The sequence below is a fragment of the Oryza brachyantha genome, chromosome 10, assembly GCF_000231095.2.
Source record: "Oryza brachyantha chromosome 10, ObraRS2, whole genome shotgun sequence".
NCBI lineage: Eukaryota > Viridiplantae > Streptophyta > Magnoliopsida > Poales > Poaceae > Oryza > Oryza brachyantha.
In genome coordinates this window covers 7,253,033-7,313,980 of record NC_023172.2, presented here as the reverse complement: position 1 = coordinate 7,313,980, position 60,948 = coordinate 7,253,033, and the positions used below count along the sequence as shown (strand labels likewise).

General features: G+C 44.8%; 4 protein-coding genes across 4 annotated transcripts; 2 read left to right on the top strand and 2 right to left on the bottom strand.

Annotated features, from left to right (window-relative positions):
• Nucleotides 1-835: 835 nt before the first annotated feature.
• LOC121055483 (NAC domain-containing protein JA2L-like) lies at nt 836-1,569 on the bottom strand. The gene is made up of 2 exons (XM_040527978.1): nt 1,398-1,569; nt 836-1,308 (listed from the first exon to the last, which is right to left on the bottom strand). The coding sequence occupies exons 1-2, from the start codon at nt 1,567-1,569 to the stop codon at nt 836-838; spliced, it is 645 nt and encodes a 214-aa protein (XP_040383912.1).
• Nucleotides 1,570-21,651: 20,082 nt separating this feature from the next.
• On the top strand, nt 21,652-28,911 carry LOC102707063 (probable mixed-linked glucan synthase 7). Its single transcript, XM_040527977.1, has 2 exons — nt 21,652-21,827; nt 26,556-28,911. Exons 1-2 carry the CDS (start codon nt 21,652-21,654, stop codon nt 28,909-28,911), a joined length of 2,532 nt encoding a protein of 843 aa, XP_040383911.1.
• An 11,342-nt stretch (nt 28,912-40,253) lies between these two features.
• On the top strand, nt 40,254-43,703 carry LOC102706785 (CASP-like protein 5A2). The gene is made up of 3 exons (XM_015841938.2): nt 40,254-40,777; nt 42,983-43,115; nt 43,217-43,703. The coding sequence occupies exons 1-3, from the start codon at nt 40,506-40,508 to the stop codon at nt 43,406-43,408; spliced, it is 597 nt and encodes a 198-aa protein (XP_015697424.2). The 5' UTR covers nt 40,254-40,505; the 3' UTR covers nt 43,409-43,703.
• An 86-nt stretch (nt 43,704-43,789) lies between these two features.
• On the bottom strand, nt 43,790-48,135 carry LOC102706505. The gene is made up of 6 exons (XM_006662214.3): nt 47,869-48,135; nt 47,624-47,780; nt 46,353-47,003; nt 46,052-46,238; nt 44,910-44,996; nt 43,790-44,577 (listed from the first exon to the last, which is right to left on the bottom strand). Exons 1-5 carry the CDS (start codon nt 47,943-47,945, stop codon nt 44,968-44,970), a joined length of 1,101 nt encoding a protein of 366 aa, XP_006662277.1. The 5' UTR covers nt 47,946-48,135; the 3' UTR covers nt 43,790-44,577; nt 44,910-44,967.
• Between the last annotated feature and the right edge of the window lie 12,813 nt (nt 48,136-60,948).

The following is a 60,948-nucleotide window of genomic DNA, read 5'->3' as shown; positions in this document are numbered from 1 at the left end:
ATTTGTTTTGAAGTGTTAGGCATACCTGATACTCTTCCAACTTATGACCACTGACTAGAAGCTTCGGGTGTGACATTTTAACACACTTCCCACAAGGACACTTATCGCATGTTGGCAGAGATTGGAGTTAGGTACCACATATCGTTGCAGGAGTTTGCCTACCACTATCATTGGTGTCATGATATGCATGGTTTTCCAACAAGCTACTCATGAGGACAATACCACAATTGTTTATGTGCATCAACTGTAGGAGGCCTATGATGAGGTCTACAATTACTTTATGTGTGCGATGAACATACTAGAAGACCACAAGCTCACCGAGATCGACAGCCTCCAATACATGATTGACAAATTGAAGGAGAACACTGAAGTGAAGGGCATACCACCTCCTAGTGGTAGAAAGATCAAGGTAACGCCATGGAAGACCTCACATCCCCCTCCGGTTCACACGCGGTTATGAACAATGGACTGGAACATTTTGTAATTGGAAATAAGGAACTTTAAATGTGAAATTTCAACTAAAATATTGAAGATTTATAAAGATGAGTACGCATGCCAGTAAAACATTGCACATGATATGTTACATAAAGTACATAATGTTTATTCAATCAACTCAACTTGATATAAAATACAAGATGAAAAAGGACATATTTGGAAAATAACCAAGAAGCATACACCTCAACAACGACATCATAAACTTCTAATCATGCAAGTTGTTTATTTGTATTTTTTATATGATATTTAACTCAATCTCCATGAAAATTCCCTGGATACTTCTGCTAGTTCTTGCCACCAAATAAGTTTGGGTTGTTTTCCTTGCCATCAATCTCCTGGTCTAAAAGTTGTTGGTAGTGGTGGTATTGTTGCTGACATTCTCCTCGTCAAGGTCACCTAGATCATCAGTAGCAGCAGTAGCATCAATGCCACTGACATGATTAGGATGCTCCATTGCTAGGGGTTCAAAGTGAATGATGAGATTATATGCAACATCATATAACCCAGCACGTAGTTCGTGCTGGTTTTTATTGGAGATCTTACAAAGAACAATCTCTTCCGTACTCGGGTTAGTGAGACAGTACTCATGCATAATCCACGATGTCTTGTTGGTTTCCAAGGATGGCTGGCCAAGGTAGAAGACAAACGCTCTCTTGACTGCAGTTGGCACCCCCTGTGCACCTGTGACAAAGATTGTCTTATTTGTGCCGGTAGTCTTCCAGGACCCTGATGGTGCCATCCGCACACAAGTTCGGTCCACATGGTCCGTCTTGATGAAGAAGTACCACTTTTTATCCCCATATAGTGGCATGCCTACAACACCATCAATGTATTAATTGAATCATTGTCAAGCATCCATCTTATAGTTAGGCATGTATTAATATATATATGTATATGCCTACCTGGGATATGCCATGGATCAAAGCCTTCCATGTCAAGACCAACGACAGTGGGAATAATGCACGACTCCCCGACGACACGTCTCTGTAGGTAGTCGACGACGAGTTGCTGGTCCGTTGGCTGGAACTTAAACCCTAGTGGCAAGGTTAGTGTCAACTGAGGCATCATCGCCATGATTGAAAATAGAATGTGTAGCTATGAAAATGTTTATAGCTCTCTTTTTGGTTCTGTGAAATGATGGATGCATCATGTGGTCTTTTATAGGGGGCATCTTTTAGGGGTCAGTGAAAAGCGAGATGCACAACACGGGATTAAGGCATGCATGACCTGGACCCCACTATCACTGTAGAGCATTGACAAGGTGATGAACCGTTTATCTTGTCTGTTTTCGCTCAAAAGTATGTATGACCTGGACCCCACTATCACCGTAGAGCATTGACAAGGTGATGAACTGTTTATCTTGTATGTTTTCGCTCAAAAGTATGATTGCTTGCTCTATGTATCCTTCCTATGTGCACCTTTGTTATACAGGTGGTGTGGAATATAGAGGATGACATGTAAAGTGCAATCAATGTGCCAGATGCTTGTTAGCGAACGCAATAATTTGGAGAGACTCACAAGACATGCAATTCCCTATTAGGAAATTTTAACAATTTTGCAAAAGTTGAAACTAGCTCTTACATACGTATGGTGAGATGGGAAAAGAGATGGAAAGAAGTAGAACCATTGTCCTATCACTACGCAATGTATTCCCACTAAAACATGCCAACAACATGTTTTGCTATAGCAACATGTAAAGGGACAACTCAGAAGACCTTCTCTTCACGTATATGCCTACCTATTCTTTTGTCTTGACCATATGGTTATTTTTTGCAGTGATCGCTATTTACCTGTGGAGATATTATGATGCGAGATCAAGTGTCTGATCTACCTATAGGTTTCATTAGGCGACATGAAGATGTTCATGTTTTGTGGCTTTTGATTAGCGATCGTCACATCCTAACCGCTACACTCGCACATCTAGTCGTTATCGACCACGCTCGCATGTGGTCAAACACATAAAGGTTTTGCTGCTGCAAAATAGTCAAATAAATTCATCAAAACAAGAAATATGTAATTGGAATTGTAGATGAAAGATTAATTTCATGAATTAGTTATGCACATACCGATTTAGTGGTAAAATTGTGATAGCAGAATAATATAAGCAAAAACCAACCCAAAATTTAAGGCGACTACTGAATTTAAAGGGTTGAGGGTCTGTATGTAACTTGGGCGACCGATTTAGTGGGGCCTACTCCTAGATCTTGAGGTGGTCCTAAACCTGAGAAAACTTCTACCTCCATCTTGACTTGAATGCCTTTCCTAGTCTCTTCCTCCTCCAATCTTCACAACATGTACTTCCAATTCCTCTCCATGGTTCGTAATCATATAAATTATTTGGTAGCAGCCCATTCTTAAACTTGCATGAAGGACATCTTAGGAATGAACTTGCATGTAAGTTCAGTAGTTCTGCACGAGCTGTAGTAATGGGGCCTTGTATCACAACATGAGAAAGGTTAGTGTCATGTGAGTCCAAAGGAGTGATGCTCTCATTATCCTCCCCCTCTTGAATTGGAGTCATCCTCAACTCAATATCAATCTCCTCACCCAAGTAACGTTTTAAACCAGCCACACTTAAAACATCACTGACACCATAATCTACAGTGAACACAATCTTATACGAATGATCATTAGTCTTTGCAATAACAGTAAAATGTCCAGTAACTCTAGACATCAATTTTGATTTGAACAAATCAGGAAACCTATCTTTTCTCAAATGTAAGAAAACATGATCTCCTAGTTCAAAAATAAGTTCCTTTCTGCCTTGACTACCAACAATTCTATACTTTGCATTCATACGCTCAATATTTTCTTAGTGGGTTCATGTAACTTAAGCACAAATTCATTGTAGGTTTTAGCACCAAAATTCACATTTTGAAAAGATGGCAAAGGCAATAAATCAGTGGGACCATGAGGGTTAGAGCCATAGATCACCTAGAATGAATTCAGCTTCATAGTGGAATGCAACAACCAGTTGTAAGCAAACTCCATTATCCTAGCCATTTGTGGTTTGGAGGCTAGACATTGTTGGACCATCCAAAAGCATCCCTAGAGGATTTACACATATCTTCATAGCAGTTGATAAATTTAACATGTATATTGAGGCAAAGCCATTTGCGACAATTCATACAGTTCATGCTAAGGATTTCACAATCAACATTGTTTACCAATTTGGTATTGCAAACATAATCATTTCTGATAATGGTTGTCAATTCATAATTGGAATTTTTAAGGAATTTTGTCAAGATTTTGGAATCGAAATTTATTTCGCTTCGGTACTGCATTCGCTAAGCAATGGACAAGTAAAGAGAGCCAATGATTTGATACTCCAAGAAATCAAAATATGAGTTTTTGCTTAGTTAATGCCATATGTGGAATGGTGGGGTTCAAGAGTTGACTTCAGTACTCTAGGCACTTCTAACTTCACCCAAGCAGGCTACATGTCCGTCTTTGTTCTTCCTGTTTATCGATCTGAAGTGGTCCGACCAATGGAGATGGAATTCGAGTCACTGCATATGCGTAAATATGATAAAGAAAAATCAGATAGAGAACAACAAGAAGACTAGGACCAACTGGAAGAAAAATGCTAAAATCCGTTCAGCACACTACATACAGGGCTTACATCACTATCATAATCGCAATGTATGTGGTCGGGCATTTTTGCTTGGTTATCTCATTTTCTATAAAATTGTAGCTTTAAAATCCGTGACCTCATTTCTCATGTTTAATTGAGCTTTGTTTTTATCTAGTTTGAAAGGAGGTGTATTTTCAAGCAAAGACAAAGATTTAGTTAGATATATTTACCTGCTACCTCGGCTACTGTTGTGTCTTTGGAATCTTCAACTTGGAGCATGCTCACGGAGGCCAGAGTTGTTTTGGTAGTCGTTAGTTTAGCACACTGAGCTACCAAACTAACATTTAGCTACTTTAGATAATCAATTTTAGTCGCTTGTGCACGATGAACTAAACGGAAGACAAGACTAAAGAACAAGATTTACGGAATAAAAACGAGGCAATAAATTAAGCTCAAGCAACTTATGTCCAATACTGCGCCGAGCACACATATTTCCCTCTCGAGGCTCTTTGATCTCAGCAAAAAATGTTTCTTTGTTGTCCTTTGCTCGCTGAACAATATCATCATTGTCTTGACTAATGGTTTCTACATTTTCAATTTTTGGGCGTAGGGCATGGAGGGCCTTGGATTTTGCACTGTAGTGAGGTTGAATGTGTTTCATATAAAATATAAGAATATGGTTGGTAAAAATAGCATAAAAACAGTAAAACAAATTAGAGATGGAAGCTGACCCCTTGAAGACAAGAAGGATTGTTTATATAGTGATACATTTCCATGAAATCAACGTCATCAGAGAAATTGTCTAATCTTGTCCTATCCTGAATGCCATTCTTGATCTCCCACAAAACTCACCGAGTGTAGGGATAACGGGTTAGGCCGGGAGCTGCCTTGCGTTTTGTTCTATTGACGCACGAGCAATTGTAGCAGTAGAGGGATCGGTATAGGATGGTCCCACCCTGATAAACTCACCTAGTTAAAATTTGCTTTATAAATGGAATAATAGAATTTATCAAAAGCTTAAAGGAAGTCTCAAACCTTAAAATACATATAGGAGAAATTCAAATGTGGCTTCAAGTATTTTTCTTAAATTCTCCATGTTCTAAAATGGCTCCTGAACTTTTACTTGAATTTTTCAAAAAAAATAAGTAATTTTAATGAAACAAAAACAAGCCTTGGAGTTTTTATAATAGGAAATTAAAAGAAAATCTCTTGGGCCAAAAGTCAAACCAACCTTCTGTCCTCTCCTCACTGGCTGGCCCAACTTTAGGGACTTCAGAATCTCCCTGGTCTGGTGGGTCTGAGGTACCTAGATTATCGAAGGAAATGTGAACTCGTTCCTTGAGTAGTTGGATATGGCGGAGGGCAAAATGGCGAGCAACATAAACACCGGTTAAACCCATAGACTTCATGTAGTCTAAGAGTTTCAAAAAGGCACCAACTTGTGGCATTTCTTTAGTAGACCGGACAGAGGTATAGGATTCTTGGGCAACAGAAGCATGATTGATGAAAGGAATAGGAGAAGTAGAATGATTGCAGCAGTAGAACTACTCCTTATGCCAATGCTGAAAGGAAGATTTGATAGGGAGAGTTAGCATGTCATTTTTTTGTCCTTCTCCGAGATGAATGTCAGCACCACCAACCGGAGAGCGTTTGAGTTAACTCAGCTGAGGCTTGACATTGAAAAGATGGAGAAAAAGCTGAAATGGTGGAGCATGAAAGGTTTTACATACATAAACAAATATAGTAATTTAAAGGATGAAGTTCTTATTAAAGTGATGAAGCTTGATTTTGTAAAATCAAGTAAACCATAAAATAAAATGAGACCCAAAGTATAACACCCCTTTCAAAAAAAGAGGCTCAAAAACTACTACTTCCTCAGAGTTAGGGGTTGCGAAGTCTTTACCTACAATGGAACACCAGTTGATGGGTGCTATTTCAGGCTGCACCCCAGCATTACACCATGGCTTTGATGTTTAGCGGTGGAGGTATGCCATGCATCCAGGGGATGCCCATGGCCATAGTCACTTAAAGAGGCCATAGACTATGGAGACGAAAATGTTTTGTGGTAGGGATGGGAGTATTCGGTGTGAAGGATGAGAGCGATTGGAGGCAAAGAGAGACGATGGGAGCAAAGCATGAACAAGTGAAAGCCAAGAACTAGAACGAGAACAAGGGCATGCACGTGTGGGTGATTTGGGGACGATTTGACGGAGAGAGAGAGAGAAAAGGAGGAAAACAAAGAGTTAATGAGAGATAGAAGGGACAATCAGTATAAATGGATTGTCATGAGATTTACTTGGTCGAAAAATGTGTCTACTGGTGGATTGTCGTGAGATTTACTTGGTCGAAAAATGTGACTACTAGTGCTAGTAGTTTTTGACCAGTGAAGTTGTGTCTCTATTGGGCCAAAACGTATCGTTGCTCACAGCCAAGGTGAGGTGCGTTTTGAGCAAGTCTGTTGTAGATCATTGGAAAATTCCTAGTATGCTGTAATGGTAAAAATACAATAAAATCATTTTTCTTTCCTAATTTGGGTACCAACAGTATGCTCTTAAAAAGAGTCAATTGTTGATCCTCTATTGAGGATGCAGGTACTAAATATATGAAAATGACCATGATTAATTCCTTAATCCATGGGTGTTGTATAATTTGTTTCCAAGTTTAACGCATCCTCAGTCGATGCCTCGCCGCACTGGGCCAAGAACCGATTGACGTGTTCGATGATGGAGATGCCATTTTGCCTTGAAAACTTAGAAAAATTTGGCACCCTATACCGGTGTAGTAACGACACCCTTTCAAACCATTCGGGGTATGGGCGCCAATACATCATTGTTTGTTTCTTGGGCCTCAAGCCGAAGTGTTCCCGCACAACCTCCGCTATACAGTCAGTCCAGTCCTCGTCCCTGAATTGCCCCCCGCGCAGGATTAGGTTGGCAAGGTGGATTTTCATACATTGGCTCTTTCCTGTGTGGCTACGCTGGTGGTGGCCGGTATTGGGCGCCGACATTATGGTAGGGCTCGGCTTGCCGAGCATACCTTGGCAGTGTTTGCTCCTGGGAAGGCTGCATGGGCCTCTCTAAGGACCTTTCTGGTTCAAACCGGGGATGCTCCACTATCGGCTCCTCGTCTCTTAGACGATCTCTCATGTCTCTGTGGAACCGATACCGACGGCCTCTCCCCTCTCGGGAAGTATGTGGGCCCCCTCTATGACTCTTGGTCTAGAGTGCCATCGGCTACCTGCCTGATTAAACCAGAAAGCGTATTAATCCGTACCCTCAGCTGGTTGATCAAAGCATGATGAACAGCTGAATCGACCATGTCTTGTAGATTCAGCTGGTTATCTGGGGGTGGATTGTTGGACTGCCAAGATTTCTGGACTGGGCTGCCCCTGGTCATGCTAAACAACTACAGGCACAACTTCTAATAGCTCTCCATATGCTGCACTAGGGCCTTCTGTTCGTCGGTTAGCTTGTCGAGAGAGACAGGCAAGATGTTGTCGGAGATGACGTCCTTGGCGGCCATCTTCCCTGTCCTATGTGCTTGGATGAGTGACTGGCTTCTAGTTGAATTTGAGTCTTCTTAGCACTGTGTTCCATAGGGCATGCGAAAAATATGTTGACGCTGAAAATAACAACAATGTGTCACACACGTAGGCCTGGGAGTTAATCTAGGACCACTCCAGTATATGACTTAATTCTTAGATTTACTAGGTGTGTTAGTTAGTTTGATCCTGTAACTGATAAGATATAATATGGAGAAAACCGGTTAAACCCAAAATCGCTATTGGCCGGATAGCCGATACCGTTTCAACACCCTAGCTGATGAACTAAACGATTAGCTTTAGAGGAATTTCATGATAGTGGATAATAATATCCTCAACCGACAAAACTAAAAGTAAGATAATCACCAAATAGATCGATCAACCAGTTAATCTCAAGAAATTAGACCTAAACAAGATAGTCTCGAGATTAACATGCCGATCGCACCAATTTAGTGCTTATCGCACGGACAGTCAGCAGCCGATAGAGGGCTAAATGTGGAATTACTAGTATAGAACAATAATAACAAAACATATACATATTCACGCTAGACCTAGAAGATCAGACCTAACCAAGACAGTTCAGACCTAAACGTGATCATGCACAAAATCAGTAAAGTACTGCAATACATGAGCGATCGGATATTAGACCAACGTAGCCTGCCAATTTACTTATTAATCTTACCCGATCAGATGTGTCCCTATAACCAGATCAAACCAAACATGCATAGATCGAACTTAACTAGGATAGTATGCAACCGAGCATGATATAACTATAGGAAACATGAAGATCAATGAGTTTAATAAATAAACCAACAAACTACTTAGGGTAATGCTGGCTAGAACTCCAGCGATAAGCCCTCACGAGCACTCAATCCGGTCTGATGATATAAACTCACCCAACTAGATTGATTGGGCTAAACCAAGACAGAATCTATTTGAACAAGCTCATATTAATAGATCGAACAAAGGAACTCGCGGGGACTTGATCGAGATCTACAACCACTCCAAACTATAAACAGATCAAAGCAATAATAGAACTCAAAGCGCTGATTAGCTAGGCAGGAGATCGAACTTAATCGAGACAGTCCTGTTCTAGCCAATCGACGGGTTTGAGAAACTTGAACTTACATTGCGAAGCTGACAAACCTTACGTCGAGAGCTCAAGCAGTCGGGAAGTTGGCGATGGACCGAAGTTGTGTGTTTGATCTGCTTGATGATTTACGTACAATGACCCCAGGCACACATATTTATACCCTCAGGATTTAACTAATCTAACCGGATAACGATCCATACTAACAACTAACATATTACATCCAGACTCTAATTAGATATAAAATCCGAAAAAAAACTCTAAGATAAGAGTTAACTAATTTACATGGACTCTTGATTAATATTGAATCTATCTCTAACTTTCGGGCCCAATCGGGCTCCACTCCCTGTCTGATTCAAATTCTATTGGCTGGACTTGTACTGTATTCAATCTCTCCTCCCAGCCGATTCTATCTTCTCTTGTCCGACTTTAATCCCTAACAGCGATTTGCCAAAATCTAGCATTAACACAAAGATGCCATATAAGGTACAATAGTGTAATTACAATAGTGTTAAATTTATAATTACAATTTAACACTATTGTAATTATAAATTGTAATTTCTAAATTTAAATCACATATTCCACTAGTGAGTATAGTAAAATTAAATCTCATCGGCTGGATTAGGCCCAATGGATGGCTCTGATCCATTTAAGGTATACTAAAAAATCCCTCATATAACAGCTAGTGTGTAACATGCTGCTGCCTCTAAAATCCACATTAGTCCACTCTACAACACTGAGCACTTACACTTTCGTCCTCGTTTTCGGTAAAATGGTTAACCCAAGGATACTATGGTTGGAGCACCAGGGCTTATAAGCAGGCTCGCACCCATATAAACTTCCAAGGTGGTACTAAACCACTGCTACATATCCATATCAATTTCTAGGCCACATGGGCCTAAACCACACTTACTACCCGGCTTCAAATGAGTTGGGGTGTCACATTCACCCCCCTTAAGGGTTGACGATCTAGTAGCTCATCAATTACACGGCAGAGGCTCAAAACCCCCTCCAGTGCATACCATGGCCTGAAGCACATACATCTTACAACGAAGGTTTATGCTATCATCTCACTTACACTTTCGTTCTCACTTCATGTAAAAGGGTTAATCTAGAGGGATACCATCGTTGGCACATACATCATACAACGAAGGTTTATGCTATGATCTCACTTACACTTTCGTTCTCACTTCATGTAAAAGGGTTAACTCAGAGGGATACCATGGTTAGTGCATCGAGGCATATAAGCATGCTCTCACCCACCTAAACTTTCGAGGTGGTACTAAACCACCAGCACTACACATCCACTTCTAGCCCACATGGGACTAAACAACACTATGTAAGCTTCAAATAGGCTGGGATGTTACATTGGAACCCCCCCTTAAGTGCCAGCTCACAGTTTACACAACAAAGGCCTAGAACCGCCTCCAGTGCAGACCATGGCCCACATCACATGCATCATACAGCGGAGGTTAATACTCACATACAACTGTAACACTTTGCCTCCAAAATCTGCATTATTATGTTCTACACATTGAGCGGACCCACATTCGTATAGTATCCCACTTACAATTTCATTCTCACTTGCGTAAAAGGGTTAACCGAAGATATCATGGTTAGAGAACCAAGGCTTATAAGCATGTTCTTGCCCACCTAAACTTCCAAGGTGAAGCAACCTTCTTGTTCCCATCTTTCTGAAAAGCACATGTTACAGAACCAACTCCTACATGTTAGAAGTACACTGGAGTGATCTTAACTAAAAATCTCCTTTGGCGAAGATTAGGTAACCTTTTATTATTAAAACAAATATTGACTTGAAAGAAATAATTTAAAGTCCTATCAAATTATCTTAGTCTTATTACTATTAATTGTTACATATGAAGACCTATGTAGCAGAAGCTATGAAATCTTCAACATAGAATAGGCATCTTGCGATAAGCTTTGAAAAGACCATTGCATTGCCCGTTCTATAATTTATGAGTGCCCTAGACGAAGTCGGAACAATGGGCCCTTTAGGCCGAATATTTTTTACTTGTAATACATAATACATAACCATTTATCCTTTAAACTGACACCAATAAATGTAAAACATCACTAGCTAACATGATGCACATGCACCATTTACTAACTCTTATTAACTGTTAAGAGTTAACTTGCAATATTGTCTATATTCTCGTTTTTGATAAATAATATTGATACTAAATTGAAAAATAAAATAAAGAACAGTAATGAAAAAATAAAAAATATTTATGACTAAAAATTTTCTATTTGTGTTCTTAGCAATTAAAAGACAATACTAGAAAAATAAACTATAATATGAGCACATTTAAATCAAACATAATATTAAATTTTATAATTCAAAATTTGCCTGAGCTAAAAAGTCAAGTAATGATAGAGCTACTAGCCTTAACCAATAGTTTATCATCAGCCCCCATCTCTTCGCTTACGCTTTTGCTTATAAGCCAAAATTGAATTTTCAAACATAAATTAGGAGTTGATTTTGGTGGTTTTCACCGAAGTTTCTTTTCCAGCCTTAGTTTTTAGGTCGCTAAGAATACAACTACGAATTGTTATTCACAAAATATAAATATTTAGATTGGTTTTTTTCATTAAACACACAAAAAATCTCCCCATAATTTATTTTTTTTAAAAGAACATATAAAAAAATCACCACATAAGCATATAAATATAAGTTTGATTAGGTCTCCTCCCAGCTATGGCCCTAGGTGGTCGCACCTCTCTAGTCCTTCAGCCGGCCTTGGTATCACACATTGAAAATGAGCTTAAGTGGCTTCGGTCGCTTTGGTCCAGTATGTCATGCTATGCTGCCAGCATGGTTATGTTCTTTTAGGGCTCGTTTGAATCATATGAATAAAAAAACGGAGGAATAAAAAACATAGAATTCTGACATGAATGTAAGTGTAAAACAGAAGATTGCAACACATAAAAAAATATAGGAATGGCCATTTGATTGGATCACATGAAAAACACGGGAATTTAAAGAGAGATAAAGACTCAAAGGATTTTTTTCCATGAGGTTCTACCTCTTGTTAAATTTTCTCCAAAACTTGTATGGGAAGAGGCATTCCATAGAAATTTCATAGGATTTTATAGGGTTCATTCCTTGATTCAAAGGGCTTTGTAGGAAAAGTTTCTGAAATCCTCTAAAATTACTATGAATTTCCTTTGAATCAAATGGGGCCTTATAGATGAAGGACGAAAGATGAAAGATTGTCTGATTTTGTGACAGATATTTAATGGTATAAACGACAGAATTGACTATTACAAAGTTGAAAATCTACTTTATAAATGCGATATGATTAACTTCACCATAAAAACTTTTTTAAAAATCAACTAAAATAACGCAGCCAATGTATTTCTTATGTTTTCTGCTATTACAGAAACGAGAGGACAAAATGAAGTCACCAAGCAAACCTCCGACAATGAAAGAGACTAGTATACAGAAGCTCCAAGACGAAACAAAAGAACGCAAGGCTATTCCCATGTATGGGGTGTGCATCCACAGACCGAAAGAGGTGATGTGTCATGCATGGGCCACTGAATCAACTGATTCTGGATTATTGTGGATTTGTCTGTGAACCTAGATGTAGAATTACACCCATCACAAAGTTACACTATTCTCCGTTATACTCTTACATGGTGCCAGCGCCAGTTCTGTCACTACTGACGACCCTTTTGTTTATGGATCTGATTGTCTGGCTTTTCCCCAAGCAGCATATTTGCAAAAGAAAAATAATTTATAAATAAAATTTTTATATATGCCATCCTAGAAATTGAGAAGCCAAGGCTAGGAAATAAATTATGGTGAAAAAAAATCTTAAAATCAATATTAAATTTAAGGTTAAAAAATTCAAATTTTAGCTTATAAACATAAGCAAAACCGAAAAGATGGGTCAGGTTGTAATCTCCAAATGGCTCCACCTATTTTGCTCACAATGTATCCAGAGGAACCTTGAGATCCGCCAAATTACTCGCATATTATTCTTATAGTCTCATTGTAAGATCATAGTCATGATCAATATTTTATGATTAACAATTGGTTTGTAAATTGATTTATTAATAGAAATTGGATTAGGTAGATTTAAGATATTGGTGTGAGTGTGCGTAAACAGTGTGGGTGAGGTTGCGATATCTATACCTAGAAACGGTTGGTTTATCTAATGTGTGCAGGTGGCTTAAGGTCAACTATGGTCAATGGCAAGGACTATGACTAGGTTCAGGGAGGAACTGAAGTCTAGATGATCGGGATGCCATTCGACATGGTTGGACTAGAGTCATGATTTTTGGAAGTCAACATCAATTGACAGTGGGATTGTGACTAGGCATAGGGAGGAGCTGAGGTGCGGAAGATCGAGGATATCGAGTAACGATGTTGAATACGATGTAACACAGGTGGAGGAATACCGTGTAGGGATGGATTTGTAGCATGGTTGTATTTGGAGACTTGTAATGAGTTTGGAAATAGACGTGTTTCAGTTCTACTAGGACTATGAGTTGTACACCTACTAGGACTAGTAGTCCTATTGCTAATTGGTGAGGGAGTTTATGGTATAAAACTATAAATAGATGAGGGGTTGAGGCCCTAGATAGATAACCTTTGTATAACTTATGGAAGAGCAAAAAATAGGGTTTTAGAAGAGTGCTTTCTATGTACTTTGTGAACATAACTTAAGACATAAAGTTTATCTACTTCTAATGTATCTTTGGGTTGTGTTTTTGGCGGCGAGGCAACGATGACTTCACCAGGTCAGAGGGTTCTTTTTATTTCCCCTAAAAGATTTAGTTGATTGGTTTCTATACCATTCAATCCCCTCTGGTAGGCTTGGATCCTACAAGTGGTATCATAGCCTCGTTTTCATCTTATTTGGATTTTATTTGATCTTCGGTTGCCATGGCCAATAAATATTTAACTAAGCTACATGTGTTTGATGGTATTAATTTCCCCTATTGGTGCAAAAACATGAAAGCTTATATTATGGCTAAGAATTATGATATTTGGTTAAAAGCTGAAATCCCTATGGAAATCATAATCAGATTAATACTGCTGCTCAAAAAACTGAATTTGAAAATAATTGCAAGAGTCGCAATATTTTACTTAATGGAATACCTCGTTCAGATTTCAATCGTGTTTCTCATCTTGAAACAGGGAATGGGAGTTGGATAGCCCTAAAAGATTTTTGTCAAGGGACTTCGCAAAGATGTTTTTAAAAAGGATTACATGAAATCTGGAGAGTCCTTGGATGATTATCTTGCTCGTTTCAATAAACTTTTAAGGAATGTTGGATCCGTTGATGTTTCTTTTGAAACAAATTATTCTCAATCTAAAGTTTCTCGACACTTTTTAAATGGTCTTGACATGTCTATTTGGGAGATGAAAGTTACATTTATTCTGGAGTCTGTGGACATGTATGTTTTGACTTTAGGTTCACTTTACACTAAACTCAAAACTCATGAGATGAATATTTTATCTTGTAAGGTTGAGTCTAAGCCTAGTCCCTTGGGTTCTCATTCATCCTATATTGATAATGGCTCTCCTTCATCGGCACTTAATGTTTTTTCTGCTTTTAACACCATGTTCAGTGATCAACTTAAGCAGCTCGAGGAGGAGGACTTGGTCGTACTTATTAACAAGTTATCTCGAGCTATGAATAATGTCAGGGTCAAAAAAAGACGAGGTCTAGTTCGTTGCTCTCCACATGCATAGCAACAAGATCAGATGTCATCTAGCTCTTTGCATGCAAAGCAACAAACTCGTCCTCCTCTTTTTCTAAACCTTACATTATTCATAGCTCGAGACAAAGCAGACATTGTATGTTTTGAGTTTAGTGTAAAATGAATCTAAAGTCAAAGCAGACATGTCCACAGACTTCTAAATAGATGTAACTTTTATCTTCCAAATAGACATGTCAAGACCATTTAAAAAGTGTCGAGAAACTTTAGATTGAGAATAGTTTATTTCAAAAGAAGCATCAAAAGATCTAAGATTGCTTAAAACTTTATTGAAACAAGCAAGATAATAATCCAAGTACTCTCTAGATTTAATCTCAAATATCATGTAATCATTTTTAAAAACATCTTTGTGAAGTTCCTTGGTATTGCAAATATCATGTAATCCTTTTTAATCTCAAATGTTTAGGGCTATCTAAATCTCACTCGTAGTTTCAAGATTAGAAACATGATTGAAATCTAAACGAGATATTCCATTAAGTAAAATATTGCGAGCTTTGCAATTATTTTCAAATTCAGTTTTTCGAGCAATAGTATTAATCTGATTAGGAATTTTATAGGGATTTTCAACGTTTAGCCAAATATCATAATCCTTAATCATAATACAAGTTTCCATCTTTTTCACCTATAGGGAAAATCAATACAATTAAACACATGTGGCTTAGTTGAAAATTTATTGGTCGTGGCAACTAAAGATCAAATAAAATCCAAACGAGATGCAAACGAGACTTTGATACCACTTATAGGATCGAAACACAAGTACCAAGCCTACTGGAGGGGATGGAATGGTGCGAAATCAACTAAATCCTTTTAGGGGAAATAAAAAGAACACTCTAACCTGGTGAAGTCGCCGTTGCCTCGCCGCAAAAAACACAACCGAAAGATACATTAGAAGTAGATTAACTTTATTGTCTCAAGTTGTGTTTAAGAATTGCATACAAAGCACTCCTCTAAAACCCTATTTTTCTCTCTTTCACATGTTATACGAAGGTTCTCTATCAATGGCCTCAACCCTTCATCTATTTATACCAAAAACACCCTAACCAATTAGGAGTAGGACTCCTAGTCCCAGTAGGAGTACTGTCACGCCCAGAAATTTACACCAAATTTCTGAACAATAGCATGTATTAAATCTCGGTCCAGGCATCAGCCCGAGTACACACTATGACAAATTAATACACAGTTCCACGACTTAAAAACAAATAAAAACAATTATCTATCGAAATGCAGCGGAAAAGGAAAACAAACTAAACCATCTAATCTCCAGCTTCAGCTGGTGAAGACGGCTCCACACCACAGGCACTCTCGACGGCGGACTGAACCTTACTTCAACCTTCGGAACAACCTTCTTCTGACACAGGCTCTGGCACTTGCTCTGGTGGGGGAAAAAATTAAGCAAGGCTGAGTACAAACCACCGTACTCAACAAGTAACACCTAAGAGAGGAAGAATAGTGAATGCAATAGGGTATCAAGGAGTAGGCCAAGGTTAAATTGCACAAAAGCTGCAGTAATTTAGCAAAACAGTAAATAAAATAGACTGAAATAAAAGTAAAGTAAACATTTAAAATAAACAGCCACTGTCCAACGTTACACCACGTTGCAACAGGCCCAAACCACTGTCGAACGTTACACCACGTAGCGACGGGGTCCACCCTCTGCCCAACGTTAAACCACGTTGCGACAGACCCAAACCACTGCCAACGTTACACCACATCGCGCAGGGTCAAACCAATTCCAAGATTTGTAAAATTATTAAAGGGGTTCAACTAATCCCAGTGAGTCTGTCAGTTCGCCCAATAACCGCGGGCACGGCTATTCGAATAGTTTTACTCTGCAGAGGTGTACAACTTTACCCACAAGACATGGCTGCCAAGCATGTTACCATGCCCCAATGTATCACCACGATACCTCAGTATGGAAACCATGATAAGACCTTTCACCTAGTCCTCCCTAGACAATCGCACCACACTTCAGGTTTCACCCCCTCCTTTACACCAAGTCGGGCAGTCCCCTCTTGTGCCTTGGTAGATCCGGAAGCAGGAGAAGCTTTCGTTACACCACGATTGCCCGTCCATACTCCATCACGCCTACCCTTGCCTGGGTACGTCGAATAGGGACAAGCTAGATTACGAGTCTCACCGTTGCCCATTCTGGCTTGTGGTTAGTACGTGTAAGACCTTCAGGGTTTCCTGAGAACCGGTCCTTAATTGCCATGGGCACGACTCTCAAAACCATGCACCCACAGCCCACCATAAGCAATATTTTAGTTCTATTAATCCATATCGGGAAATGAATAATGATAACACCCATTGAAGGTCTATCAAAGTTTAATCAATAATCAAAATAATAATTGGTGAGCTAGTTGAACTAAGCATGGCTAAGCATTGATTAACCCTAATTCTAGTCAAATTAACCCTGGGATGACAATAAGAATGAATGGGAATCAACGGATATATTGGTAAATGCCCAATAGATAAATAAAGTAAATACATTTGAATACAATGCATGTTTGAATGTAAAAGCGGGGGATTTTATAAACATAGGTTCAATATGATCAAAGAAGGGTGCCACTTGCCTTGCTTAGACCCACGAGGAACTTCGGCGACGACTTCGAGAACGAACGGCGCTGCGACGGGGTCAAAACCTACGACAAACAAGGCAAAACAAACAAAACAGGCTATAAAACTACTGAAACAGAGAAAGAAACTATTTTTAATGGATTCTTGGCATTTTTATGGATTTAATGAAACTTGAATGGACCTAAACGGAGACTAGATGAATTACTTATGAATTTTAGAAGTTCTCTGGTTTTTTAGCTAAACAGAAAAGTCCTAAATCAATTATTGCGCAATTAATGGGGCTGCTGACGTCACCGAGGAGAGAGGAGGCTGACGGCTGACAGGTGGGGACCACCTGTCAGTGGGAGAGAGGGGAAGTGGGCGGCTGACACGCGGGCCCGGGGAGGAGAGAGAGGAAGGGAGGGCGCGGCGGCGGCTGACGGGTGGGACCCGTCGGTCGGCGACCGTGGAACAGAGAGGAGAGGAGCGGGGTCCGGCCGGGAGAGGGAGAGGGGTGGCAACGCCCGGGCGGCGGAGGACGGCGACCGGCGGAGGACGGCGCTCGGCGACGAGCGGCGTGAACTGGCGGGCGGCGGCGGAGACGGCGACGGCAGCCGGGAAGCGGGAATGTCGGCGGTGCGAGCAGCGGCGGCGGGAGCGGCGGAGACGGCAAGGGCTGAGGAGAAAGGGGAGGTGGCGGTGGCGACTGAGAAGGTGGCGATGGCAAAGGTGGTGACGAGAACGGCGACGACGAGTCGGCGCGGAGGAGGCGGAGACCGCGACGGGGTGGCGCGGCTCAGAGCGGCGACGAGCGGCGGGAGGGAAAGACGGTGACGGACGCCAGCAGCGGGGCTTGGCGACCGTGCGACGACGGTGACGAAGGGCGGAGATGAAGGTGGTGGTGGGCGGAGGGGCGACGGCGACGCAAAGATGACGATTGCGACGAAGTGGGGAACGGCGGCGTGGAGACACGGCCGAGAGGGAGAGGGATCGGGGCGGCGCGGCGGTGAGTCAGCCAGCAGCGCGGCGGGCGGAGGAGCTCAGCGACGACGTCGCGAGGGAGAGGGGGATGAGATGCGGCGTTCAGCCGGGGAGGCGGCGTCGGCGCAGCAACGACGGCGTCGGCGACGACGTCGGGCGGCGACCAGCGGGCGGCGACGACGGCGCGACGACGGCGCGACGACGACGACCGGCGTCCGACGACAGCGCGTGGCGCGCGACCGAGCGCGGCGCACGGCGACCAGCGGCACGGCAACGGCGGGCGGACGCGGGAAGCGGCCATGCGGGAAGGCGCGGGTGGCGCGAGGACAGCGTGACGACGGCGGAGCTGGGCGACGGTCTGGCAGGGGCTGCCGGCGACCGGCGGAATCCGACGACGACCGCGCGGGGTGAGCTCGGAGGCGATGATGGAGGGAACGGGAGAGGGAGAGGGGAAACGCTCACCGGCAGCGACAAAGAAGGCGGTGCGTCGGCGAGGGCGAGGCGGAGGTGATGACGCAAACGCGTGGCGGCTGGCGACGCGCGGTGACGAGATCGGCCGACGGCGTCGAGACGATGAGCACGGCGGCGGGAGGGACGAAGGGGCGGCGACGACGCTCGGGTGCACACCGGCAGCGACGGAGGCCGGCGGGAGATCAGCGAAGACGAGGCGGCGGTGGTGACGCGGGTGGGCGGCGACGTCCGACGGCCGACAAGAAGATCGGCGGCTGACGGCGACGGTGGGGAGCGTCGGGCGGAGAGGGGGAAAGTGGCGGCGGGGCAGCGGCACGGGGATTTTATATGGTGGCGGCGCCGGCTAGGGCGGAGCGGCCGGTGGAGACCGAGTCGACGACGCGGCGAACTCGGCGGCGACGGTTGCGGCGGTGGTTGCAGCGGCGGCGCGGCGTCCGGAGGAGTTGGGCGGAGGCGGAGTCGGCTGGCACGGCACGGCGCGGGCTGGCGCGGACGAAGCTTGGTCGCTGACAGGCGGGGCCCGCCTGTCAGTGGCGCAAGGGAGGCGAGGCGGACTTCGCGGCGGCGCGGGCGCGGACGCGCGAGCGGGTGAGCTGGGCCGAGGCGGCCCAGCCGGGAGGAGGCGCGCGCGTGCGCGGGGACGGAGCGGAAGGCCGGCTCGGCTGGGCCGGCCGGGCGGGGGAAGGGGGGCCGGCTCGGCTGGGCCTGCCCGGGAAGGAGGAGAGGAAAAAGAAAAGGAAGGGAGGAAAATTGGACTTCGGCCCAATTTGAGAAGGAAGGGAAAAAGAAAGGAAAAAGGAGGGAAAAAGGAAAACCCCACTTTTGCTGAATTTTAAATTATTTTGTTTGGCCAAATTTTATACTTCTGCAATTTAAATTTAAATCCTGTTAGTCGATTTGCGAGCCTCGATTTAATTGAATTAATTCCTTTTAGAGGGATTTTTCCTGAGTTAATTAAGCCAATTGTTATTTACGAATTTCTTTTTACGAATTAGGCTTAGGATAAAACTCCGGGCGTGACAAGTACAACTCTTAATCCTATTAGAACTCTCTCACCAAGTAGGAGCAGGAGTACCCGTCCTAGTAGATGTAGAACTCCTAGTCCTAGTGGAACTAAAATACATCTATTTCCAAACCCATTACAAATCTCCAAATACGACGACGCTAGAAATCCATCCCCACACGGTTTTCCATAACCATGTGCCACCTAGTATTCAGCATCGTCAACAGGCATCCTCGATCGTCCGGACCTCAGCTCCTCCCTGAGCCTAGTCACAATCCCACCATTGACCAATGTTGACTTTCAAGAATCACAACTCTAGGCCAACCATATCACATGACATTATAATCATCCAAACCTCGGTTTCTCCCTAAACCTAATCATAGCACTTGCCATTGATCACAGTTGACCTCAAGTCACTTGCAGAGATAAACCATTCGTTTCTAGGCATAAATATCGCAACCTGGACCACATTAGTCACACACATTCAGACCAATATCTTAAATATTTCTGAACCAATTTCTATTAATAAATTAATTTGCAAGCTAATTATTTATCATATAATATTGATCGTGACTATGATCTTACAATCTCCCCCTTGATAAACACATTTGCAACAACTGCAAAATGTAAATTAGTTTTTGAAAAATAAAAGAAAATAAATATGTTAAAAAACACAAAATCAACTATTTTAAAAATCGAAGCTATTTTTGTTTCTTCCTCTTTCAAGATGCATTTTGTATATTTCTCCCCTTTTGACAATGATTCTCATGAGTTTGGCCATGCCAGAAACCCAAATTAATTCACCCTTTGACAATGATTCTCATGAGTTTGGCCAAGCCAGAAGCTCAAATTAATTACTAGCCATTATAGTAGCATTTGCCGACTCATAGCTAATCTTCTCTCGATTCACTTGCCGAATTGTTTATTTCCCTATTTGGCTATTTCCATTCCGGAGTAACCTTCTCTACAACCATCACCGAGTGTTGGCACATCGCGAGCCGTGAATCACTATAACTCGTCAGAAAGCGTTTCGACGCCTCCACCGGTCAACTCGAGAAGGGTGTTTCCCTTTATTCTCTAGGTTCAACCAGATATATATATGGCATTTTTAAATTAGGAACTTAGCTACTTAAACAACCTAATCTAAACTTCGATCTCATGAAAATAGAAACTCACAGCCGTAGGGTGCTACTCCGTTCGCTGCAATGACTAGACTATATATCGTTTCACAGTTTCCCATATATAGATCATGTCATTATGTACATGCAAAATTTGCCACAATAGCACTAGAGTACGTAACCATCCTCTCCCAAACAAGATAGTCTACCGAGTTAGCACTTCGTATCTGTAGCCCATTCCAAAAAGGATTTAATTGCAACGAAATGGTTGTATATATGCTATTTTACCACAACGTCTAGAAGGAGTCCTTGGTACGTAGATCCCATCGTTTATGCAATTTGTCAATTATGTTCTTACATATTATGATGATTTTACTCGTGATTAGGCACTTTCTTGGCTAGTTTGATAATTGATGCGTTCATCTTGTTTGTTGCTATCAGCAACGGTAGTGATGATGAGTGGACAATGCGTAGGAAGTCTCTTCCGTTTCTGAAGTGGAATGTGTGAGTTTGCCAAGTCCAATTGATTGATTTTATTTTTAGATAATGAATCCAGTTGCTTGGTGGATGATGCAAAGTGGACTATATAGAAGTTAGGGTTTGCAGTTAATAGGGGGATGAAGTTTCCGCCCACCGGAAATTTTGAAGTTTTTTCCAAAAAAAAAATGTGGATGATCATTTTTTTTCAAATTCAAATGCCCATAAAGATCATTTTCTCACCAAACGCATGAACTACAAAAAAAACTATAAATGATTATTTCAGAAATTTTGGGAAATACTACTATATATTGGACCCCCCCCCCCCCCCCCCCGAAATCTGAAATTTCATGAATTTCGTTCTGAAATTGCAAACTCTTGTGGAAGTACACTTGAGTTTCATCAATTTCTTCGTGACACCAGAACCTAAAAGTTGCCACCACTTAGCCAAGAAAAAGGCAGGATATGTATGAATAAGAACCAACACGGGATAAGTGTGCGTGCATGTATGCGTGATAGGCCATTATTTCACGTATATGTAGAGAGAGCTAGTGGCACTACAGAATGCATTAGGACGTGGAACACAGCACATTCATGCCGCCGTCAGCAGGGTTGCAGGCCACCGAGAGCTTGCCGGCGGCCAAGAAGGATGCCTTTGTGGCGACAGGCGACGAGGCGTCGCCGGAGGCGGAGACGAAGCTGGCTGCCGGCGGCGAGAGGCCTCTCGTCCTGACGACTCGCATCTCTACCACTACCATCAGGCTGTACAGGTGAGTGAGTGTGCGCCGATCAAAACCATGTCTGCGGTCAATGGAAACTACATATATATGCTTCTTAGTGCATGGCCAACGCCCAACGGTAAAACTAAACTCTAACCATAAAATCTCTTTGTAGGAATCTATAGTAAATATTTAAGGTATCAAAAAAGAGAAACACTATATGCTATCGGTATAATCGATCAAGACCATCTGTTTATAGGTGTAATGTTGGTACTTATCATTTTATCAATTCTTTACAAGAGATTTTTATCTATTCAGTAGATCATATTGCGGCCTAGCATATACTCGACGACGCATCTTTCCGCACGTGTGTAAATATACGATTTTATCTATCCGAGCCTTTATTTTTTTGAACAATTATGTTTCTCCATGTTTCTACTTCCGTCAATTGAGGTGGGAGTATAAATAGATCTGAACCCTTCAATAAAATTAGATGAAGGTTCATATTTATTTCTACTTGTATATATATATATTAGATAGCGCCATAACGGGGTTCATTAAGAAAACATACTTCTCTCCATCGACATCCGCTCGATCCGCACGAGGAGAGCGGTGCCTGTATATATGCCCTGTGGCGTCTATTCTTGTTAATCAATAATCATCGTTAGCCAGCAGATGCAGTTCTCCTTTGAAAGACCACCACGGCTCAGGTCGGCGAACACATGGGGGAGGACAACCAACCGGCAAGTCGGCGATGTCGTATATATATGTATGCATCCATCCGGCCGCATGCGGTGTTTGGAGTAGCCGATCAGCTTGAGACTGCGAATACAGGTTAAGGAGAAACAAATGTGGTTCAGAAACACCATGGTACAAGGTATGAGAAGGAAGTCGCGCCAGTGGTTTTGATATCACTATGCTGTCCGATCGAATAACAACAGCAAGTGTGTAGCGGCAGGTTTTCTTTAGATCCCAATATGAATATCATCGGATGTTAGGATCATGACTAATCTAGGGATCAGTGAAGACACTGACGTGGCATCCATGACGGCATTCCCAACCCATAACACTAGATGTACCTTTTATAAACTCCACATCATCTACTCTTTCCAAACAAACACCACTACTCCATACTTCAATTTAATGCTACTTATCTCTCATAATATCTTGAATGTTGTGTAGAAACCATGTCTCATGTAAGACATGGTTTCATTCTCTTTCCTCATTTATTTACTTGCCACATCATCTTTCATCTTAGATGGCAACTTATTTAATGTTATGGACACCATCCTAGTCATTTGGTTGGGAATGCCCCTGACAGCCTTAGGAAAGGACGATACCACCTGTGCTCGGGCTTTCAGCTGTGTCGCTTAGATTAGGGGACAAAGCTCAGTCTTTAAGGGCATACACAATATAAAATAGCTTTATAAGTGATTTTAAGACGTCACCTAGATTAAGACTACATTAGTAAAAAATCTTTTATCACATAATGCAAATGCCTTTAGGAGTAGCCTCATTTTTTTTATTTCAGCCCTTAACTTTTTCTATGTTTATCCTTGTTATTTTTGAATTAATGGTGTGGGATACCTATACCCGAGGTATCCGTAGACTATACGAATGTGTACGGTCAATAGGGTACCGAATAGAGGGAGAATATATCTGTACAGTATCGGCTAGGAGTCTGGTGCGTACCGGATTGCATGTCGTGTACCCCGGACCCGGGCTGTAACCGAATTAGGATAGATCTTAGTCTTGTTAGATTATGACTCTATCATATCAGTAGCCCTTCTCCCACTATATAAGGGGTACAGGGCGCCCCCTTTGAGGGCAATAGAGATTCATCTACGCAATACAAACGCCAAGCAAGAGTAAGATATTATCTCACCACGTTGAGAGCCTGAACCTGGATAAATCATCTCCGTCTTCATCTTAACCATCAAATTCCGAACCAGATAGCCACCCTATAAGTTTATTGCTGACATCAATCGTCGATAGTTGGCGCGCCAGGTAGGGGTGCGCTATTTTTTCTTTCGATCTAAGGTTCTTTTCAGCGAAGTTCGATGGACTTCAACTCAAGCATCATGAAGAGGAAGTTCCTGCCATGCTCGACCTTCAAGTTCTGTGGCATCAGGCTTCAGACCAACTAGCTCGGTGCGCTGTTGTACACCGACTCTACCTCCTCTGACTCTGATGAAGTGGTTTGCTGGTTCGAGCCCGACAAGAAGGCATCAGGTTAGAGCTAGATCCAATCTGGGTCACACGACACTGAGATGCTCTTTCCCCGGTCAGCCGACCAGTAGCCAAGTCAAGGCGCGGAACCAATGGAGGTCGAGACCAATCTCGAGGTGGCACCGATTCCTTTGGTCGACACTTCCGAGACTCGCAGCAGCACTGGAAGCTTCGTGCCGCCCCGAGAAGTCTTCGCCGCCAACAAGCCGGTGTCACCTTCTTCCGAAGCCAAGCGGCAAGAGGAGGTGGCCCGACTAGCAGAAGAGCGCTGACCCGAGGAGGAAAAAGAACGCCAGGAGCGAGAGGAAAGGGAACGACGTGCGAGGCAATCGCATGCCGAGCACGATAGCCACCCTATAAGTTTATTACCGACATCAATCGTCGACAAACGAAGAAGCCCAACATTTTATACCAAACACCCTAAGATGCACAAACCAATATAAATTTATGTCTCCACTCTTTCAGTCAGACAGTTACCCTCTCCAGTCGCCTTACCACTTCCCTTGACCTTGCTGCCGCCTTCGCACTTTCGCTCTCAACCGACAAGGTGCCGCTCCTCCTTGCTCCTAGGCACCAACTTCCCTTCCCTATCCGACATCGGCTCTTGTGCCCCTCCCAACAAGAGCTCTCTCTGTTGGCAAGGGCTGCAGCGTGCTCTCTGTGCCCACCAAGCAGTGCAATGAGCTCCCTTTCCTCTCCCCTGGGGAAGGACGGCAACCTCCCAAGCTCTCCTATGACGTAGATCAGGTGGCATATGTCGGTCAGTTGTTTGATAATGTAGATCAGGTGTGTGTGCTAGCAAGCTCCTTGGCACCCCAACCTTCTTGTCGATGAGCTCTACAACAGTGGTGCCAGTGAGCGGCAATGACGAGTTTGACAGCGGCAGTTACTGCCTCGCTTCCCCTAGGCCAACTATAACGCACATCCAATCCAACTCAAGCTCCCAACAACGGCGAAGGTAACTCGCATGAACCCCATGAGTAGGCCCCACATATCAAGCACATTTCTCTTACGAAGATACCACAAGTTGCTCTATGAAGTCACCATCCCCCACACCTTCTCTCCTCCACGGAAGCAGCACGCCTACGTGGACTAACGAGGTCACTCACCATATAGGTGCATTGCTCATCTCCTAAGGAATTTTATAGGAAAGGATTGAATTGAATCTGATACCAAAATATAGAGATAGCCACCACACCCAAACATATATATAACTGTACATGGCAATACAACCTCTCTAATAGAACTAGTAAGGTGCTATTGCTTTTGCTGATGAGAAATAAAATTATAAAACCACAAGAGAAGACAATCACACCAGATTTAATTTTGTTATTATTTAACTAAGGGAGAAGTAAATTATTGACTCTGTTTAACTATTTCCCAATTCTAGGAATCAATCCTCAAATATTTTATACTCCCTCTAGCCCAAATTAATCATCATATAAGGTCTAGATACAAAGACCAATAATCTATTTAATTAGCATCGAAAAAGCTAGTGCTAGAGTCCCAAATCCCAAACTGCATGTATACATGCAACATCAAAATTTGCAAATCACATAAAGCTAATTGGGTAGAAGCATGTAAGCATTTAATATGTGTGTGAACCCAAGGGTTTTTCATACTACAATTAATACATACTCCTTCCATTTCATAATGTAGACAAAATTTGCTACGGGGCATCGAAAAAACGCGTAATTAGCCGGTGGACACCGTAAGATCACGAATTTGCTGGAGGGCAATACAAAAATATGGTAATTATCTATAGGGCACTCCGGCCAATTTTTTATTATTTTTAAAGTAAAAAATTCTAAAAATTACGATATTGCCCTCAGTGGCCAACCCGTTACACTGACTAGGTTCGATTGAACCAAACCCAGTCGGTCTCAGCACCACATCACACCTGAACCCTAGTCTAGAGGGCAAGTGAGCAGGCGGCGATGGCGACGAACCAGCTGCAACAAGAGCACATAACGGGTTGGCTACCGAGAACAATCTCGTCATTTTTAAAATTTTTGACTCCTAAAATAATAAAAAATTGGCCGAAGTGCCCTATAGCTAATTACCACATTTTTGTGGTGTCCTGCAGTAAATTCGTGATCTTACGGTGTCCACCGGCTAATTACACGTTTTTTCGATGCCCTGTAGCAAATTTTGCCCATAATGTAAGATGTTTGACTTTTTTGGTTGTAATGTTTAATCATTCGTGTTATTCAGAAAATCATGAAAATATAATTTATTTTGCTTGTAACTTACTTTATTATGAAAATAACTTTAAGCATGGCTTGTTATTTTTTATATTTATACTAAATTTTTAAATAAGACGAATGGTCAAATATTATAACCAAAAAACTCAAACATCTTATATTATGAAATAGAGATAGTGAATAACTCTCTACTCTTATATGATGATCAATTTGGAATAGAGAAAGTACTACCTAAGAAAGGTAAAATGAACTTGGGCCTTATACAAACTACAGTTGGATCCACATTTTTCACACCAGCGTATCACTGACGGACTAATTACATTTGCTCGTGATCATGCACACGTAGGTTCGTAATCTTTGTTCGCATCGGCATCTTCGTGCTCTTCTTCATGTGGAGAATCACCTACGCTGCTCGCCTGATCAGCTCCACCACCGACGGCGGCAACATGAGAAAGAAGGCGGCGGCGTTTCGGACGCTGTCCATCGCCGGCGAGCTCTGGTTCGCGTTCATGTGGGTGCTCGACCAGCTGCCCAAGACGATGCCGGTGCGGCGTGCCGTCGACGTGGCGGCGCTGGCCGACGAGTCACTGCTCCCGAAGATGGACGTGTTCGTCACCACCGCCGACCCCGACAAGGAGCCGCCGCTGGCCACGGCGAACACAGTGCTGTCCATTCTCGCCGCGGACTACCCCGCCGGCAAGATGACGTGCTACGTCTCCGACGACGGCGGCGCGGAGCTGACACACGAGGCTGTCGTGGAGGCGGCCCGGTTCGCGGTGCTGTGGGTGCCGTTCTGCCGGAAGCACAGCGTCGAGCCGAGGAGCCCGGAGGTGTACTTCAACGCCGGCGAGGCTGGTGCTACCAAGGGGAGGGTGGTGGCGAGGGGGAGCTACAAGGGGAGGGCGTGGCCGGAGCTGGTGCGGGACAGGAGACGGGTGCGCCGGGAGTACGAGGAGATGCGGATTCGGATCGATGCGCTGCAGGCCCGGCGCCGGTCTCCGGCGAGCGGAACACGCCTCTGGCGGCGCCACGGCACCGGCGACGACCACGCCGGAGCCGTGCAGGTACTGATCGATTCCGCTGGGCGTGGAGCACAGCTCGGCGTCGTCGAGGGGAGTAAGCTCATCGACCTCACCTCCGTCGACGGGCACCTCCCGGCGCTCGTCTACGTGCGCCGGGAGAAGCGCCGTGGCCGCGCACACCACCGGAAGGCGGGCGCCATGAACGCGCTGCTGCGCGCCTCCGCGGTGCTCTCCAACGCGCCGTTTATCCTCAACCTGGACTGCGACCACTACGTCAACAACTCGGAGGCACTCCGAGCCAGCGTCTGCTTCATGATTGAACGCGGCGGGGCCGCCGCCGGCCACGGCGCTGGCGCGGTCGCGTTCGTCCAGTTCCCGCAGCGGTTCGACGGCGTCGACCCCGCCGACCGCTACGCCAACCACAACCGCGTCTTCTTCGACTGCACCGAGCTCGGGCTTGACGGCCTCCAGGGCCCCATCTACGTCGGCACCGGCTGCCTGTTCCGCCGCGTCGCGCTGTACGGCGTCGACCCGCCGCGCTGGAGAACGCTCGGCGGTGTTGCCGTCGACGCCGCCGACCGTACCAAGTTCGGCGACTCGGCGCCGTTCCTTGCCTCGGTACAGGTGGCTCTGCACAGCGAGCCGGAGCAGAGTCACGTCGACGACGAAGACGCCATTGCCGCGGCCCGTGCGCTCGTGTCGTGCTCGTACGAGGACAGGACGGCATGGGGCGAGGACGTCGGATGGGTATATGGCACGGTGACCGAAGACGTGGCCACCGGCTTCGTCATGCACCGGCGAGGGTGGCGCTCCGCCTACTTCGCCGCCGCGCCCGACGCGTTCCGCGGCACCGCGCCGATCAACCTCGCCGACCGCCTGCAGCAGGTGCTGCGCTGGGCGGCGGGCTCCCTCGAGATCTTCTTCTCCCGCAACAACGTGCTCCTCGCCGGCGGCCGGCTGCACCCGCTGCAGCGCGTCGCGTACCTCAACACGACGGTCTACCCGTTCACGTCGCTCTTCCTGATGGCCTACTGCCTCCTCCCGGCGGTCCCGCTCATCGCTGGCTGCACACCAGACGCCGTGGAGGACATGCCGCCGACGGCCACGTACGTCGCGTTCCTCGCGGCGCTGATGCTGACGCTGGCGGCGGTCGCCGTGCTGGAGACGAGGTGGTCGGGGATCCCGCTCTGGGAGTGGTGGCGGAACGAGCAGTTCTGGATGGTCTCGGCGACGGGCGCGTACCTGGCCGCGGTGGCGCAGGTGGCGCTCAAGGTCGCGGCGGGGAAGGAGATATCGTTCAAGCTGACCACGAAGTCGTCACCGCTCGCCGGCACCGGCGCCGGCGCCGGTAAGGACGACCCGTACGCGGAGCTGTACGCGGTGAGGTGGACGGTGCTGATGGTGCCGACGTCGGCGGTGCTGGCAGTGAACGTGGCGTCTATGGCGGCGGCATGGGCGGATACGGGTGGCCGCCGGTGGTGGGACTGGGACTCTACGGCGGCGGTGGCGGCGCTCCGAGTGGCATTCAACGCGTGGGTGGTGGTGCACCTTTACCCGTTCGCACTTGGGCTGATGGGCCGCCGGAGCAAGGCGTTGAGGCCCATTCTCTTCTTGCTCGGCGTCGTCGCGTACCTTGCTGTCCGCTTCCTCTATCTCGTCTTACAATTCCATTCGGATTAAACTTTATGCCTGAAAGGCATGTTTAATTTGGCAGAAATTTCTACGTATAACACAAACATTTTGCTCGTACGGACTAATACTCCTTCCATAATTTAATAGAAGATGTTGTTGATGTTTTTTACACGTTTGTATATTCGTGTTATTCAAGCGATTTACATCAGTTCAACCCAAAAGGGGAACCACTAACCAGGCTATAGGAATTTTACCGTCCGAGCCAAGAGATTGTGAGGTAACAACACTCGGATCGAATGGCTCTGATATCAATTTGTTACAACCCAAGCGCTGGTGAGATTGGTACTACATCTCACTGTCGCTAGGTTGAACAGAGGGGAATAGAACTTGGGGAACAAAGGGGATAAAGCTTAATTCAGATTTCCCCCTTTTTATTCAATACAGTGACCACACCACAGTATTTAATCCCCACACACACTTGGCCTCTGGCCCAAGCTAACACACAAAGCCTACAGCTTGTCTACTACGCCTTCCATTACTGAATACGCCTTTCTACTTACCGCCTTCGATGCTTCTCGTGTATACTTGTGAAAACAGAGTATTGCTCTGCTTTGCTGCTACCCCTTCAGGTGTGATAGATTGGTGATGAAGCCAGCTTGCCAGTGCTCGTGGCGGAGAAGGGCATCGAGGCGTTGACAGGTAGCGCGGGGTGTGGGTGTCTGTCGGTGAGCTATGGAAGTCCGTGTCTGTTTCCACCGAATCACCTGTAGGTCTATGCAAGGAGACTCAGATTATTGTCTAGGGTTTGCCATGTTGGGTCATGTGCATGTAGTGCACTAGCACGTGTAGGACGTGAGTTGTGTCCATGAGCACGTGTAGGACGTGAGTTGTGTCCATGTGTGTGTCAGTAGGGATGGCAATATCCCTAGCAGGGCCGAGGTGGCAGGGACCGTCCCTATGGGATCGGGGGTCAGGGGACGTTTTTCCCGCGAGGATTTATGACTGGGGTCTCAAAAGTATCCGGGGAAGCAATCCCCCTATGGGGAAACAACGGTGCCCTAGTATGTGATATAAAGTTTAATATTTTGGCCCATTAGCCCAATAGCCCATTTGTACACCACATATATAAGTCAAAACTAACGAGGATAACCCTAGCTTCCTGCCTCCCAAGCCACCGCCAACACTCCAATGTCGATGTCTCCTCAACCAGGCCAACTGCAGCTAATCGCTAGACCTGCCGAACTCCCTCGCCCACCCCTAGCTAGCGACCCTGACGACCTCAGCACCCTTACCCCCTAGCTCGGCATCCCCAACTCGACGCGCTCACCATCTCTTGGCGGCAACCCCAACTTGACACGACACTCACCCGAAGACCCCAGCTCGCGCGAGGCTCAGTGGCAACACTAGCTCGCCTAGCACTCGGCGGACAACCCAGATCGGTGCCCTCACTAGGAGGCTACCTCGCTAGGGCCAACCAGCATTCGGGCCGGTTCGAAGCCGAGATCCGTTGGGTTTAGGTCCGGGCATGATTTCAACCCGACTTCAGTTTCAGGGTTGTGGCCGGGGAGAGTTGGGGTCAGTGTCGGAGTCGTTCTTGTCCAACCCGAAGATGACCTGCCTTGTTGCCAGCCCTATATGCCAGTTCTTCAAATATGTCTAATGGATAATCTAAACAAGCCATATATTGATTTTCTGAGCTAGTTCTTATATCTAACAAGTTAAAATCCTGGTTCAGCTCACTAATAATTTCTAACGAGTCGAGCCGAGCTAATCACAACTCAAGCAAGCTAGCGTGCCATAGGTTATTCGTCGTGCCCTATACACAGCTGGGTTCACAGACAAGGGCTAATAATAAACCACCACAGGCATGCTCAGCCGCAAGCACGATGTATAACAGGAACTTCTCAGAGCTGAGAAACTCTTCTCCTTTGCGTGCTTTCTCACAAGAGTAATTAAGCTGTATAAGAAAATTACCTAGTTAAAGCACAGTAACGAGCCAGTGATCTTTTCGACCATGCAATCATATTCCGCCGTTGTCTTTCGCTCATACTTATAAGTCAAAATTTAAATTTTTAACATTAAATTTAGAGTTAATTTGAGATTTTTTTCATCGTAATTTATTTTCAAGTATTGACTTTTAAATCGCTAAGAACACGTATATAAAAATGTTATTTATAAATTATTTTCGTTTGCAAACACCCAAAAAATTTAATAAACCTCTCTCTTTTTTTCTACTTCAAGTCATTTTCTGAAACAAATATGTTAGCTACTCGTTCCAGGACATGAGGAAGCGAACTGTGTCACAGCTTACTCCTAGTTAATACTTATTGCGCTAAGTGATTGATATCCACAGATTTGTGCCAACCCAGAGGTGATGTGTCATGACAATAGGGAATCTTAATTAGGGATAGCACAAAGCATATATTTACAATTCGTGACCAAGCATTATGCACCACGAGTACATGACGTACCTAGATATAGCTTTATGATTTTCAACTATTCTTAGTTGCAGCGGTTGATGAGCTGACGTGCAATCAAAGCCTTAAAGGTCAAAATGAAATCCATAATTTCCTGTGAAACTAGTAACCTTGATTGAAAACCGAAAGCTCCGTGGTAACTAATTAATTTTTGTTTTGTTTTATAAAACACAATACAAACGCAACAACTCGAATTCACGCAATCACGCATACACCGTTTAAACGCAACGCGTGTGCTCTATCCAACACCTTCCATGGACCGAACCAATATTTAAGATTAACCAAGTCATCACAGGAACATCATCTACCTATAAATATGAGGACCTATACCAAGTCAAAGATTTAAATATAAATGGGTATGTTCCACCATAAGAAATCTAACCAATTGAGTTGCACAAATTCGCTACCTGTTATAGTGTTGTCTTTAAACGGCCGCCAAATTTGTATATGAGGTTTGTTTTAGGTACACGAGTACTTGATGGAAAGTTCTCAGGGTCCTCTTTCCAACAGATCTAGTCTGATCTACAAATTCTATCTCAGTTAGCTGCAATTCACATAAACAAGTTGATGTATCACGCCTATGAGCTTGTAACTTCATCTGAGAACCCAATCCAAGTGGAGCACAAGCGGGGTGCAACCCAACCTTGTGGAGTACGACTCTAGGGATCCCTTATTCATCCTCTCACCTACTTAAATAGTTATGTACATGTTTCTCAGGTTTTGTTTAGATTAAAGTTTAGCATTGCTATTTTCCAACTAAAGTCATGATCAGTTAGATCATTGTTTTTTCATTACGAACCCCAACTTATCATTTGTATTCAATTACTAATTGCAATATAAAATTATTGTTATTTTGTTCCTACTTATTTCTTTGATTTGCTTATAGTAATAAGGTTAATCTGTACCGACAAGATCAACAACCCATAGAGAGGTATATTGACCACTAAGGCGAGTCAAGTCGTCAATATTTCTCCCAAATCATAGTTATCATCAACTCACCGAAAGACCAGACCAATCAAACCCGTGAGTTTATCGAGTGGTGCTCAGGGCTTATCAAGTGGTATCAAAGCTTATCACATTGTTACGTAGGACCTTAGGCATGGAGGCCCCCCATCCTTTTACCTCAGTGATTTATCTTCTTATGAGTAAGAAGAGTGCTGAGGTCAACAAAATATACATATGTAGAAAACACTTGGCACAATTGCCCAAGTGCTACACTAGCGGTAAGTAGGCTATGTTCATCATAAACTCCTTCATCATGACATCTTTAAGAAGCTCTCGGTTAACCCAACTCGTGGTCCTATCAAAGAATATAGGGGTGCAAGGATCCCATGGTAATGCTAGGGGCCTGGACGCTCCACAGATACCCACACGCATGTGTGCTGTCCTAGGGTGTTTCTATAACAATCCCCATAAGGGGAGTAACATGTCATTAAGGCGTAAGGCTGCCACTAGCGAGGCGTGTCTGACCATAACATGGATGACTTATTTAGGAGAAACACTCCCATCAACCACTACGGGATGCCCAAGGAGAGCTATAGTTTAAGGTGATTTAACAACTACATGTAGTTGGGAGGTGGCGAAGCTTGGAGCTGCTAGGGACACCACCTCACTTGAGAGGTAATTAGCTTGGTAATGTGGAACAATATGGAAAGGGACTTGTCCGTCTCACCCGACAAGGATCTTTGTGTTGCACACGTGTCAACACCACCTAGTACATACCAAGATTGGTGTCACGGACAGGACTAACAAACCATAGGCCCTCTGGGTAAAACACAACAACAAGGCTTGATGAACCGTGCAATGGCACGGTAACAGTAGAGGAGACCTTGACAAGACTCCCTATTTGTCACGCCTAGAAATTCCTCACACGAATTTCTGAACTTAATTGTGTATTAAAATCCCTGTCTAGGACCAGCCAAGGTACAAAAAAGACAATGTTGATTACATAACCATCGTTCTTAGAAACAACTAAAAATAGCACTTATTCTAACGAAAAAAAAATACAGCGGAAAGAAAGGTAGACTAGCTCCAGCGGGTACGGCTCCAGTCCACAGGCAAAGCTTCGACGGTAGACTAGCTCACTCCTGAGAGTCACCTCCATCGGATCCCACTTCTAACTCTAGAGGGGGAAATTGGGCAAGGCTGAGTACAAACCACCGTACTCACCAAGTAGCACGGAAAAGAGGGTAATAAATGATGCATAAGGATCACCAAGGACAGGCTTAGAGTTAGTTGCAATAAAGCAGCACTTAAATTAATAACAGAGATTAAACTGAATAAAGGTAATTAAATACATTAAAGGATAAGTAAATAACAGTTGTAAAATACCACAACACCGTCCAACGTTACACCACGTTGCAACAGGCCCAACCATGTCACACCCGGAGTTTTATCCCAAGCCTAAATATGTAAAAGAAATTCGTAAATAACAATCGGCTTAATTAACTCAGGAAAAATCTCTCTAAAGGAATTAATTTAATTAAATCGAGGTTCCAAATCGATTAACAGGATTTAAACTCAAATTGCAGAAGTATAAAATTTGGCCAAACAAATTAATTTAAAACTCGGCAAAAGTGGGGCTTTCCTTTTTCCCTCCTTTTTCCTTTCTTTTCCCTTCCTTCTCAAATTAGGCCGAAGTTCAATTTTACTCCCTTTCCTTTTCTTTTTCCTTTTTCTTTTTCCTCTCCTCCTTCCGGGCCGGCCCAGCCGAGCCGGCCCACCTCTCCCTCCAGGCCGGCCCAGCCGAGCCGGCCTCCCGCCCCTCGCCCGCACGCGCCTCCCCTCCGTCTGGGCCGTCGGCCCAGCTCGCTCGCTCGCACAGCCCGCGCCGCGCGAAGTCTGCCGCCTCCTCCCTCGCGCCACTGACAGACAGGGCCCGCCTGTCCGCGACCGGTCCGGGCGTCGGCCGAGTCCGCCTCCCCGCCGCGTCGCAACCGCCGCGCCGCAACCGCCGCCGCCGAGTCCTCACCGCGCCCGACTCGGTCTCCAACCACCGCCTCCGCCCTAGCCGGCGCCGCCACCCTATAAAACCCCCAGCTCTCCGCCCCGCCGCCACTTTTTGCCTCACCGTGCACTGCCGCTTCCTCGCCACCGTCGACCGTCGGACGTCGCCGCCTACCCGCGTCACCACCTCCGCCTCGGCTTCGCCAACTTTCCGCCATCTTCCGTCGCCACCGGTGGGCACCCGAGCGCCCTCGTGCCTCTTCCTCCCCTCCGCCACCGCGCCCAACCTCCTCACCGCCGCCGTGCAATCTCCGGCGCCACCGCTGATCAACCACGCCACCGGCCGTCGTCACCTGTCCCAGGTCCTCGCCGACTTGCTGCCGCACTCCGCCGCCGCAAGTGAGCTCTCCCCTCCTCCCTCTCCCTCCTTTTCCTCTCCGCGAGCCGTCGCCAGGGAAGCTGCTGCCGCCGCGCGTCTGCGTGCCTCGGTCCTCGCCTTCGTCCCTCCGCCCGTCGTCTACTTCACCTCGGCGTCGCCGTGGTGGCCTCGCCGCCACCGGAGCGCCGCCGGGCCCGGCACGTCACCGCCGCCTTCTTCCCGAGCCGGCGCCATCCTTTGTTGTCCTCCTCTTGGTCCGGCCGCCGTCTTCACCGTCGCCGCGCACGCCCGCCGTAGGTCGCCGCCTCCGCGCCGGCGGGGTGCCGTCTCCACCGCCACGCGGCCACCGTGCCATCATCACCGGCACCCATCGCTGCCTGTCATCGTCGTGCGTCGTCGCCCTATCGCGCGCCGCGGTGCGTCGCGCCGCCGTGCGCCGTCACCGCCGCGCCGCGCCGTCGCTGTCGTCGTCGCGCCCGTCGTTGCCGTGTTGTCGTGTCGTCGCCGTGTTAACGCGCCGTCGCTGTCGCGCCGTGCGCCACCACTGTCGCCGCCCGCCGGTCGGTGCCGCCCGCTGAGCATCTTCCCTCCCTGCTCCCCTGCTCTCTCCCTCTGACCGACGGGTCCCACCCGTCAGCCGCTCGTCGCCCCCTTCCTCTCTCTCTTCCCCGGGACCCACCTGTCATCCACCCGCCACCCCTTTCTCTCACCGACAAGTGGACCCCACCTGTCGGCGCACCACCTCCCCTCGTCTAACGTCAGCAGCCCAATTAATTGCGCAATAAACCATTAAGGTTTTCTGTTTAGTTTAAAAACACAGATAATCTTCTAAAATTCATAAGTAATTCATCTAGTCTCCGTTTAGGTCCATTCAAATTTCATTAAATCCAGAAAAATGCCAAGAATCCATTAAAAATAGTTTCTTTCTCTGTTTCAGTAGTTTTATAGCCTGTTTTGTTTGCTTTGCCTTGTTTGTTGTAGGTTTTTCCCCCGTCGCAGCGCCGTTCGTTCCCGAAGTCGTCGCCGGAGTTCCTCGTGGGTCTAAGCAAGGCAAGTGGCACCCTTCTTTGATCATATTGAACCTATGATTATAAAATCCCCGCTTTTACATTCAAACATGCATTGTTTTATGCAAATGTATTTACTTTATTTATGTATTGGGCATTTACCAATATACCCGTTGATTCCCACTCATTATTATTGTCATCCCGGGGTTAATTTGACTAGAATTAGGGTTAGTCAATGCTTAGCCATGTTTAGTTCAACTAGCTCACCAATTATCATTTAATTACTATTACACTTTGATAGACCTTTAATGCTTTTGATCATTATTAATATCCCGTTGAGGATTAATACAACTAAAATATTGCTTATGGTGGGCTGTGGGTGCATGGTTTTGAGAGTCATGCCGATGGCAGTTAAGGACCGGTTCTCAGGAAACCCTGAAAGTCTTACACGTACTAACCACAAGCCAGAATGGGCAACGGTGAGATTCGTAATCTAGCTTGTCTCTATTCGACGTACCAAGGCAAGGGTGAGCGTGATGGAGTATGGACGGGCAATCGTGGTGTAACGAAAGCCTCTGCTGCTTCCGGATTCACCAAGGCACAAGAGGGGACTGCCCGACTTGGTGTAAAGGAGGGGGTGAAACCTGAAGTGCGGTGCGATTGTCTAGGGAGGGTTAGGTGAATGGTCTTATCATGGTTTCCGTACTGAGGTATCGTGGTGATACGTTGGGGCATGGTAACATGCTTGGGAGCCATGTCTTGTGGCTAAAGTTGTACACCTCTGCAGAGTAAAACTATTCGAATAGTCGTGCCCGCGGTTATTGGGCGAACCGACAGATTCACTGGGATTAGTTGAACCATTAATAACCTGATTAATCTTGGAACTGGTTTGACCCTGCGCAACGTGGTGTAACGTTGGCAGTGGTTTGGGTCTATCGCAACGTGGTTTAACGTTGGACAGAGGGTTGACCCTGTCGCTACGTGGTGTAACGTTCGACAGCGGTCTGGGCCTGTTTCAACGTGGTGTAACGTTGGACAGTGGATGGTTATTTTAAATGTTTACTTTACTTTTATTTCAGTCTATTTTATCTACTGTTTTGCTAAATTACTGCAGCTTTGTGCAATTTAACCCTAGCCTATCCTTGATACCCTATTGCATTCATTATTCTCCTCTCTTGGGTGTTACTTGTTGAGTACGGTGGTTTGTACTCAGCCTTGCTTAATTTTTCCCCACCAGAACAAGTGTCAGAGCCTGAGTCAGAAGGTTGTTCCAAAGGTTGAAGTGAGGTTCAGTCCGCCGTCGAGAATGCCTGTGGTGTGGAGCCGTCTTCGCCAGCTGAAGCTGAAGATTAGATGGTTTAGTTTGTTTTCTTTTTCCGCTACATTTCAATAGATAATTGTTTTTATTTGTTTTTAAGTCGTGGAACTGTGTATTAATTTGTCATAGTGTGTACTCGGGCTGATTCCTGGACCGAGATTTAATACATGCTATTTTTCAGAAATTGGTGTAAATTTCTGGGCGTGACAAACCACTACTCAACGTTACACCATGTTGCAGTAGTCCTAAGCGAAAGCTAGTTTACCCAGGTCATTAAAGGTTCCACTAATCATAGTGAAGCTGGCAGCTCACCCTTAACCGTGGACACGGCTATTCGAATAGATTTTACTCTAATCAAAGGTGTACTACTCTACCCACAAGACATAGTCCCACTACACTTGAACGTGCGCCGACATACCACCATGGCATACCGGAAAGGGAACTATGATAGGACCCGTCGCATAACCCTCCCTATCCAATCGCACCACACTTCAAGTTTCGCCCCCTCCTTTAAACCAAGTCGGGCAGCCCCCTCTTGTGCCTAGGTGAATCCGGAAGCAGCATAGGCCATCGTTACACCACGACTCTCATCCATACTCCATCACGGTCACTCTTGCCTGGGTACGTCGAATAGTTCGCAATTACACTCCAAATCCCACCGTTGCCCATTCTGGCTTGTGGTTAGCACGGAAATAACTTTCAGGGTTTCCTGTGAACCGGTACTTAATTGTCATGGGTGCGACTGTCAAAACCAAGCACCCACGACCCACCATTAGTAATATTTTAGTTGGCATAAACCTGAACCGGGTAATAAATCATTAATACAACTATTCAGAGCTAATCATGATTATTAAATGATCCCATGAGCTACTTGATCTAAGAACGGCTAAGCATTAACCTAGATCTAACTCTAGTCAAGTTACCCCTGGTCTAGCATGAATAAAGTTGGGTAAACAACAGCATAATAATAGGGATTACTCGGAAAATAAATAGTAAATACTTTAATTAAAACAATGCATATTTGAATAAATAAAGCGGGGAATTTGCAATAATAGGCTCAATATGATCAAAGATGAGTGCCACTTGCCTTGCTCTGGCCCCTGGGGTACTTCGGCGACGATCTCGAAATAAACCGGCTCTTCGGCGGAGTCCAAATCTAAGCGACAAAGCACAAAAATAAATAAAACAGGCACAAACTCTACTAAAACAGTAAAAGAAAGTATTTTTAATGGATTCTTGATAATTTTATGAATTTAATGAAATTTGAATGGGCCTAAACGGAGACTAGATGAATTACTTATGAATGTTAGAAGTTTTCTGGGTTTTTAAACTAAACAGAAAAGTCATAAATCAATTATTGCACAATTAAATGGGGCTGCTGACGTCAGCGGAGGAGAGAGGTGGCGGCGCCGACAGGTGGGGGCCACCTATCGGTGGGAGAGAGGGGAGACGGGTGGATGACAGGTGGGACCACGGGGAAGGAGAGAGGAAGAGGAGAGCGGCGACGGCGATAGCGACGACCCGACGGGCGGTGGCGTGATAGCCGGCGACGGAGATGGCCACCGCGCCAAGAGGAGGGCGGCGTCAGCTCGGGGAGGGCGACGTCGGCGGCGCGACAGGAGGGCGGCGGTGCTTCGGCGACGATGGGGTTGCGTCGGCGACAGCGAGGCGAAGGTGGTGACGGGCGGAGGGGCGGCGACGGCCGGGAGACGGCGCGTGGTGCCCGGCGATGACGGGGTTTCCTGATGACGGCGGCGGGAGGGAAAAAGAGGAGGGGAAAGAGATGTGGATGCTCACCGACGGCTTTGAGGACGGCGGTGAGACGGCGTCGAGCGGGAACGGGCGGTGACGACTGGCGGCGCGCGAGAACGGCGACGGCTCATGAGATCGATCGGCGGTGGCGACGTTGGGCGCGGCGGCGGTCGGTGGCGGAGGGGAAAAGGTGAGGGCGGCGTGAGGCGGCGGGGTATTTATGGCGCGGGGAGGCCGGCTAGGGCAGGGCGGCAGATGGAGACCGAGTCGGGCGCGACGACGGATTCGGCGGTGGCGGTTGCAATGTCGACGCACGGAGTCCGGCTCGTCCCCGGCGGCGGCGCGGGCTCGGTTCGACCGGGAGGGAGGCGAAGCGGACTTCGCGTGGCGCGGGCTCGGGCGAAGCTGGGCCGAGGTGGAGGCGGGCGTTGGGCCGAACGGCGGCCTAGGAGGAGGAGGGGGAGTGCACGCGGAGGGGAGGTGGAGGCCGGCGGCGGCTAGCCCGACCGAGTGGGGAGATGGGCCAGCTCGGCTGGGCCGGCCCGGGAAGGGAGAGGGGAAAAAGAAAAAAGGAAAAAGAAAAAGAGAGAGGAGGAAAATTGGACTCCGGCCCAATTTGAGAAGGAAGGGAAAAAGAAAGAAAAAGGAGGAAAAAAAAGAAAGCCCTACTTTTGCCGAATTTTAAATTAATTTGTTTGGCCAAATTTTATACTTCTGCAATTTGAGTTTAAATCCAGTTAATCGATTTGCGAACCTCGATTTAATTAAATTAATCTCTTTAGAGGGATTTTTCCTGAGTTAATTAAGCCAATTATTATTTATGAATTTCTTTTACGAATTAAGGCTTAGGATTAAACTCCAGCTGTGACACTATTACTTCTTCGTAGATAATGATGATATTGTAAGGCCCTCCTTTGAATTGTGAAAAGAGATGTCAATGTGTAGGCAAATGACAAGCAAGAAAGATTATAAGCCATATACCTCACCTCCTCCATCTAGTCCAAAAAACAACGAGTAGGATATTACGCGATTGTGCAATTCGAGCTTATATAAATCGTTGTGTTCATTTTTATTCTGAAGGATTGGACCTTCACTCACCTCTATTCTAAACTTTGAAGGAGTTATACACTTTTCCGTTTTAGGAGTGTCATACTTCGACACAACACATATAACCTCACAATATAACACCATCATTCTCCTTAATAATTCAATTTAGACTTCACCAACCACATTGATTCACCCTCAGTTATTAAACCAATCTCTTTTTTCTTTCCCTCAAATTAAAGGAATGGTTATGAGCCTCTAAGCGTTGGGGGAAACAAAAATGCAATTTCCCTCCTTTCTCAAGCTTCTCAAATCCACCAAACCCATGGACTAAGCAAAAGTGCAAAACCATCCCCAGGTAAAAAAAAAAAAGCCAACAGAAGACACCAACCACTGACAGGTGGGGTCCGCATTCCACAACCCGACGTGTGGGGCCCACCTTCCAGCCACTGCTAGTGACCAAAGTGGACAAGCGAGCGAGAGAGAGAGGGGAAGGAAGGAGAAAGAGGACGACGACGACGGCCGTACGCCCTCCTGCTGCTCCATTTCCGTCGAGCCCTGCCCCCTCCCCCCTCCCACTCCGCCTCTAAATCTCACGAGGCCCCGCCCGCCTCCCCCGATTCGCGCACCCCGGCGAGGCGAGATCGGATGCCGACGCAGAGGAGGCGCTAGCCAGCCGCCGCCCGCGGATCTTGGGTTGAGGAGCGGGGTTGGGGGAGATGCGGGCGAGCCGGCCGGTGGTGCACCCGGTGGAGGCGCCGCCGCCGGCTGCGGTGGTGGCGGCGGTGGCGGTGGAGGCCGGGGGAGCGGCGGCGGCGGCGGCCGTACATGGGGAGAACGCGCAGCCTCGAGGGGTGCGGATGAAGGACCCGCCGGGGGCGCCCGGGACGCCCGGCGGCCTCGGGCTCCGCCTCGTGCAGGCCTTCTTCGCCGCCGCGGCGCTCGCCGTCATGGCCTCCACCGACGACTTCCCCTCCGTCTCCGCCTTCTGGTACGACCGCCCGAGCTTCCTCGGATTCCCCTCTACCACTCTTTTTCTGTGCCGTCCCCCTCTCCTGCCATGCCAAATCCTGCCCTTGCTGCAGTCTGGTCTTTGGAACCGTAACGCTGGTGGTACTAATTTAGCATGCTGGGCGATTTCTCAAATCGCGTGGCTCATTTGTTCGTCCGACGAATTTAGTCGCCTGCTTGCAATTTATAGTTCTATATGATATGATATGTGGATATCACCTTGCGTAATGGATTATGAAGTAGTTAATTACTTGATTTGTTTTGATATCCTGGGATTACATGATTAGATATGTAGGAACATTTAGGAAAGATAACAGAACTGGTGTTTATAAAGAAAAGGTCACTCGAGAATACCATTTGTTAACTTCTGCGAGGATCAACACTAGGTCACGCTACCTCAACTGAATGCACACAAAGAGATATCATATCTGATTTTTTTTTTTTTTTTGTTTACCTTGCCATGGACCGAATTTGGGTGGCATATAGTCTAGATATCTGTGGTGAGTATCCAACTTTGTTTCTACGGATCTACAACAGTGTTGTTAAGGCGGTAAGGCGTCTTGAGGCGACACCACACCACCGGCGTAAGGCGTTGCGACGCCTTAAGAGATGGCCAAGGCGTGATTTGTAGGGAAAATAGTGTAGAGAAATCAGCAAGAAAATGGGGGAATTGATAAAAGTCTCACTAAGCCAAGCAACCAGCCCACCAAAGCTCAACATTACCCTTAGAGGCTCAACACACCATACACCACCAGGCACCAGGAACCGCAATGAGCATATGCATCAGCTGCCATCGATGTCTCTGGCCACCGACCACCTATCCATGAGCGCTCATCTCAGGCTGTTACCACCACCATAGGAGATTGATGCCTCTCCTAATCTCGTTGCCTGCTGCCACTGCCCCCACTAGAGATACAAAGGCTGCAGCAAGGTGCAACATCTGTAATCTGGAGCTAGATCTGAAGGCAGTGGTGTGGGATTTGCGACAACAAGCCATCTGGAGCAAGAAAGGAGGCGACTGCAAGAAAGCTAGGGTTCTAGGATGAGCTTAGCCCCTTCTTTCCCTCTCTCCACTGGTTTTGCCTATAAGGCGAAGGAAACATAAGGCGGAGGGACGCCATATCCCCTGCAACTGCCTTACCGCTACGGCGACGCTATAGCGACAATATAGCGACGCGTTAACAACCATGATCTACAATTATACATGTTAGAGCATAAGTGGTTCAAGAAAAAAAAATTGTTCTCCTTCAATGGGTTGTCAGGCACTGGTTAAAGGAGACAGCAGTGATGATAAGTGATTCAGGCCTAAGGGTTAACTAGATTTGGGTTGCCATTATGATAGTGGGTTGCCATTATGATTTGGTTAGAGGAAAAATGTTAACTAGATGAGAACAGGGAGAATTGAAACATATTGGATAATAGAGCTGGTATGGCTCTTTAGTTTTCTCGCCGGTGATCAAAGTTTGACTCCTTGTCGCTGCATTTGCAGATTTCTGTGGGCCTTTCCTCTTTTTATGAAACTGTGGGGTCTTTCCTTTTAATACCCAAGATTTGATCCTGTGGTATTTTTTGTTGGCATGACTACAGTCACCCAATTATCCTGGATCTTTATAGATGACATTGCAATTAACTCTAGAAGGAACCACTTCTGTTGCTTGATTACTTATGATTTATGTAGTATCTATTGAGATGTGTCATTTTTCCATTGAAAAAAGGACAAAGCGTTTATATCTATGCAATTGAATGGGTATGTTTTTTTACCAAATTTAGTGTCCTGAAAGAGGAACTCAAAATTTTGCCTCTCCATTCTATCAGGCCATTTTCCTTGATGAAGTAATTTTAGCTTCAATCTTGTTTGCAGATCATGACCATGGTTGCAAAAATTAGCAGGGAAAGCATTTTGCTATTAAATTGGAAACTCTATTTTAGCATCATTGTCATCATAATTCAGAATATAATGATTGTAATGAACTTATACAAAACCATTATTTGCTTCTGAGGAAAATATCTTGAAACTGATGTTTAAATCAGGGGCACTGTTTAGTGTCAAAAGTTTGTTCCTTGCACTGGTGGCTTACTTAGGCAGCATATAGATCCAAGTTTTCTTCACTAAGGATGTTAGCGTCAGAACTTAAATCAGTAAATGTGATCTAATATGTTGTTCTTTTTTTTTTCATTTCTGCAGCTACCTTGTTGCAGCAGCCATCTTGCAATGCTTGTGGAGCCTTTCCTTAGCCATTATTGATATTTATGCACTTCTTGTGAAGCGTTCTTTGCGGAATCCCCAGGCTGTCTGTATATTTACCATCGGTGATGGGGTTAGTGTTGTGTCTTTCCTCAAATAAGGGTTCTTTTCTGGTAATACTTTGTTTGTTGCATAAATAGGATACCTATTGAAGAACTTTGTTGGTTTTTGTAGATCACGGGAACACTAACCCTAGGTGCAGCATGTGCATCAGCAGGCATCACCGTGCTCATCGGCAATGATCTGAACATATGTGCAAACAATCACTGTGCAAGTTTTGAGACTGCAACCGCGATGGCTTTCATTAGTTGGTTTGCGCTTGCACCGTCCTGCGTCTTGAACTTCTGGTCGATGGCGTCCAGATGAGAACACGGGTTGTGTTTAAACATAATTTTGGGTTGTTTGTCAGCCAGATTACTCGGTGACAGCCGGGAAAATACGTGGTGCAGCTAATTATACTACGACCAAGTTGATGAATGCCTGTGTAATGAAATTCGGTGTCAGATTGTTTGTACAAAATAGGGGATAGTCTGTTCTGCTGGAGGGTTGTTGTGAAGCTCTGCTTTTTTTTTTTTTTTTTGAAGACGGCATGTTTCTTGTATGAAGCTTTTTGTGGTCTGAAAATGAATCACACAGCTCGACGTGCCGATTTGTTATATCATTTTTATTCTTGTCTACTGTCCCAAGGGAAATGCAATTTAGCATTCACAGCATCAAGATGAACTAGGGAACCATGTGAATTTAACGCAACATCAGGCTCGTGCTGGCTTACACGGTAGGGTTTTTGACATTGCAGTACTGGGAGACAACAAAATCAAACTTGCAAGAACGGATGCTCATTTGAAGCAGTGGTTATTTACAGATTACAAGCCAATCGAGTGGTAAAAATTACTGCAACAATGTCTGAAGAATTTCTCTATTCTTCAAAAATGTAACCCTCTAGTGTGCAGAACACAGCAATCTGTACAGGCTGCAAAACCTAGTCCTGCAGCTACTGCAGTAAATGCGTGTTGATAAATGAATGTTCAGCGTTCTCCAAGCCAATACATAGCACCAAACTAAAGGTCCTCAAATTCTTCAGCAAGGTTAATGCCACCTAGAGTGAAGATGCCACTCGATTATCCAGGCAACCTCCACAGCGGCGTGCACAAAGGTGCTATACGTTGCTGGTTATCTAATGCTGAATTGCATTAACAAGACTGCACCAGACTGGTTAAAATGTCACTAGATGCAGCATCAGCAATGCAGGCAGAAGCTGACGGCATGGCATATTTGTTCAGTTCCACTGGCTTAAAGTTGCACAATGATCTGCCAGACCATGCATTCAATCATATTCACTGATTTCGCTATATCGGATCGCTAAATGTTGTGTTTCCCATGTCAGATTGTTTCTTGAAAGCCAAGAGTCTTGCAAGAAATGTGACAACACCTTCAAACATACAAAACAGTGTTCATTGTCCCTGGCAAGTGGCAATCAACAAAGCCAGAAAAACATGCTGCCATTTTAGTTTCATCAGCTATGGATTGCCATAGACCTGCACTTTAGAGAAAAGAGATGTTCATAAATATGCTGAACAATGCTAGTCTTAAAACAAATACCCAATATCATTACTTGATTACTGATACTAAAAGCTTGACTTTCATCACAAAGGAGTCAGTAGGGCCCACCCCATCCTACTAACAAATTTTGAAATGGTCTAGAATGATCTGAATTTTGCATAAAACATATCAATTTTTTTGAGAAAACATATGAATAGCAACAGTTGAAAATTGATCGCTAAAAGGAAATATCAGTAGAATAATGTAAAAAAATCTAATTAGTAGGCATTGTCTTGCAACTGTTACGATACATAACAAAGAAGCATACCTTACAGACTGCAGAAGTAGTGCAAGTCCACCGCGAGGCACTAGTCGATCAAACACAGTCACAAAATTGCCCTGATGACATAAATTACTGAAACAAATGCAAAACAAATCATAGTGAGTTCAATGAGCTCATCAATTACAAAATTAAAACTACATGGTTGAACAAATGTGCTAAACTAAGACAGTGGTGAGTGGTGGTCTGGCAGGAACTGAAACATGAGACGCGTAGAAAAGCACTGCTCCCTCCATGTATATATTATAAGTTACTTTGGGTTTGTTCTAAGTCGACCTTCTTAACTTTAACCAAGTTTATAGAAAAATAAACTAAAGTTTATAGAAAAATAAACTAACATCCACAACTCAAATTAGTTTCATTAAATTCACCATTGAATATATTTTTATAATATATTTTATTTTATGTTGAAAATGTTGACATTTTTCTATAAATTTGGTCAAACGTGAAGAAGTTTGACTTGCAACAAACCAAAGTGACTTATAATATGAAATGGAGAAAGTAAATGTACATCAGAGAAACAAGATAAAATTGAAAAGGTTTGACTTTCTTATGTTTGACCAAGTTTATAGAAAAATAAACTAACATCCACAACATCAAATTAGTTTCATTAAAATTCACCATTGAATATATTATTATAATATACTTTATTTTATGTTGAAAATATTGGCATTTTCTATAAATTTGGTTTGACTTAAGACAAACCAAAGCAACTTATAATATGAAATGGAGAAAGTACATGTACACCAGAGAAACAAGATAAAATTGAAAAGGTGATCAAATTATGGGATAAGAAGGATTTGATGGGTCAAAATTCAACATAATGGAAACAAAATGTCAAAATCCATGTCCTAAATGAGTAGGTGATGTCAACTACAGATTAAATCAGGTCCAAAAGAAAATTTCTGCTATAGCACCATGACGACAAGCTTTAGCAGGCGAATTAATTTATAAAAACATTAGAGGTAGCAGTAAAGGTCCATGAACAATGAAATAAGTTCATTAGATAACAACAAAATAAGGGCATTTTAATGTATAATAAGACACTCGGAACAATCTGTATTTCACCTTTGTTTGATAAAGATACCATCAAATTAAGATATGCGAAGTAAATAGGAGATGAAACTTACAGAATAGTAAAACAGCAATTGCTAGGACAAGTAGCTGAACAGGGCGTCCATATTGAACTTGATACTGAGACCTCTGAAGTAACCGACGAAATGCACCAACAAACCCGTAAAGTTTCTTATTGCATGTATCCTCATCATCAGAGGTGCTCAAGGAACTTTTGCTTCTTTGGAACAACCCATCAAACCCCTAAAATAATAGGCCAACATTGGCTTAGAAGGTTGCCATATACTTTGTAATTAATAGTATACAAATAATTTATTGGAAAAGAAAATGGCAATTCAGATTTTTTTTTTCAGGCACCTGGCATGAGTGGGAATTTGTCAGAGGAAGAGATTCCACAACATCCTGTTGATCAGCTCCTGTCCACTTCCTGGCTCCATTCTTGGTCTTTCTTGGCTTCGATTGTAAGGCATTTACTAATGCAGAAGAGCTAGGGCTCTTAACCAAAGGTGCCTTTGGCAGATCATCAATTGATAGCTCATCGATGCCATTGCCCTCATCAGGAATTGTAATACACCACACTCCAATATCAGCATAGGCACTTGCCGTTCTCCTGTGACCTGGAGCTGTCTCCTCTTTAGCTGACACTAAGCCTGACTCTGCTGAGCCTGAAGAATCATTCGAACTATCACTCGAAACACCTTTTTTCACCCTTCTTGCGTTGCTACCAACCTCAATGTCACCAGCAGATGGAATTGTAACCACATCATCTCGTTTTTGATAAGTTCCTGCTGAAAGGAAATGAGCTAGCTCTTCACGTTCACCCTCATCCAAGCGAACCCAGCTAAGAGGGCCATGCCCTTCAGTAGTATTATATTCTTTCAAAGAGTTCTCCACCTCCAGGATACGATCCCCAATGGCTGAAACAAAGTCGTCATGCCGAGCTCTAGTATCTTTCCCAGCTAGCACAACACTATAATTCGATTTAATGGCCCGCTGCAACTCATCAAGCTGAAAGAAGAAATCAAACAACAATCAGCACTAAAATTCAAATTAGATATTTTCATAGGCCATCTTAAATCTACGGCATGTTACTGGTTTTAGGTGTTCCCTTCTTGCAGCAAATCTCACAAGTAAAATTGCACCTTAGTCTACAAGAAAGACAAGATCCAATTGTCTGCTTTTGTAGCTATGCACGAGTACCAAAAGCAAGCTTTCAAATGGGGCAGGGATGCCATCGCATACAGACTTAGTTTGAAGCCCATGTGTAAACTCTAAACAAATGAGCATATATACTCCATCTTGTCAACGAAAAGCAAACTATCGTTATGAACAAACACTCCGATACAAGAACCGGAAAGGCAGAAAGCAACGAAGCACATGCATCAAGGTCAAAGCTTTAACCTTTATCTTTTCAAGAATGCTTTGAATCCTAGCTTTGAATACCGATAAGCCGTTTGCTGGTTTATTCTTGTACATCCCTAAAACAAAATACTCGAATCTTTCTAACTCTTGCCCACAATCACCTCATCCCCTCCCCAAGCAATCCAAGAGAGCTAAACGAGTCAACAAAAAATCCCAACTTTGAACACCCACTAGTTAAACCGGACGCCCGCGTAGCCAAAAATCACCTGCCACTTGGCGGTACCGAGCGCCGTGTGCAGCTCGCGGCGGAGATCTCCGGCGGCTCGCCACCATCCTCCGCCCGCGGCCGACGCCGCCGCAGCCTCCACACCCCCACCCCCAACCTTCCGCTCCTGCAACCATCTCCTGTACACCGACTCCATCCTGCACAGGCGCGATACCAAACCAAACCCTCAAAAAGGACTCCTCAAAACCGAATCGTAACAAGAAAAGCAGAGGAAGAGGCGCGGACCGGTCGGCGGACTCCTGCACCTCCTCGGCGGCGGGGAAGAAGGGGTCCTTCTCCCAGCGGTCGAACGAAGTGGCCATCTCTCGCTCGCGAGACCGAATCGAGACGCGTTTGCTGGAGGAGGAGGCGCCGCGGCGGCCGGTGGTGGTGGAGGAGGAGGACGACGAGGAGGAACGAGGCAAAAGGCAGCGAAGCAACAGCGGGATTATTCCTCTCTCTCTTCTCTCTCTCGTTCTCTTCTCTCTTTTTTTTTTGGCTCGTGTTTTTTTTTTCTTTTTCGGCGGCGGTTTGTTTTTGGTGGGTGCTATTAATAATAGTAGTTGTGGGCCCGCCGCGGAGTGGGCTGGTGGGCCCACGCGCACGCTCGGCGGCCGGGGTGGGCAGGCTTGCGTGGAAGCGTCGTCGTCGGCCCGCGCCCGCGTTGCGTTGGGTTGGGCAACGCTGTGGTTCTGGCGTTCTGCTACGCGTACCAAACCGGACTACCCAGAATTTTGGCTCGGGACACACATCGGACACGACGATGGATGGCAAAATCTTGGATATGACCACAACCTCCATCCCAAAATAAATGAATTTCTATTATGTATTTCTGATAGAATCTTGACTTTTTATCTTATTTAAAATTTTTTTATGATTAATATTTTTATTGTTACTACATGATACATGATAAAACATAAATAGTAACTGTTTTTTTAATTTTTAATAATTTTTTTAAATAAAACAGATGCTCAAACACTCTATCTAAAAACTCAGAAATAATTCTTTTTGGACGGAGTAGTACCTTTTTGGATTTCTTTCTGATTCGGTTGACTCTACTTCTTCTCTGACTCGGACGATGGTATCAGAGTTAGGATTGAGGGGTAGGTTACAGTGATGGCAGTAGACGACGCCGGGACTGAGGTGGGGTGGCGAGAGGACAGTGGAGCGGATAATTTCGGTCGGTCGGTGAAAAATAAATACAAATACGAATACAGATAAAGCTCGGAGGATAATTCTTATATAATAGTGGTATAAATATGAATATAAATATTTTTGTTGGATATGAAAATATTAATATGATATGATAGTTTTTGGGTAGATGCAGATACGAATAAGGATATCGCTATACATTTATTCGTTAAACACATGATGTACTTTTTCTTACTTCTTAAATCTAATCATTCTTAAGTTTATAATGGTATTTTAGTGTACAATACTAATGCATGCTCTTAACATTTTTAAAGGTGGGAAATGGCTTTCCAAATTAAACATGTATTTGTATCAAATTAGCTAATTATACATGGATATTTTGTATCACAATGAGTAATTTGTCGGATTATCATGTTCCAATAATTTTTTGTGTCCGCTCATTATTGTATTAAAAATGATTCATACTTGTTTTCATATCTAAGATTAAAGAATTACCTTATTTTTTGTAGCTATTTAAGGGTTAAATGACTTAATTAACTATTTAAAGTAAAAAATCTTACATTAGACAGAAAGACAAATAACTTCGATAAAAAATTTTAATGAAACACACATTTTATTAGTTTGAAAACTGTGCCCACGAAAATCCATAATCACCCGTGGGAAACGAAAGGGACCTGAGCGATAAATAGCTATCAACTGTAAATTTTGGGTCAAATATGTAAGTACCTACCATGTCCCTGGCACTTGAGGCTTTCTACGAGCCTCTCGTCTTTCCTCTACTGCTTACGCTTATAACACAAAATTTAAATTTTAAGATTTAAATTTAGAGTTAATTTTAAAAGATTTTTATCATAGTTTAATTTCAATTTTTGCATTTAAAGTGACAAGAACATATATATAAATGTTTTATGAATAAATTATTTTTAATTATTAATAATTGTTTTCTCTTATGCTTCTTGAAAGCAACAACGAGGCATCTTGATCAGCTAGGTATGTTGAGCTCCTGATTTTGTGCTGCTTGCTTCATGATTTGAGACTTGAGTGTCAACAGGCAAATAAGTAGCTCATGCTAGATAAAATTTATTTTTTAAAACTTGAATTTAAAGTTAATTTTGACTCTTTTTCATCATTGTTTATTTTCTATCCTATGCTTCCTGCATAATAGCGCCATTATATTTTCGCTTATGTTTATGTTTATAAACCAAAATTTAAATTTTTAACTTTTAATTTAGGGTTTATTTTAGAATTTTTTATTATAGTTTATTTTCTGGTCTTTGTTTTTACATCATTAAGAACACATATATAAAAGTTATTATAAATTATTTTTATTTAAAAAATATGCCGTTTGACAATCACACCCTAACATTCTAATCACCAGAGGCGAAGATCCATAGAGCATTCAAGATCGGGTTGGCGTTGTCAGCTCGTGGCTCATGCGTGGAAGCGTACTACAAATTGCAGAAGCATGATAAGATTGATTGGTTACTATAGTACACGTAGTTTTTTGTGTTATAGGCCCAAGTACAATTATTTATCAGAAATTATTTTCATTCTCCATCTCCAAATCTCCAATAGCCAATATGGGTTAGCAGCCTAGCAGAAGTAGGTGAAGTCAGTGAGCTGTACACGGATTTATCTCGTGTATCTTAACGCTGTTGTTTGCTTAGCGAGATAAGCTAGAGAGAGTTGTAGTCGCTTCACAATAGTCGTCTACAAAAGTTTAGTCAAAAAGGAAAAATGGAAGAAAATAAAATAGCGGTTAAATTTGACTATAGTTCTTGGTCTATAGAAAAAAAATAAATTTATAAGAAATTTTGGAAGGCTCACCTTATGAGAGGCATGCATATTAACTTTAGTCTTACTTATTTTGGGAGATAGAGACATACTTGCTCTCCTAGCTATTTCAACAGTGGCGTGAGACTGAACTGAAAATAGACCCGCATGAATTATCTAGTTACGGCTAAGAGTTATACATACAACATGGATATGTATATTTAATCTATTTATGTGGAGTTTTGTGCGAAAAGAAGAAGGATGTGAGAGCTGTTTTGCATCAACACTCCTAGGTTTTTATAAAATGTCTTTATTTTGCTTATCTTAATTTTAAAAATGTGCTTCTTAAATTAGCAACAAAAATACATTTTTTATGAGGCAACAAAACCTAACTCCTAACTCATTATAACTTCCCCACTAACTGGTGGCTTGCTAATGCAACAATTGGACCATAGTGTTTTTTTTTGCTGGCAACCCTACGGTATGTCGGTATCAGCAACAGAATATAGGGAAAATGTAGTGTTGTTTTCTTGTTATTATGAGTGAGTTGATACAACATGCATGTTAATTAGGTTGTCTTTTTTGCTGCCGTTACTTACCATAGTGTAGAATGGCAACACTTGCATGATCAAAAGCATATGGCATATATATATGGTGGATATTCAGACTGGCCAAACCGAGGGAGGAAAGTGACTCGGTGGAGATTGAGAAGATATCGCTTTGCGACAGGGTGTGGTAAGGTGGGCAGATAGATTTGGATATATATGCTAGCACACTTGAAACCGCTCACTGCACCATGTCATGGAATTCACAATATCAATTTAAAAGGAAAAAATGATTTACCTCAATAGCAATTTTAAAAGATGATTTACCTAGGAAGAATTGTGTCGATGTTTTGTCAACAATAAATAAAGAGGATGTATATAAGACTTAAAAGAATGATACACAAGGCATGGATTTATATAGGTTCAGATTCTCGATGCGAGGTAATACTCTCGATACGCGTCACTAGCCATGCCACTTAATCATGTAATGGAAATTGATTACACCATTATGTGGAAAAGTCAAAGCATCTTCTACTACTTAGTGATAAATCTCCCAAGTGATGTGGACCAAGAGAATTTCATTCAATGAATTCTGATCTGAGTGGTTTATTTCTCATGGGATGTATCGAAGTATAGGTGCCACCTGAGTTCTATGAATACTCAGTTAGTGATCCTCATGGCGCATACCGACTTGCCGAGTCTTTGAGCATAAGTGGTGGCTCATGGTCATGTATTCCAATTATATGTATCTACATATGGATGCAGTATAAACATATAGGATGAACGGAATCTAACGCAAAACATAGTTATTTGGAAAAAAATCCAAGTAACATATCTTATAATTTAGTTTTTCAATTTGTGTCTTTTGTTTTTACAACATAATTTGGACTTGATCAGTACTTAACACCTCACGTTACACACATCCCCAGACAAGCCCTTAAGAGTGCAGAGTTAGTGCTGAGCATAATCTCCCAACCCGATAGGCATCGATTAGTAGGGCTACACCATTTGGTAATGTTCGCTTTCAAAACCATATAACAAATTGTTGACGCTGAAAATGACAATCAACAGTCACACACGTAGGCTTGGGAATCAATCATAGAACATTCCAGTGCAGGAACTAATTCTTAGAAATGTTGGTCGTGCCAGTCAGTTTGATCCTATAACTGACAAGATATAACACGGAAAACAGTTAACCCTGAAACCGATATTAGCCAGGCAGCCGATAACGTCCCAGGACCCTAGCAGATCAACTAGACAATCGGCTTTATAGGAATTTCATGATAGTGGGCATAAATATGTTCAATCGGCTGAACCAATCAACGAATTGCTTAAGATAATGCTGGCTAGAACTCCAGCGATAAGTCCCCGTGAGCCCCCGATCTAATCTGATAACACAAACCTGGCAAGCCAGATTGATCGGACTAAACTGAGACAGAATCAAGTCAAACGGAATCGTGCTAGCAGACCAAACAGAAGGACTCACTAGGACTTGATCGAGAACTAGCACTACTTTAAACCAGAACAGATTAAAGCAACTTGTAGCGTTCAGACTCTAATTAAATATCAAAATTCTAAACAAACTCTAAGCTAAAGCCTAATTATTTGACACGGACTCACAACTAACGCCGAATCTATCCTTAAGCTTTGGGCCCAATCGGACTCCAGTCCATGTCCGATTCAGACTCCATCGGCTGCATCTCTGCTGCTTCTAGATTCCTGTCTCCAGCCGATTCACCTTTTCCTATCCGATTCGGTCTTCTAGTTGTTTCAATTCATAACGACAACTTGCCAAAATTTGACGTTAACACATGCCCCCCAATTTCGGAATAATTCATTTTTCTGAAATTTCCCTTCTTGTAACCGATTCCTGCTATCGGCTCACTCTGTTGCAACGGTACAGTCTAACGACTCCCCTGTTTTGGCGCACTGTGCTAACGGTCATTTCCGCCGACTTGCATTATAAGCTCCCCCATCTCCAGACTTAGGCATTCTCGAAACTGCTTCTCTTCCTCCCACTCGAGCCCTTGCGACCTGCATTCCCACATCCACCGTATCCATTCCATCTTTCGAGCTCAAATTTCCTGCACGAGACCGCTTAATACACCGCCACCGCGCACCGGACAAGTCTACCGTCTCAAGCCATTGCTAACCCCGCCGCTACAAGCTTCTGTCGGCAATAATGGCTTCGATGAATTCATCGCCCGACACCCTATACGAGATCCCCGAGGTATGTCCCTGCTCTAGTCTTACTTTCTCTTTCTGCCACCGGGCACTCTACTTTTCCCGCCTAGGGTTTACTGTTAACACTTTTCTTGCTCAATTTCATTCTGCCCTGCATCACCCTGATATACCATGTTACTCATTGGCCTGCTAGTTGATTCCTTTTTTCGTATTGTCCCTTTTTTCGGCAATTTAATGCCCAGATAGTGATTCTGAGCCCAAACCCTAGATTTTACTTTTTAGGCCCCATGGGGAATCCCAGTCCGACTGAAATCATTTGCTTAGAGGCCAATCAGATTCCTTTCAAAAATGCTAGATTGGACACCTCCGATTGGACCCAGTCTTTCAGATCTTTGCCCACCTCTTTAATTGGTTGGAGAGACTGGTACAATCAGATGTATAAGACTTACGACACCCAATGGGAAGAGCTAGGCATTGGCCACTGCATAGGACTCAATCTATCTCAGATGGAAAAGAATGAACCCCTCCTTGCAGCTGCCTCTTACTTTTGGTCCGATGCCCTGGATGCTTTTGTGTTCAGCCACGGAATACTTAACCCAACTCTTATGGACATACTAATGCTAACTGGACTGAACATCATGGCACCCGTGAACCCCTTGAATTTAAGAGGAAACTTCCAGCATCGACTGCAAACCAAGAACATCAGAAGCTGGTCAAAATACATTGAAGCTCACCGCAAGGATTCTGGGACAGCCGATCATAGGGAGCACATTGCCTTCCTCAACCTTTGGTTAGAAAGATTTGTGTTCTGTGGGCAAACCTTAGGCCCAACCACCAATATGGAGAACTTGGTTGAATGTCTGGCCGATGGAAAGGCCATACCCCTCGAGCAGTACCTTCTTGGGGCAGTCTACCACATTCTGCACTAGGTATCTTGCAAGCTATCTGTCAGCCAACCAGTCGGCCATATTGCTGGACCCTAGTGGTTCCTTCAACTGTGGCTTCGACTTTATTTCTCTAGGGTTTTGGAATTGTTGACCTTCAACCAACACAAGTACCCTTCCTTTTTCTCCCTGGAATCTGAGCTGACTGAGACCCGAAGGTGCATGTCATACGGTGAAGTGGTATCTTCTTTCCTTGGTCACCAGATGTCGGCAGTCGTCTGGCTCATATCTTCAAGCTATGCTACCTTGGACCAGAACCCGATGCTTGCATCTGGTTTGCACACCCAGATTCTAGAGACTATGAAGTCCCTAACATCTTCAGAATCGAAGAAGTATTGACCGATAAGTGCTCCTTGGAAAATTTCACCTTTGCGAGAACATCAGAGGCTGGTCGAAATACATTGAAGCTCACCGCAAGGATTTTGGGACAGCCGATCATAGTGAGCACATTGCCTTCCTCAACCTTTGGTTAGAAAGATTTGTGTTCTATGGGCAAACCTTAGGCCCAATCACCAATATGGAGAACTTGGTTGAATGCCTGGCCGATGGAAAGGCCATACCCCTCGGGCAGTACCTTCTTGGGGCAGTCTACCACATTCTGCACTAGGTATCTTGCAAGCTATCCGTCAGCCAACCAGTCGGCCATATTGCTGGACCCTAGTGGTTCCTTCAACTGTGGCTTCGACTTTATTTCTCTAGGGTTTTGGAATTGTCGACCTTCAACCAACGCAACTACCCTTCCTTATTCTCCCCGGAATCTGAGCCGACTGAGACCCGAAGGTGCATGTCATACGGTGAAGTGGTATCTTCTTTCCCTGGTCACCAGATGTCGGCAGTCGTCTGGCTCATATCTTCAAGCTATTCTACCTTGGACCAGAACCCAACGCTTGAATCTGGTTTGCACACCCAGATTCTAGAGACTATGAAGTCCCTAGCATCTTCAGAATGGAAGAAGTACTGACTGATAAGTGCTCCTTGGAAAATTTCACCTTTGCAAGAACATCAGAGGCTGGTCGAAATACATTGAAGCTCACCGCACGGATTCTGGGACAGCCGATCATAGGGAGCACATTGCCTTCCTCAACCTTTGGTTAGAAAGATTGGTGTTCTGTGGGCAAACCTTAGGCCCAACCACCAATATGGAGAACTTGGTTGAATGACTGGCCGATGGAAAGGCCATACCCCTCGGACAGTACCTTCTTATGGCAGTCTACCACATGCTGCACTAGGTATCTTGCAAGCTATCCGTCAGCTAACCAGTCGGCCATATTGCTGGACCCTAGTGGTTCCTTCAACTGTGGCTTCGACTTTATTTCTCTAGGGTTTTGGAATTGTCGACCTTCAACCAACGCAACTACCCTTCCTTATTCTCCCCGGAATCTGAGCCGACTGAGACCCGAAGGTGCATGTCATACGGTGAAGTGGTATCTTCTTTCCCTGGTCACCAGATGTCGGCAGTCGTCTGGCTCATATCTTCAAGCTATGCTACCTTGGACCAGAACCCAACGCTTGAATCTGGTTTGCACACCCAGATTCTAGAGACTATGAAGTCCCTAGCATCTTCAGAATGGAAGAAGTACTGACTGATAAGTGCTCCTTGGAAAATTTCACCTTTGCAAGAACATCAGAGGCTGGTCGAAATACATTGAAGCTCACCGCACGGATTCTGGGACAGCCGATCATAGGGAGCACATTGCCTTCCTCAACCTTTGGTTAGAAAGATTGGTGTTCTGTGGGCAAACCTTAGGCCCAACCACCAATATGGAGAACTTGGTTGAATGACTGGCCGATGGAAAGGCCATACCCCTCGGACAGTACCTTCTTATGGCAGTCTACCACATGCTGCACTAGGTATCTTGCAAGCTATCCGTCAGCCAACCAGTTGGCCATATTGCTGGACCCTAGTGGTTCCTTCAACTGTGGCTTCGACTTTATTTCTCTAGGGTTTTGGAATTGTCGGCCTTCAACCAACGCAACTGCCCTTCCTTATTCTCCTCAAAATCTGAGCCGACTGAGACCCGAAGGTGCATGTCATACGGTGAAGTGGTATCTTCTTTCCCTGGTCACCAGATGTTGGCAGTCCGTCTGGCTCATATCTTCAAGCTATGCTACCTTGGACCAGAACCCAACGCTTGCATCTGGTTTGCACAGATTCTAGAGACTATGAAGTCCCTAGCATCTTTAGAATGGAAGAAGTACTAGCAGATAAGTGCTCCTTGGAAAATTTCACCTTTGCTCTCACCCCCTACCTGCTACCGGTCAGCTTCCACGCTCGAGGATTGGCCCAACCATCTTATGAATTTTATCATCTAGCCATCGCAGCTCGTCAGTTTGGGTGCGGCCAACTTCCCGTTGATATGTACTTCTTCGGCAAGATTGAGATGAGGGGCCAGTTGACCTCGGCCTTAGAACTTAACAGAATGAGCAAAATGGCCGAGATAATCCAGCTTGGATCATTGGCATCCTTCAGCTTTGGGGTCGCCACCCTGGATGCCTACACCGATTGGTGGGATGAGCTACATCAACACCTGTTCTCAGCCGCAGTAGGCTTTTTCTGCAATCGAATCGACTCTGATTATGAGTATTCTGATTCTAAGGTACTCCATGAACTTAACACTTCATTTTTTGAATGTTTTCTCTTTCATGAAGTTACTAACTTTTCACTTTGCAGCCCATCCCTGCAGTTCCTGCCATCAGCAGGAGCAGCAAGCCAATCGAGTATTCGACATCGGCCCTTCTAGCTCTAGGCCATGGTGCCCCTTTGCCAAGCGATTATATCAAGAATTTTTCAGGGCCACCGAGTCCATCGAGAAGACCCAAGCGAAGCAAAAAGGTTGAACGGGCGCCGAAGAAGAAGCTGAAGCTAACCACGGAAGCCATCCCCATGTAAGCTACATCGGCTGACATGGACACTGCTATCAATGCTGTGGCTGACGAGGCTTCTGACACTGAAGTTCGACAAAAGGTGATCACCTATCTCTTCTCTTCTCAACAGGTAATCATCTTCTTCAACCTACCCATCATCTCATCTTACCGGTTTCTTCATCACCTTTCTTCTCCCCGCAGTCTCGTGCCAGGCTGTCGGCCAATACCGCTTTTGCACCGATTAGCACTGCCGGCCAACCTCCTGCCACTGACGTAGCACTTGTGCCAGTGAGTCCAACTCCTGTGCCTATGGAAGCTAGTCCAATTTTGAGGTCTAGCAAGAAGCAGAAGATGGTGGTCGATCGGCCTTCTCGTCGAGCGACGTCTTTGACACAAGTATTTTTCTAGATAGCTTTTTCGGCATTTGGGTCTGCATCTGTCGTTGACACTTTGTTCCTTGCATCATGCAAGCTTCCTGATACCCCCAGCACACCAACTCCACCGGTCGATATCGCTCTAGTGCCGGCAACTACTGCAGAGGATACAACCGTGCCTCTGAGCGCATCTGTCCAGCCCGCTGATGCTGCTCCTATGGCACATGTAACTTTACTTTAGCCTGTCTTCTTGCTCACCTCTCATTTGCCTAACCCTACATCTTTACCCTAGGACCTGAGTGATTTCTTCTCCTTCAACATCGGCCAATATGTTGATCCACATGAAGTCGATACCGACACTCCTGTTGTCCTACCTGCCGACCTCCGGTAGAAACTTGCTGACATCCTGGCCAGATTGGACTACCCGGTCGACACACTGATCAATGATGTTGCTCCGATCAGGTCAAGGATTGAGGAAATACAAGACAAGTTGCCGGACAACCTCATAGACGCAATCGCTCCGGCGGGCTACATCGAATCCCATCGACTCGTGCTCTGGGCCCGCTAAAGGATCGTCGATCGTGCCTCTCAAATCCCGGCTCAGGCAAGAGTACACGCCGATCGAGACCAGGCTATTGCCGAGATAGCTAAGTTGGACGAGCTTCAATCCGCTGCACCTGGGATGTCGGCTGCCATTGCCGACCTAAAAACGCAGAAGGCCGACTTGGAGGTCAAGTTGGCCAAGGTTGTGGCGAATCTTGCCGCCGAGGAGGAAAGGTTGGCCAATCTGCCTTCAGCGATCATCGCCCAAGAGCAAACCTTGAAGTTGGCAGTTCAAGCCGCTATCTGCAGCCGCTGATCTCTGAAGGCAATCCCTAGCACCGACGTTGATGACTTGAAGATCATCCAGGAGGCCGATGATGTCCGCCTGCGCGCGATTAACGCCCTGAAGAAACATTCGGGCTTGTAATCGCTTACTTTTGCTTCTTTTCATCGTTTTGTAACACAACTCGAAGCTTTTGCCAACTCTTGATATGTTAGCAATGTGACCCTTGTCTTCGGCTGCGAGATGTGATTTTGTCGTGTGATCAGATTTTTTGGCCTAAGGGTGATGTATCGACATCGGCCATCTTGAGGCGATACTTAGCTGTATCGGCTTCTACGTTAATTGGCTTGGCCGATCACGAATTTATCCACACGCTCGGGTAGTACTTCTTTAAGTATTTTCTGATTAATGCTCTTCCGAACACTTCTCCATCCAATCCCTCCAGCATATAGGCGTTTCCGGGCACGCACTTGTGAATACGAAAAGGTCCTTCCCAATTAGGTGACCACTTGCCAAAAACATTATCTCTGGACCCTATCGGCAAAACCAGCTTCCATACCAATTCACCTTCTTTAAATGTCTTGGACTTAACTTTCTTGTTGTAGTGCCTTGATACTCGAGCCTTGTTTTATTTTATCTTCTCTAGCGCCCTTAACGGGGATTGAGCAAGATCTTCTAACCCGTCCACCATGAGGTTGTAGTACTCATCGGCCGTCAACTGATCTTGCAAAGTTAATCTCCTGGAGCCGATGTTATTTTCCTATGGTAGTACTGCTTCATGTCCATAGACTAGTTGATAGGGATGGACTTGTATCGATCCGTGGCATGCCATCCGATAAGACCAAAGCTAATCGACTAGTGACGTGTGCCATCTCCTAGGTTGCTCGGCTATCTTTCTTTTTATCAATTTGATCAAACTCTTGTTCGATGCTTCTGCCTGTCCATTAGCCTGAGCATAATAAGGAGACGAATTGAGAAGCTTGATTCCCATACCGACAACAAACTGTTGGAATTCTTCTGAGATAAAGACTGATCCTTGATTGGTGGTTATTGTCTGTGGGATTCCAAATCTGTATATGATGTGCTCTTTGACGAAAATTGATCACATCGGCTGACCTTCTTTAGCGGTACGGCTTCGACCCACTTCATGATGTAGTCCGTTGCTGCCAGTATGAACTTATGCCCCTTGCTTGACGGAGGATATATTTGTCCAATCATGTCGATGCCCCAACCTTTGAACGACCATGGCTTGATGATCAGATTCATGGTCGATGCTGGCGATCTCTGTACGTTTCCAAACTTCTGGCAATCTTGACAGCTTTTGTAATACGTGAAGCAGTCTTCCAGCATAGTCGGCCAATAATATCTCACTCTCCGTAGCAACCAGTTCATCTTGTAGGCCGATAGATGGGTACCGCATATGCCATCGTGCACGTCGCACATCACTACCTTGGCTTCTTCTTTGTCCAAGCATCTTAGCAGCGCACCATCAATCGTTCTGTAATACAACAGATCTTCGAGTAGCACGTATTTAAGCGCCTTGTACTTAACCTTCCTGTTGGCCGATGACGACGGGTCTTTTAGATAATCAATGATTTCCCGTCGCCAATCATCGGCTTTCGTACAAGCTATACCAGCGCTTGGTTCCTCTGTCTGCTCCAGATGTTTTATCTCTGCCTCGGTCTTTGAATTCATCGGCTTGTAACCCGATGCTCCTTGGGCAGGAGAGTTTGCCTAGACATTCTGTTCTTTGGGGATGTGGGTCAACGTAACCTACTTGAAATCCTCTATTAGCTTTTTGGCTGCTTCATAGTAGGTTCTGAGGATGTCGTCTCCGCACTCGTACTCCCTAGAAAGCTGCTTGATTACCAACTGGGAATCTCCCATGACTTCGATTGCTTCGACACCTATCTCTCTGAGCAATTCTAGCCCCTTGATCAATGCTTCGTATTCGGCCTGATTATTGGTCCGATACGGGTTGATTATGTATGCAAATTCAAAGCATGCTCCCCGAGGCGAGATTATCATCAAACCGATGCCGCACCCATGCCTGCAGATGGACCCATCAAAGAAGACAGTCCATGGCATGACCTCGATGTAATCGGCCTCCTTGTGGTGTTCAACTATGAAATCGGCCATCGCTTGCCCTTTTACTGCTTTGGCCGATTCATACTTCAAGTCATAGTCTATTAGTGCCAGAATCCATTTACCCATTCCTTCAAAACTAGGGTCGATAGCATGTACTTGATCACATCAGCTTTGCACACCACCGTGCACTCGGCCGCCAGCAGGTAATTCCTTAGTTTAGTGCAAGAAAAGTATAGGCACAGGCACAACCATTCGACCTCCGGGTACCTAGTTTCGACATCTAGTAGCTTTCTGCTTAGATAGTATACCACCCTTTCCTTGCCATCTATCTCCTGTATCAACACCGAGCCGATTGTCTTTTCATCGACTGATAAATAAAGTTTGAAGTGTACCCCTTTTTTGGGTGGCATGATGACTAGTTTTTTTTGAGGTAGTCCTTGATCCTGTCGAAGGCTCTCTAGTGACTCTCCCCCAACGAGAATTCTTGATCGACTTTTAATTTCAGCAAAGGGGAGAAATGTTCGATTCTCCCGGATAGGTTTGATATAAATCTCTGAATGAAATTAATTTTGCCA

Bases quoted from the DNA above. Each gene is read 5' to 3' on its own strand.
- LOC121055483 (XM_040527978.1), bottom strand. From the start codon at position 1,569: ATGGCGATGATGCCTCAGTTGACACTAACCTTGCCACTAGGGTTTAAG. The intron at 1,309-1,397 runs GTAGGCATATAC...ATGGTGTTGTAG, and splicing joins TGATCCATGGCATATCCCAG to GCATGCCACTATATGGGGAT.
- LOC102706505 (XM_006662214.3), bottom strand. From the start codon at position 47,945: ATGGCCACTTCGTTCGACCGCTGGGAGAAGGACCCCTTCTTCCCCGCC. The intron at 47,004-47,623 runs GTGATTTTTGGC...TTCTTCTTTCAG, and splicing joins TCGGTACCGCCAAGTGGCAG to CTTGATGAGTTGCAGCGGGC. The intron at 44,997-46,051 runs GTAAGTTTCATC...CATTTGTTTCAG, and splicing joins AATTGCTGTTTTACTATTCT to TAATTTATGTCATCAGGGCA.
- LOC102707063 (XM_040527977.1), top strand. From the start codon at position 21,652: ATGCCGCCGTCAGCAGGGTTGCAGGCCACCGAGAGCTTGCCGGCGGCC. The intron at 21,828-26,555 runs GTGAGTGAGTGT...ATGCACACGTAG, and splicing joins ACTACCATCAGGCTGTACAG to GTTCGTAATCTTTGTTCGCA.
- LOC102706785 (XM_015841938.2), top strand. From the start codon at position 40,506: ATGCGGGCGAGCCGGCCGGTGGTGCACCCGGTGGAGGCGCCGCCGCCG. The intron at 40,778-42,982 runs GTACGACCGCCC...TCATTTCTGCAG, and splicing joins CCCTCCGTCTCCGCCTTCTG to CTACCTTGTTGCAGCAGCCA. The intron at 43,116-43,216 runs GTTAGTGTTGTG...TGGTTTTTGTAG, and splicing joins TATTTACCATCGGTGATGGG to ATCACGGGAACACTAACCCT.